The following is a 72089-nucleotide window of genomic DNA, read 5'->3' as shown; positions in this document are numbered from 1 at the left end:
CACCCAAAGACTGATTGGTCCCTTTGAGATATGATGCCATATTTGGGGCATAGTTTTGGTCTCTTTTACTGGCATGTTGAACACTGAGCAGCAGCAATATCTGTATCAATTTGTCTATGTGGGTTCCCATGGGATTGGGACCCATGCATAATGCCCATTTCTAGCACTGTGGCTACTCCATCTATGAGTCGATTTCTGTAGAACTGGGGTGGGTAAGCACAATAAATACAAAGGCAAAGGGGACGGCTGACATCAGCTGGATGAGTTATCCTGCTTACTTGGTTACTTAGTGTTCCTTCTTTAGTAGGTGCTCTCTGTTGGGCATTCATGGGCAACACAAATACCTTTATATCAATACTACATGCCTTCTTATATGTCAATCCATATGTCTCATCCCAAGACCTCCTGTCCCCAACTACTATTGTTTTTCATTCCAAGACTCTGATCAACCAGTCAACAATTTGCCATTGGCCAAGTGTCCATTTACACTTAGCTAGGTTCTGCAACTCCTTGAATGTATAGGTCCTTTTCTGCCTTGGCAAGCCCAGTTCTTTTTAAAATAGATTACTCTGTTACATATTCCAAGTTGCTGATTTTCCAGGCAGGTTGTGAATATATATTCTGAGAGAGAAACAAGTAATTGTCCTATGCATCATGTTCAGGTAAGGAGAGATGCTAGCTTCTAATGGGGAAAAGTGGGCTACTTCAGTATACTCAAAAGGTTTGGGAGATTCTGTGAATTGGTTTCCAAGTTCCCATCTCAGGTCTCAGAGACATTATCTTTTTCAATCATACTCTTTACCTTGGCATAATAGACATGGCACAGTTGAAAATTCAACATTTTCTGTAGTTCTGCTTTTCTGATCATTAAATCCTGCATATGACACTTAGAATTTTTTTTTCCTGGCTCAATTAACTTCCTTCCCAAGGGATTGTTATTGTTAATATAACAGTAATAATAGTTATTACATAAAATATATATAATCAGTATAATTTATAATATAAAAATTATAACAACTTATAATGTATCAGACACTATCCTATATTTTAGCCTCTTCGGCAAAAAAACAAAAAAACCCAAAACAAAAACAAAAAAACTTGTGCCAATGTTAAATATTATTACTCCCAATATCTATGTTTAAACCAAGTAATTGAGAGTTAAAGTAACTAGTACAATAATATTTGAAACATTGTTATTTTACACAGTGAGTAGTTGTTGAATTGTTTAAACCCAGATGTTGTGACCCTCAAGGCCACAATTCCAGGCACTACATCATACTGCCTTTTAAAAATTTCCTGTGCTTATCCTTCTAAACACCATCTTTGCATAAAGAATAATAATGCATGAGGTATACATATAATTCTCAAATCATACTGTATATTTTATTTGCTCATGTCAGACTATACATACCATTCATTTAAATTTTCTCACTTTACAACACATATCTTGAAAATATTTTTATGCCAGTATACTTTTTCCCTTATTTCAATGGTTGCATAATACTTCATTTTATAAGCAAAATATCCTTAGTTTTTGGTATAAAGATCGATGGCACATTAAACTACCATGATATTGGTTCATTATTTTAAAATGTGTTTTTTAATTGATGTATAGCTGCTGTACAATGTTATATTACTTACAGGTGTATAATATAGTGATTCACAATTTTTAAAGGTTATACTCCACTTATAGTTATTATAAAATATTGGCTATATTCCCTGTGTTGTACAATATATCCTTGTAGCTTACTTTATACCTAATAGTTTGTATCTCTTACTCCCCTACCCCTGTATTACCCGTGCTTCCCTCTCCCCACTGGTAACCACTAGTTTTTTTCTCTATATCTGTGAGTCTGCTTCTTTTCTATTATATTCACTAGTTTGTTTTATTTTTAGATTCCTCATATAAGTGATATCATACAGTATTTGTCTTTCTCTGTCTGACTTACTTAACTTAGCATAATGCCCTCCAAGTTCACATGTTACTGCAATAACATGCAAGAAAAAGAAATAAAGGGAATCCAAATTGGAAAAGAAGAAGTAAAACTGTCACTGTTTGCACATGATAAAATACTATATATAGAAAATCCTAAAGATGCCACCAGAAACTACTAGAGCTCATCAATGAATTCAGTGAAGTTACAGAATTCAAAATTAATAAATCTGTCACATTTCTGTACACTAACAATGAACTATCAGAAAGAGAAATCAAGGAAAGACTCCCATTTACTATCACACCACAAATAATAAAATACCTAGGAATAAACCTATCTAATGAGGCAAAAGACCTGTACTTGGAAAACTGTAAGACACTGATGAAAGAAATTGAAGATGACACAAACAGATGGAAAGATATACTGTGTTCTTGGATTGGAAGAATCAATATTGTGAAAATGACCATACTACCCAAGGCAATCTACAGATTCAGTGCAATCCCTATCAAAATACCAATGGCATTTTTCACGGAACTAGAACAAATAATTTTAAAATTTGTATGGAAACACAAAAGACCTTGAATAGCCAAAACAATCTTGAGAAAGAACAGAGCTGGAGGAATCACCAAGCTCCCTGACTTCAGACTATACTACAAAGCCACAGCAATCAAAACAGTATGGTACTGGCACAAAAACAGAGTACTTATACACCAAAATAATATTTCTGAGATTCCTTCATATTTTTGTCTTTAGCAGCAGTTCATGCACTTGCATTATTTTAGAAAAATTTATTGTATGACTAGACCACAATTTATGTAACCATGCTACTATTGATGGGTATCTGGGCCCTTTACAATTTAGGGCTATTAAAAATAATACTTCTATGAATATTCTAGTATATGTTTTTGATAAACATATATACACATTATTTTCATTGGAAATTCTAAAGTTGTAATATCTTTAGTGGGTACTGCCAAAGAGTTCTCCAACAGTCCAAATTATTACAATTATTAGATTATAATAATTTCTGGTCTACCAGCAGAACAACAGTCTCAATTACTTCACATCCATGCTAACACTAATTAACAGCCAGGTTTTTTTGTTTTGTTTTTATAATTTCATTCATTCTCATGCATGTTTAGCAACATCACTGTGGTACTGTCAGTGAAACAGTGCTATATGAATATTTTCATTCTTTTTTCTTATAGGCACAGCTTGCTGAGCAAAGAAATTGATATAATGATAGGGCCAAATTGTGTTTTCATCCCCCTTGTCCCTGTTTGGTTGAACTATGCTCTTCAATTTCAACTAAAACATGACAAAGACAGCTTATTGTCCTTTTCTAGGAGAGGAGGGAAGATAGCATGTAGGCTATTGAAACTCCCAGACTGATAATTATGGGGTTCCTATCCTTTTGTTTATGATACTCCCTTACTGTATGCACAGGTATACAGTCATTGCACTATCATTGACTGACTGTCATTGCACTATCTTGAATGTGGAGAAAGGAGTGTGGAGAAATGATGTGGTTTTTGTTGTAAGTGATGATACTCTGCCTTGAACCAGAAACATGTTTGCTTTCAGAATAGTAAAATATGTATATATAAAAAGAGTAATGTTAAAAAGGTATTGGACATTATTTTGCACATCTCTGGTGACTAATGCTGTTAAACAATTTTTCAAATGTTAGTTTACCACTTACATATCTTGTAAAGTGCCTGTTGACAACTTTTGCCCATTAACAAAAAACGACTGCCTGCTTTTTTATATTAATTAGTAAAAGTTTTGTTTCTTTTAATGTAATCTGGTTTTGAGTTCTCTGTCACACATATATAATGCAAATATCTTCTACCAGTCTTGGTTTGAATTTTCAATTTCTTAATTGTGATATTTTGGTGAACAGAAACTCTGAATTCTAATGAAGTTCAATTTATCAGTATTTCCCTTTATTGTTAGTATGTGTGTGTGTGTGTGTGTGTGTGTGTGTGTGTGTATTTCCTTTTCAAAGTATATTAACCCAAACAAAGCTCATTATATAGTCTCTTGTTATTTCTAAAAGCTATATGGTTTTATTTTTCACATCTAGATCTAAAATATCCAATTTTTTTGATATGGTATTATTTAAGGGTCAACATTTATTTTCTCCCATATTCATATCCAGATTGATCCTAATTAATTTAATGAAAACCTTTTCTTTTACCTTGCACTTTTTTTAAATCACAGCTTTATATCTTTGCATTTGTTTCAATTATATTCCATTTGTCTATTTATCTATCTTTACATTCATACTACACTGTCTTAATTGTCATGGTTTTATTATAACCTTGATACCTGTTTGTGTAAATATTCCCACTTGATTTTTCTTTAAGATTTTCTTGGCTATTCCTTGAAACTTTATTGTCCATGTAAAATTGAGCATTTATTAATTTCGACCAAAAATTTTTTATCATTGCTATACAATTTTGACTAGGATTGAATTAATTATAGATCAGCTTGGGAGGATATTCACATTTTTATAATGCTGAATCTTCCAACTTATAAAATCCTCACCTGGGTGCATTTATGATATACCCATGGTAAGATTTGACCTAGTCGAATTAAGAATGAAGCAAATACCTTCTATCTAAACAAATTATTTTCTTTCTATTATTTTCCCTCACATACAAAGCACACAGTAAATATTTGCTTAACGTAATTTATTTTGTAATTAGTGATGAGCATGCCTGTACCATATTTATCATTCTCTTATATATGCCCTCTCAATTATCACTGAGAATATAAATTGGAAATAAGAGTACTTGAAAACCAGAACAAACATCCATCTATATCCACAGGAGGTAGTCAGTAAAGAGACAAATGACTCTCTCTTCTTTTTTTTTATTTTTCACACACTGCATACTTAAATTGACTATGCTTCATTTAAATTTCATTATTTTATAATTATCCTCTTTGAAATAAAGCTCAAAGAAGCACATTCTGAGTACAGTATATGTTTGTGGTCATGTAAAATGTAATTAATGTCAAAAGAATACAATTGAGTCCATGCAGCAGGGCAGATACATTTTATCTTCCATTTTAATGTTTAAACACATTACAAAAAAATAAAATTTAGAATGTCTGTCTGAAATGAAATGGTTGAATAAAGAATGAGAAAAGAAAACCGATGCTATTATCCAATAGTAAAAAGAATATTCCATGATGGTAGGAGGTTTCAGAAAGTGGTTAAAGAGTTCTTCCAATTAAAATAGAGACTGATCAGACACCTCTTTCACATTCTCACTGTGAGAGGCCTTAATATAGAAGAATTAATAGGCAGAATATTGAGAAAACCATACATGAAAATAAAAGAGAACACACTGAAAAACAATTTACGAACTCTTGATGAAAACAGGAAGTAAAAAGCAGGTAAAACACCATAAAAAGGACAGGCAAACCCACGAGAGGATACCAACAGTAAATGTCTACTCTGAATTGGTAAATGAGAAAAAGACAGAAATTGCAACATTAAATAACACCTGTTAGCCTGATGGTCTTTCTGTCCTTTTGTCTTTGTTTTTCATTTATTCTCCACTAAATTCAAACTTTTAGAAAATTTAGTTTTCAAAACAGAGTGTTCTGCTTGCCCATTAATCATTTTTACTCTCGGTGATGTCACAAGGGAACCTACACTGTGCCTTGTCTGTGGTAGAATGCTGAGGCTAAGGTGTGTGAAGCAAAAAGAGTAGGGGAGATGAGTCAGACAAGATGCTGACTTTTGTATTTTTCCCCCTCTAAATAAAAATATGGCTGTATTTCATGCACACTTATAAGGGAAGAAATGGTGGTATTCTAGCCAATTCATCTACATTTTTATTTTTAAAGAAAACTTTAATTTCAGTATTCTTTTTGGAAGTTAAAATTCTGGAATTTTATCTAACTAACTAAAGATAATTAACACTTTAGTCTCTAATATAATTCTTGTCCCAGAGCAATGTTGAGAGAAATCTTTATCTCAGTCTCTGAGATTAACTATCTTTTAATATAATTGTATAGAAGGCATAGAAAATGAGGTCAGCAGGAATAAAATTTTATAACATAGCTCCAAGTATAGTTATCATATACCCCAATTTTGAAAGCATTCATAACCTATGTTAAATGAACATAATTTTAAAAAAGAAAAATTCCAATTTCTTGTCTTCTTCATTTTCACATATCTTTTATCAAATTATTTTAAAAATGAGAATTTAGTGTACATTTAAAATTTTGAATCAATTTTTTAAACAAAAATGTTGTTTTGTACACATATTAATGAAATATATGAAATTTTAAATAACATCCCCAGTATTCAATTGGTGAGTGGAAGGGAGAAGTGCTCATTTAAACATGTAAATTTAGGGGAAAAAAGCAAATAAACTGGAGAGAACTTTATACTTTTCACCAAGACCTGGACACAAAAAAACTTTTTGTTTCCTAGGATTACTAAACTTTGTCTTCTGAACAAGATAAAACTGCTATAACCATAGAAATTAAACTCTCCTTATCTTGAAGAGTTGTCTCAAGAAAAAAAATATATATATAGCACATCTTTTTTATCCATTTATCTGTTGATGTACATTTAGGTTCCTTCCATGTCTTGAATATTATAAATAGTGCTGCTATGAACATTGGGGTATATGTATCTTTTTCAATTTGAGTTTTCTCCAGATATATGGTCAGGAGTGGGATTACAATTGGAGAAAATATTTTAAAATGATGCAAATGACAAGGGATTAATTTCCAAAATATACCAAATATCATACAGCTCAATATCAAAGAATCAAACGACCTAATTAAAAAATGGGCGGAAGACCTAAATAGACATTTCTCCAAAGAAGACGTACAGTTGAGCAACAGGCACGTGAAAAAATGCCCATCACTAATTATTAGAGAAATGCAAATCAAAGCTACATTGAGGTATCACCTCACTCTAGTCAGAATGGCCATCACCAAAAAAGTCTAAAAATAATAAATGTTGGAGAGGTTGTGTAGAAAAAGGAACCCTCTTTCACTGTTGGTGGGAATGTAAATTGGTACAGTCACTATGGAAAACAGTATGGAGGTTCCTTAAAAAAATAAAAATAGAGTTACCATAATCCTGCAATCCCAATCCTGGATATACGTTAAGTGAGTTAGTATATGGAAAATACTTAGAGCTGTGCTTGATACATAGTAAGTTCTATAAAAGTATATTCTATAAAAAAATCATTATTGCAACTGTTGATATTCTTCTTATTATTATTTTGTTACTATTATCAATCCAGCCTGAAAAGTAGTAAACCCTTTCATTTGGAAAATTCAGGTATTTTTCTTTTTGACTTCAAGAACATTTACTTCTATCATTTGGTCAATTATTTCTTCCTTTTCTTAAACTTATGCTATTTAAATATTAATTTATTAACGTTAGTCTTCATTCTCTTATATATGCCCTCATAATTTTAACCTATTTTTTTCTGTTTTATGAAATATGTCATTCACCTCAATGTCTAACACTATTTCTTTCCATCAATTTATTTGCAAATATGGTTTTAATATTAGATGCAGAAAGGCTCTTTGTTTTCGGGTGTTTGTGCTGGACTTGAAATTCCTTAAATGATTTTTTAATTGAAGTTTTTAACAGTTTCCTCCAATATAAGTATTTCATGAAGTGTGTGCTCTGAGGGTACTGTCTTATCTTCCTATCTCCCTGGCTGTTCAAACCACCACATGGGGATTGTTTCCCTGGGACAGAGAGGAACATGTTGATTATTGCAGCAGAAATCCTGTGGATGGGAAGGAAAAGTCATCAGTGGTGTAGAAGAAAGCAAACTAAAGTTTTTGGGAGAAAAATGCACTCTGTGCCAGTTATGTGACACATTTACAAGGGTCCTCCTCCATCCTTTCATTGGGCTAAACTGTTTATCACCTGTGATTCAAAAGTTGAAGAGGTTTCAGAATGCCCAGTAGGCTAAGTACACTGTCCTATTTTTGTGAATAAAATTCATTCTTTCCTTATTGATGAGGATCTGCAACAACTCTGTTCATTTTTTGGACTTGCCTCTGATTCCAAATAGTGATTTTTGAAACTCAACATAGTGAGAAAAAATTAAAAATTTGAGATTAAAATACCTGAAATTTTATTTTGCTTTGACCACATACTAGCTGTGTGATCTTGGATAAGATATTTAAATTCTCTGATTGCAAATTTCCTCTTTTATAAATTCACTCAACTAATATTACTTCTTTGACTTTTATGAGGAATAAATGATATATATTTTCTATTATGTTACCTCCTATATTAGGTATTTTTTTTAATATAAGTATGTGAGTACACATAATACAAATTCAAAATTTATCTGAAAAAAATGTAGATTCTGGATAACTCCATGTAAAGCATACTGTTAATTATAATATCATAGTCTATAAGTGAAACATTTTGAATAATTGTAAGTCATTTGTTTTTTGTGTTCCTAGGGTAACCTAGTCATGTTAGTATTTCAGCATCAAGACCCTTTAAAATTTTTTGTGGGAAGTTGGAATTGTCAAGGATTGTCAAAGTAAAAAATATATATTATTTTGTTTCATATATTTTTAAACAGTTGATATCCCATTAATTCTTTTAGTTGTTGTTGTTTTTCCTTGTTCTAATACATTATTTTAAGCAAACCATAATATTTTTTTCATTCAATGAATTTTGTGATTCCTTGGATAAGAGTTTTTCTTCTCATCCTTAGAGTTCTCAAATAAAATTATGTTCAAACATTTTCAAATATATACTCTGCTCAGAAATTTATAATACTATAATAATTACTCATTTGTTTCAGTTAACATAAAAGAGCACCTTTGAGTTCTTTGTAGATGAGAGTTGTGATTAAATAATTAATCATAATCTCAGGTAAAATATGTTCTAGTATTCTCTGCAGTAAAAGTGCTTTAATACCTATTTCATATAAAACAGATTTAGGCAAAATAATAAATATTGAAAAAGAATTAATGAATATATATATATATATTTTAAATTCAAAGGTATTTTTTATTCTTAAGAGAAAAGAGTAGTTTTTCACACTTGACTACAAGGTTAGCTGTGGGCTTTTCATATATGGCCTTCATTATGTTGAGATAATTTTCCTCTATTCTTAGTTTATTGAGAGTTTTCATCATGAAAGGGTATTGAATTTTATCAATTATTTTTCTGCATCCACTGAAATGATCATGCGATTTTTTAATCCTTCATTTTGTTAATGTGGCATATCACATTAATTGATTTTTGTATGTTGAACCATCCTTGCATCCAGGAATAAATCTCACTTGGTAATGGTATGTAATCCGTGTAATGTGCTGTTGAATACAGATTACTAGTTTTGGTTGAAGATTTTTGCAACTATATTCCTCATGGGTAGTAGCCTAGTGTTTTCTTTTTGTGCAGTATCTTTTCTCCTAAGGTCAGGTACAAGGCAAGGATGCCCATTTTATCCACTTCTATTCAAAGTATACTGAAGTACTAGCTAAAGCAATGAGGCAAAAAAAAAGAAATAAAAGGCATTTAAATCAGAAAGAAGAAAGTAATATTGTCTTTGTGTGCAGATGACATGATCTTATATGCAGAAAACCCTAAAAACTCTACCAAAAGACTTTATAACTCATAGACAAATTCATTTAAGTTGCAGGATACAAAATCAACATGCAAATATTAGTTGCATTTTTATATACTGGCAGAAAACTACCTGAAAATGAAATTATGGAAACAACTTCATTTATGACAGCATCAAAAAAGAATAAAATACTTAGGAATAAACTAACTAAGGAGATATCGAGTGGTACACTGAAAACTATAAAAAAATGAAACAAATTAAAGAATATATAAAGACATGGAAAAACTTATGTCCATGGATTAGAAGACTTAATATTGTTAAAATATGCATACTACACAAAGTGATCTACAGATTTAATGCAATCTCTATCAAAATCTCTGTGTTATTTTTTGTAGAACTAGGGAAAAAACCTTCCTAAAATTTAGATAAAACACCAAAGGTACCTGAATAGCCAAAACAGTCTTTAGAAAGAAAAACAAAGCTAGAGATATAACCATTCTTGATTTCAAAATATATTACAAAGATACAGTAATTAAAATAGTATGATACTTGCACAAAGATAGATATATAATCAACGGAACAAAACAGAGAACCCTGAAATAAACTCGTGTATATAGTCAACTGATCTTTGACAAGGGTGCCAAGATGCAAGGGAGAAAAGTCCTCTTCAACTGGTGTTGAGAAAACTAGTTTTCACATGCAAAACAATAAAATTAGACCTTTATCTTATATCATACACAAAAATCAACTCAAAATACATTAAAGACTTAAAATATAACACCTGAAACTATAATCCTAGAAGAAATTACAGAGAAAAAATATTCATGACAACAGTCTTGGCAATGATTTCACGGATATGATATCAAAAGCACTGGCAACAAAAGCAAAGTAAACAAATGGGGTGTAAACTAAAACACTTCTGCACAGCAACAGAAAACAATCAACAGACTGAAAAAGCATACTATAGAATGGAAGAAAATATTCACAGGCCATATACATCTGATAAGGGGTTAATTTCCAAAATATATAAGTAAAGCTTATAACCTAATAATAAAAAACTAATAACATGATTATAAAATGGGCTAATGACTTGAATAGACAGTTTTATGAAGAAGATATACAAATGGCAAACATGTATATGATAAAAGGCTCAATCCCCTAATCTTCAGGAAAATACAAGTCAAAACTACAATGAGATACCATCTCACCCTTGTTCGGATTGCCATTATCAAAAAACCAAAAGATGAAATGACGAGTGTTAGCAAGGATGTGGAAAAAAGGAACCTTTGTACACTACTGGTGGAAATGTAAAATGTTACACAAACTATACAAAACAGCACTGATTCCTCAAAAAATTAAAAATAGAACTATTATATGATCCATCAACCGAACTTCTGAGTATCCAAAAGAATTGAAATCAGGATACTGAAGACATATTAACACTCCTATGTTCATTGAGGCACTATATACAAGAGCTAAAATGTGGAAACAAACTAAATGACCATTGATGAATGAATGGATAAATGAAATGTGGTATATACATACAGTAAAATATTATTCAGCCTTAAAAAAAAGAAATACTGTACTATGTGACAATATTGATGAACCTTGAGGACACTATGCTAAATGAAATATGCCAGTCACGGAAGGACAAATACTGAATAATTCACTTATATGATGTATCTAAAATAGTCAAACTCATAAAAAGAGAAAATAGGATAGTGATTTCCCGAGATGGAAGGAGGGGGAAATGAGGAATTGCTAATCAAAGGCTATAAAGTTACAATTATACAAGATGAATACGTTTTAGAAATTTGCTGAACAATATTCTCCTAGAAATTATTATCCTAAGTGAAGTAAGTCAGAGAAAGACAAATATTATATGATATCACTAATAAGTGGAATCTAAAAAAAAATGATACAAATGAACTTATTTAAAAAGTAGAAACAGACTCACAGACTTCAAAAACTAACTTACGGCTAACAAAGGGGAAATGTGGGGGGAAGCCATAAATCAGGAGTTTGGGATTAACATACACACACTACTATATATAAAATAGATAATCAACAAGGACCTACTGTATAGTACAGGGAAATTTACTCAATATTATGTAATAACCTACATGGGAGATAGAATCTGAAAAAGAATGGATATATGTATAGGTGTAACTGAATCACTTAGCGGTATACCTGAAACTAACACAACATTGTAAATCAACTATACTCCAATATAAAATACTAAAATAAAAAATATATGTTGATACTATATACTCTTTTTTTTTTTCGGTACGTGGGCCTCTCACTGTTGTGGCCTCTCCTGTTGCGGAGCACAGGCTCCGGACACGCAGGCTCAGCGGCCATGGCTCACGGGCCCAGCCGCTCCACGGCATGTGGGATCTTCCCAGACTGGGGCACGAACCCGTGTCCCCTGCATCAGCAGGCAGACTCTCAACCACTGCGCCACCAGGGAAGCCCTATATATTCTTTAATGTAGCTTTTTGTTCATTTTAATTGTTATGTATAATTCCAAGTTCATTTTTTATCTATTTTACAATGATGGCCATTTGGGTGGATTTCATTATGGGATTATTATCAATACAAATAATGCAGCTATGAAGATTCGTATGTGTGTGCACATGAGCATGTGTTTCCTTTGGGTGTATACCTAGGAATGAAAGTGCTAGTTCACAGATATGCATATGCTCAATTGGAGCAACTAGTTCCAAAATAGTGACTGAATCAGTATAATGTGTGATAGGGCATCAGGCTTATTTTTATTTCTCTATATGAAAATCCAATTACTTATAAATATTTATTGACAAGGCTATTACCAGTACCACACTTGTCACAAATCAATTGTCCATATGTGTATGCGTCTGTTTCTATGTTCTCTTCTGTTCCAGATTTTTTTAGTAATGTTACATTAAAAAACCTATATGGATTTTATTGATTTTGAAACAATTGATATAATCACAATTATTTAAAAAACACATTTAGCAATAAATAAAGGAAAACTCATCCTGCATAGTGAGATTTGTACAGAATTCTAGGAAATCTCAATAAATTGTATGGCATTAACTCACATACATTGATATGTAGGAATCTACCAGGATATAATGTTTTTGGAATAGAAGCCATCAACTGTGACTTTAGACCATAAATTCTGCCAAAAGATTACTGAATCAATAACAATTCTAGGTTATATATAAAAGCTGTATGAAAACAGGAATATCTGGGGGCAATCTGTAGAAACCACCACTGAAAGTTATCTGTATCTCTGGCAAAATAGAGCTGTCCCTTGTGAATGAACTCATTACCTTTAACAACTATGAATTCAGCCCCGTTTATGTGTGCGCATGTGTGTGCACACATGCATAGCATATGCAGATGTCTGTCTACCTCTGCAGTGAGAATATCTGTTAAATTAGAGTTCTAAGGCCACTGGTGATTTGTCTTAAGTGTCTGTCCCTAGTGCATTTCATTAAAAATATATCAGTTTATTATGTGACAAATAACATCAGATTGAGGAGAGCATTATCAAGGATCACAACGGTTACTGGAGACAAATAACATTTGTCTATCAGATTTAAAGCAGCCACTTGAAAAACTGAGGTATATATTGTAACTAAAATAAAAAATGTGAGACAAGTTTAAACCCTAAGTTGTCAGCTATTTCACCAGTTGTGATTTTGAAGACCTAGTGTAGATATGGAATAAAAAAGTTCACATCTGTGTCTTTATTCCTTATACAGCAGAAACTAACACACCATTGTAAAGCAATTATACTCCAATAAAGATGTTAAAAAAAAAGTTCACAAATGCTTCAAGTATTCTTCATTGGAGGACTCAAAAGTAAAATTAATATATTTAATATTTTTCAAATAAAAAAATGTTAACTTAAAAAAATTTTAACTCTATGAGGGATTGTTTTAACATCATTATGGTTCTAAATTGTTTTTTAACTTTCTAATTTGTAATGTACTTCAGCAATTATCATTGTTCAGTTTACAGTAACTCAGTTTATTTGCAAATGTGCTTATCTCCATAAGTGGATCTTAATATATTTACCTTGAAAATGTATAAAAATGCCAAATTTGTAGCAATATACATATAAATAATCTAATTACATATTTTATGTCTCAAAAAGAAATAATATATTATTTCTGATTATAGTTGACCCTTGAATAATGCAAGGGTTAGGGATACTGACTCCCTCTTCAGAGTTGAAAATCCAGGTATAACTTTACAGTTGGCCATCTATATCTAAATTTCCACATCTGTGGATTCAACCAACTGCAGATTTATAGTATTGTAGTAAGTATTTATTGAAATATATCTGCATATAAGTGGACCCAAGCAGTTCAAACCTGTGTTGTTCAAGGGTCACTGTAATTTGGAATGAAATTTCCCATGACTCTAATTTTAATTAGTCAACTGTAAGCTAAGTTATGTTAGGGACCTGACAGAATTTACATTGAACTTTGAAAAACCAAACATGAAACAAGATTAATTCCTGACTGTGAAATTAATTATACTGTCTCTTACACATGTATTTGTAATCAATCTATTTGCTAGCTACCAGTAAAATATTCCTTAAAGGCATGTACCAATTAACATTATTTGAATCCTCTTATATTTCATTTTGCTAATTAAACGTATTTAAATTGTTTTAAAATCCTGTTCTCAAATGTTTTCAGGAAACTGATTGTATAAATGTAAGTAATTTAAAAGTTATACCGGAAACCTTGTTTTATACAAATAGACTTTTGAATCTCCTGATATGCAGCACCAAAAAATTCAAGTCCTTAGGAAATATATATATATATATATATGTATAAATAAAATCTTAATGACTCAAGTATTTTTAAAAATTTAATAAGAGGCTAACTTCAAAGGAGCCCAATAGGAAACTATTTTGATCACAATAAGACTATTTATTTAAGCTGATCCTAGTACTACTATTTTGTTTTCCAAGTTAGGTTTTACCTAATTGGTTTTCTTAACCTGTTTTATGGCTTGAATTGAATCCCCTCCCCACAAAATATTTCTAGTCCTAACCCCCAGCACCTGTGAATGTGACCTAATTTGAAAATCAGGGTTTTGCAGATGTAATCAAGTTAAAATAGGTCATAAGAGATTAGGTCCAGCCCTATTCTAATAACTAAGGTTATTTAATAACAGTGACATTTGGATACAAAGATGCACAGAGGGAAGACAAAGTTAAGACACAGACAGAAGAAGGCTGTGTAACAACAGAGGCAGAGTTTGGAGTGCTGTGGCTGTAAGCCAAAAACCACTGAGGATGGCTGACAATAACCAGAAGCTAGAAGGAGGCAGGGAGGGATCCTGCCCTAGAATCTTTAGAGACAGCATGGCCCTGCTCACCGCTTGATTTAGGGCTTCTAGATTCCATGTCTCTGAGAGAATTTCTGTTGTTTTAAACTACACGATTTGTGATAATTTGTTAAGGTAGCCCAGGAAACCAATACAGCCTGCTAGAACATGTTCATGGGTCTAAATAGTATGAGGAGTATTTTCTCCTATATTCTAGGACATGTGTTAAGTGCCTTTTTATTTCAGTCTTACATTTTGACTATAAACAATACAGCGGGAAGAACATTAGTATCCCCAATTTCTAGATAAAGAAACCAAATTATAGTGAAGACACATACTGGACATAGCAGACATGATGCTCGATGGAGCTTTATATAGCTCCAGAATCTACCTCTGCTAAGTACAGTATTTGCCATACATGGGGGAAACAAGTTGTTAATTTCTTACGTAATTAATCTTCAATTGTGAAAAGACAGTAGTGATGTATCTTGTTATATACATGATATTTCAATATGTGAATGCCCAGAATAAATAGTAACTTTATGTTATACTTTATGCTTTCTCCAGGTATGCAGATTATTATTGTATGTGAAATTTTAGTATTTGTCTCTCTTCCTCATATTCTGTATCAGTGTTTATAACAGCTTTTGGGGGATACAAATTACATATCATAAAATTTGTCCAGGTTAAGTGTACAATTATTTTTGGTAAATTTAGAGTTGAGTAATCATCATTACAACCTAATTTTAGAACATTTTCATCACCTGAAATGAACCCTTGTGTCATTTATAGTCATTACTCTTTCCCACTAATGGCCCAGGGGACTCTAATCTACTTTTGGCTTCAATAGATTTGCCTTTTCTAGACATTTCATATAAATGAAATTACACAACATTTTTTTTGCCTCTGGCTTCTTTCACTGAACAATATTTTCGGGGTTCTGTCTCCATTTGCAGCATGCATCCATACTTTGCTCTTTTATTGCTCAATAGTCTTTTATTGTATGGATATATCACATTTTGTTTATCCATTATCCACAGTTGATGCATTTTTAGGTTACTTCTTTTTTATTATTATGACTAAGGCTGCTATGAACATTCACATGTATGTATTTGTGTGGACAGATGTTTTCATTTCTCTTGAGTAGATACCTAAGAGTGGAACTGATGAGTCATAGGGTAAATGCATGTTTAACAATTTTGGAAATTGCCAAGCTGTGTTCCAGAACATTTTACATTCCAATCAGTAATGCATGAGGATTCATTCTGTCCATCCTTGCCAATACTTTATTATCATTTGTGCTTTTTATTATAGCCAGTCTAGTAAGTGTGAGGTGTTATCTCATTATGGTTTTAAAATACATTTCCTTAATGACAAAGGAGGTAGAGTATCTTTTCATGTACTTATTGGCCATTCCTATATCTCCTCTGGTGAAAAGTCTATCCAAATCTTTTGCTCACTTTTTAATTAGATTGTTTGTCTTTTATTAATGAACTGTAACTCTTCTTTCTATATTCTGGATGTAAGTCCCTTATCAGAAATATGATTTGCAAATACTTATCCCACTCTGTGGTTTGCTTTTCGTATTCTTATTAGTGTTTTTGGAGCACAAAATTTTAAATTTTGATCAAGTGCAACCTTTCAAAGACAGCACTGATTTTTAAATCCTTTTGCACATTTCAATAATCTGAAAAGTTTAATAAACACTGTTAGTTCTACTTTATAATCAGTGAAATTAGCCACTCTGCAGTGCTGTCAGATTGAGAATCAGTATCCTGTATGGAAAAATTCTTGCTTGTGGAGTTTGTTCCAAGATTTCCTTTTGTGGTCCAGAATTCAGATAATAATTCTTCCATAAAATGCAGTATGAAATGGAAACTGCTTTGAACATTTCAAAGAACTGATCCATGGTCAGGATCAGAGTAGGAGGACTGTTCTGAAGGGTATATTTTGGATTAGGATCTTTATATTTTTATCTTTTATACACATATAATATTTTATAATGTTTATAAACATTAACAGATAAGCAAAATGAAAGTGAGAGAACTTTCTGAGAGGATGTGGAAAAAGAGTTTATGTACTTACATGAGTTGTTGAAGGCTCAGTGAGAACTAGTGTAAGAGTGAAAAACTCAAGGGGCCACAGTCTTAAGGGGGCCTGTGCTTTAGTGGGTTTTCTTCTAGAAACCCCACAAATTTTGAATTCTCACTATGAGGATCTGAGAACTATTCCGTCCTAGCTCTGGAAGGAGAAGAGGGGAAGTAACTATTATGAAACAGAGCCAGAGTCTGCTCCATTAATGAAGGACTATTTTCCAGGGGAAAGTACTTTGACAGAGCACATTATGAAACCTTATTCCAGCCTGGAAAAGAGAATTGATCCCTAGTCCAGCTCCCTCCAGCATGGGCTTCCAAAAAGGAGTCAAAAAACAGCATAGTCAATGGGGAACAAGTCTTCAAGAAAGTAGATTTGGAGCTTTTTTCAGCCAGGAAAGAAAGTAGGAGACAGGGTAAACACTATACCAGTAGGAAAATGCTTATGAAAGTCACAGTACTAAAACCTAGACCCTCTAAAACACTGAATCTTAATCATTAGATCATAGAATACTCCTCTTACCCACCACATTATCACCACACAAATAGGACTTCTGTGTAATATAATTATAGTGGGTTTAGTTGAAAGGGGTGTACAATACAGACTCTCTATAAAGATTTTATACCCACACAGACACACACACACACACACACACACACAGTCAAGACAGAATATAAAAACACCAAAAGAATTTGAAGCCTCTGGTACATAAAGCTGCAACAAACAAACATAGCTCAACTCCTAACCAGATTAACCTAAATCCTCACACTAAAGGCCTATTTACCTCATTTCCTATTCCCAATTTCCCAGATAATATGTCTGGTTTTCAATAAAAAGTTGCAAGCATGACAAAAGGCAAGAAAGAAATACAATCTGAGGAAACAAAGCAATCGTCAGAACAAGCTCAAGATATGACACATATGAGGATTATTAGTAAGGAAATTTAAAACAACTGGGATTAATATGTTAGAGGAGCTAATGGAAAGGTTGACAACGTGTATGTATCCTTCTTCCCCAAAACACATTATCCCAATCTAATCATGAGAAAAACATCAGACAAATACAAAATGAAGGACATTTTATAAAATATTTGTCCAAACTGTCGTGGTCCGAATGCGGGTTGGAAAAGAATTTCCAGACACAAGGCAGAATGTAAAGAAGATAGAATTTATTAGAGGGAAGGGTCGCTGCCAGAACAGCAGGCTGACTTCCTAGTAGTCTGGGAGAGTCGAGCCTGAACACATGCTATTGATCAGTTTTTATATCCAGAAAACAAAGGAATGGTCTGAGGTGAAAATTTCATTTACTGATTGGTCAAGGCACATATACCTTCCTTTTATAGGGTGGGAGTGGGACAGGCCAGATGCCTTTCCTTATTTGGGAGAGGTCCCTTGCCCAGGTGGGCGTTGCCCAGGTGGGCTCAGGAATTTCGTAACCATGGCAACATGGTGGGGAGGGCGATTAGGAGTCCGGTAGGGGGGTGACACTGACAATTTTTCAGGCAGGGTCGTCCTTTGTCCTTGAAACATCATTGTCCTTGGAGCACCACACAAACTTCCTCAAAACTATCAAAATCATCAAAAACAAGGAAAGTCTGAAAAACTCAAAACCAAGAGGAGCCTAATGAGACACAACAACTAAATGCAATGTGATACATTAGTTGGGACACTGAACGAGAAAAAGGATATTAAGAAAAATCTGAGGAACTCTGAATTAACTATGGACTTTATTTAATAATGTATTGATAGTAGCTCATTAATTATGCCAAATGTACCATACTAATAAAAGATTTAAAATATTTGTCTTATCCTTCACCTGGGGATATTTATTTGTATTCCAATATGTAAGAATCCTGGATCTTCCCCTTTCTCTTTCCAAGGAGAATTTCTTTATAGTAGGGAGTAAAGGTTTCTCTGTCTGTCTTAGAAGAAAGGGGAAAACAGCTGTCCCACTCCTACATAGACTTGCAGATTCATATTTTGGGAAGCCTCTCTGTAGTATAAATGCCTGACATGAAGCTTTTGATTGCTGAGGCATCCATTTCAAAGACATCCATCTAGAATAAGCATATTGACAGCTGTGTGTCGGAGCTACTAGTAAAACAACTAGATAAGGAAGCGGCCTGTCCCCACCCACAAAATTTCCCTTTTAGAAAGCTTGGGTAACCTAGATAACTGACCGACCACTTGATCACTTGAGTGACCTCACTTCTTCCTTCCTGTGCTCTGATTTCACATCTACTGCTTTAAATTTCACCAAGAAAGAATGATCCAGGGAAATCCTAGGTACCCCACCCTTGGACCCTAATAAAGGCAGAGCACCCTAGCTCCCTTCTCTCTCTACCCACCACCTCACTATGTGACATGGGGCTTGCTGTGTACGCTTTAGGACCTATGGTTTACAAGTCTTGTTCTTCTAAGTTTCAGGATAGTTTTCCTGAGGTGTGAAATTAGAACCACAAGGTTTGGTCCAGAAACAATACTGGCCCTTGTGGTGGTGGTGGGGAATGGCTGTGGGGCTCCCTATGAGTAAATATGAGTCCAGGTGAGTGCCTAATGTATTCCTAGCTGAGAACGTCGCTATCAATGGGCTGACATTCACATAAGTCTCCTACAGTATAATCCTACTACCTGTGTAGACTGTCCCTCTGGCTCATACTCTGCTGCCTGTGATGTGAGGGACCAATGCTAGAATATTATTCTTCCCCTGTGCTGCTAGGGTCAATGAAGCTCTGATCTCTGACCCAGAGGCCTGGTGTTTCTGCTAGTATGTAAGTGTATGTTATGTATGTGTGTGTGTGTTATGCATGTTTTTACATCTTTCTCTATCATCTCTCTATATACATATACACAAACAAGAAAACAAATTATTCATAAATCCAAACAAAAAGTAGCCACAGTCAATTTTTTTTTCTCCATGAGCTTGACTCCATATATACACACACATATATAAACATACATCGATGATCACTTTCTCTATTACTCTCATATTTGGCTCATTTTCTTATCATCTTCTAAGTGTTCCACATTTATTCATGTTTAATAAGTATGTACTTTTTATCATAACTGGTGTACCATTTAATAATTTCCTTTAAGTTTTCTTGAAAATGACTCAATTTGTTTTTCTTTAGCCTTATTCTAAACAATAATATCCTTGCAGTAGCTAGAATTTATAAGCTACTAATTATAATTTTTCTATTTTACTCTATGCTAAATATAAACATTCAATCTTTTAAAGGTTTGTCCAGTTTCATGAGTCTAATTCCTTTCTTTTTTTCTGAGCACAAAAGTTAGAGCTGAAAGATTTAAACTAAGGACCAAAATTAAGAAAATATTGGGAGATTGGGATTGACATATATACATTATTGATACTATGTATAAAATAAATAATAAGAACCTACTCTATAGCACAGGGAACTCTACTCAGTGCTCTGTGGTGATCTAAATGAGAAGGAAATCCAATAAAGAGGGGACTTTAGTTTATATTGTAAAGCAACTATATTCCAATAAAAAAATAAAAATAAATACAGAAATTTTTAAAAAATTCCTTTGTTTTCTGGATATAAAAACTGATCAATAGCACGTGTTCAGGCTCGACTCTCCCAGACTACTAGGAAGTCAGCCTGCTGTTCTGGCAGCGACACTTCCCTCTAATAAATTTTAAAAAAAGAAAATATTCAGCTCCACAAACAAAATAAAAACCTCGTTGGATATAGGGTGTGATCACGGGATTGGAGGAATATGAGATTAACCAGAAGTTAAGAACTGGAAACAGGGCAGACCCAGGGATTTCAGCAGCAGGAAATCATGGATCATCTATGTATGGTTCTAACATTAGATGCTGTTTCTTTGGTAAATTTTCTGTGTTTGGTCACCATTTACAGTCCCAGGTGAGAGATTACAAATAGCCTAATCTAGTCTACACATATATTTTTGACTTTAGGGTCCTGCAATTATCTTTCCTCACGATTCATGAAAAATGGAGGAAAGGTAACTCCCTAATGGAAGAGAATTTTTTTTAAATAAAGAAACAGGAAAAAGCAGCAGCTGCTATATTTCACCCTGTGGCCACTGTACATTCAAACTTTCTTTTCATACATGCAAATTCAGAAAAACTTCCAATTTAGCATGCAATTTTTATTCAAACAAACAAACAAAAAATAGATTCACTGCTTTCCCAGTGAGAGAAAACACAAGGTCACAACTTGCTGCTGAATCTCAAGAGAAAGTATCATGAAGCCATTGCTGTCCAAGTCCAGACCACTAGGTGATGGCTCAGTTAATTTTCCTTTGAGTTCTCATCACTAACAAATCCTACATAATAGTACAGTGAGAAGGAAAATAATAGTGTTCTTGTATAAGAACAACTTATAAGAACTTTGGTGGCCTTGCCTGTATTGGGTAGCAGTTGTCTTCTAATAATCTTTGCCTCTAAGCATAGGAATACTATGAAGTACTTCAAATTTGTCATAAATATAAATTTCATTCAGATCTTCATTGAATAAACCAGACCTCTTTCTAATTCATAGTCATGGCCATATAGTATATATTTTATTCTCTTTCCAAAGATCCAGTAAGGAGCACTGACCACAATGAGGCAATAAATATTTTAATTTAGGGAAAACATAATTGTGTGCCTTGGTGGAATCATCCCTTCATTGGTTTCTAAGACCAGTAGACTAGGAGGAGAGCCCAGAATCATAGAAGCAAGACATATACCTCTTCAGAATAAGCCACTAGTATAAACTCCTGAGTGGCATATCTCTCAGGAGAAATCAGTAATGCAGTTACTTTGGATTCTCCTACATCATTTCACAAAATCCTTTCCCTCCCTATAGAGAATATTCTTTCCAACAATTAAAGTACCTACTTTGAATAAACATCAACAAATTCATGTTAGCTTATGTTAATGACAAATGATAATAATATGATAATACATAATAATAATAATACATTATGTTTGAAACCTGCATTTCATGTTTTTAAATTTGACATTGTAAATACCACTCTTTTAATTACAAAATTAATTAGAGTATAATACTCTACTCATTAATGATGAAAATTAACATGCCATGGAATATAGATTGCTTTCCAGTGTGAATATTATCAGTGTTTACTGAAAACTTAGGTAATTTTCATTTAAAATATGCATAAAATAAATGCTGGAGAGGGTGTGGAGAAAAGGGAACCCTCCTACACTGTCGGTGGGAATGTAAATTGATACACCCACTATGGAGAACAGCACGGCGGTTCCTTAAAAAACTAAAAATAGAACTAACATATGACCCTGCCATCCCACTACTGGGCATATACCCTGAGAAAACCATAATTCAAAAAGAGTCATGTACCACAGTGTGCATTGCAGCTCTATTTACAATAGCCAGGACATGGAAGCAACCTAAGTGTCCATCGACAGATGAATGGATAAAGAAGCTGTGACACATATGTATAATGTAATATTACTCAGCCATAAAAACAAACGAAATTGAGTGATTTGTAGTGAGGTGGATGGACCTAGAGTCTGTCATACAGAGTGAAGTAAGTCAGAAAGAGAAAAACATACCGTATGCTAACACACATAATATATGGAATCTAAAAAAAACAAAAACAAAAACAAACAAACAAAATGTATATATATATGGTTCTGAAGAACCTAGCAGCAGGAGAGGAATAAAGATGCAGACGTAGAGAATGGACTTGAGGACACGTGGAGGGGGAAGGGTAAGCTGGGACAAAGTGAGAGAGTGGCATGGACATATATACACTACCAAATGTAAAATAGATAGCTAGTGGGAAGCAGCCACATAGCACAGGGAGATCAGCTCGGTGCTTTGTGACCACCTAGAGGGATAGGATAGGGAGGGTGGGAGGGAAATGCAAGAGGGAGGAGATATAGGGATATATGTATATGTATAGCTGATTCATTTTGTTATAAAGCAGAAACTAACACACCATTGTAAAGCAATTATACTCCAATAAAGATGTTAAAAAATAAAATAAAATAAATAAAATAAAATATTCATAATTGCATCCACTTGTAGGAAAATTTTCTTTCAGGAAATTACAGTTAGACTTTTTTCTTTCTTTGAAAGTACCTCATTTTTTTGAAGAAGTGCTGAAAATCTGATTAAAAGCCATGGTAAACTTAGGAAAAGAGACTTTTATCAGCAATAATTCTCCTCTAAGAATCAAGTTAAAACATTGAGATGTTTCATTTCTTTACTTATAAATTTTGAGCAAATAAATTCCTTTATCAACATTCTTTTCCTTAAAAAAAAGCCAGCAGGTAAGTTCACAGAAGATTTATGGGTTCATAGTTACAGATGTCAGCTAACTTCTTGGGATATTGGGAGAAGAGATACAGAGTAAGTCACTCTAGTGTTCAGAATCATACAAAGTCCAAAATGTACAAATTCTTAAGAATTGTATTACATATTTGCAGGAGTACTTTTCCATACCTGGTTTCATCCTTATGACCTTCAGCATAAAAGATAAAAATTACAAGTCAAACCAATTTCAGATTAAATATTAATTTATGGTCAATTTTTATAGACTTTCATTTAATTTGTTAACTCAGATATCACTGGTTGAAAGAATACATGTGCTAGAGTTTTCTATGACAGTATAGTAGGCTGATGTCTCCTGTAACAGACTAAGTCAGACCCTAGTTGACTGACCATCTCACCTCTAGAAACACTGTAGATCACTGGTTTCCACTCCCACCTAAAATCTATTTCGGTAATTACTTCCATCTTGCCACTTACCATTGAGTGCCATCTCTTGGTCTCTGTTTTTTGAGAATACTAACAATTCTACCAATACAAAGAAAATCAGGTCTATGGCAATATCATGGTAATTGGAATGCCAAGGTAAATCTGTTTCTGCTGTCAACTCTGGCCTACTAAGCTTCTCAAATACCTTCATGTGTTCTCAGCAGTACATTTCTTATTATCTTGGTGAAAAAAGTTTCTTTTGAGCCCCTTCTGGGAATGTAATGTGGTTATTGCCAAATTGGTCTTCGCAGGTGAGAGAAGGACGTTGTTGTCTTATAGCAAGGAGAGAGTTGTTTCCCTTGACTGGGAATATCAGGGGTATTTTGTTGTCTCAAGGTTCTCACCTATGTTGATACAAATTTCCACATTCTATGTACCAATACCCTTCTCTTTCCCTATCAGGGTCCTGACTGTGGCATAGATATACAAAGATGTGCATTTGGTGTCCTTTGAAGCTCTGCCATCACTATAATTAAATTTTGGTCTGATTTTTTTTCAGCACACTCTACTTTGCACCTGTAGGTGACAAGGATCTCTTAAAATCTTCTCATGGAGATGTTCTGACATTCGTAGTGTGCCTTGCATTGATAGCTTGCTAACCTGAATCTATCATTTTCTTCTTTCAGGGCTTCTAAAACCAATCTCAAACCATTGACTTTTGTTCTTATAATGTCCATTGTCTCCAAAATGGTCAAGTGTAATCCCTACATTATAATCAAAATTCCATACTCCACCTTGTAGCAAGCTGAAAGTTGGCTCTAAAACACAGGTGTCTAAGTCCGAATCCCCTGTACCTGTGAATATTGTCTTATGTGGCATAAGATGTAACTAAGACTCTTGAGAGGAGGAGTTTATCATGGATTATCTGGGTAAACCCTCAATACATTCACATGTATCCTTGTAAGAATGCTGAAGAGGTTTTACTTTTAGGCCAGATACACAGACAAGATGGAAATTTGAGTTAATATGACAAGAAATCAAGAAACACCAAGGAATGCTGGTAGCCTCAGAAGCTAGGAGAGAGGCATGGAACAGATTCTCTCCTTAGAGCACCTAGAGGAAGCACAGCCTTGCCAACTCCTTGATTTCAGACTCCAGGCCTCTGAACTGTGAAGGAATAAATTTCTATTGCTGTAAGCTACGCAGTTTGTCGTTATTTGTTAGTACTGTCACGGGAAACTAATGCATACCTGATCAAAGTATTCCACCAGTAAGATTCTTAATAAGGGTAATGCTTCTGCATGTCAGGGGTTATCATGACCACTACCATCAACATTATTGCTGTCTGACCTTTGGGTTATCTATTTCCAGGATCCCATATTGAAGGCCTGCTTTCTAAGGTCACTGTGACATCAATTATCTTATGATACCAATTGTCTCCCCATCTCCCAAAGCAGAGCTATGACAAAGGTTGGCATGCAGGTAGTTTATGTGAGAATGTTCTCCTAGGGACAAGGCTACAGCGTCAGGGAAGAGTAAAACGGGAGTGTCAAACCAAGGAAATGTTATTGAGCTGGTTTCTATTCTGAGCAAAGGAGATTCAAACACCATGGGAACCCTACTCAATACTCCGTAAGAACCTATATGGGAGAAGAATCTGAAAAAGAATGGATACATGTATATGTATAACTGAATCACTTTGCTGTACACCTGAAACTAACACAACACTGTAAATTAACTATACTCCAATATAAAATAAAATTAAATTAAAAAACAAAAAAACAAATACCATGATGGGCTCCTGATGTGTCAACTTGGCCAGGCTGTCATTCTAAGTTATTTAATCATACACACTCATCTAGGTTTTGCTGTAAATGTAGTTTGTAGATGTGATAAAATTCCATAATCAGTTGACTTTAAGTAAGAGATTATTCTAGATAATCTGGGTGGGCTTGATTCACTCAGCTGAAAGGCCTTTCTTGAAGAAGAAACTCCATGTGTAGGCAGCAGTTAAGCGTCCTACTGAGGATTCCAGCCTGCCTTTCCTAATGGCCTACCCTATGGATTTTGTGATTGCCTAGCCAGCCCCCTTGATTCCCTAAGCTAATTATTTGTGAGAAATATCTTTATCTATCTATCTAATCTATATCCTACTGGTTCTATTTCTCTAGTTGAGCCTTCACTGACATGAGCCTCCTGGAAACATTTCAAGCAGCTGTACCAAACGCACCTCAAGAATTTTAACAGAAACAGAAAAAGTATTCATCCACAGACTTCCATTTTCATTTATTTCAAGGTTTCCCCCAGGAGCTGTTAATTATCCTACATTTCAAGTTTATGTATGCACTAGAAAAGCTAAGCAAGTTTTATAGATGAACCATGTAATCATGCAGATAAATACTGGGAAAATGTAAGCAAGAGACACTACATGGACTGAAAAAAGTGATCAGTGGACTCATGCAAACTGCTAGTTCTGAGCAATGGCCTGCTTAAAAAGTGGCTCAAGGGCTTCCCTGGTGGCGCAGTGGTTGAGAGTCTGCCTGCCAATTCAGGGGACACGGGTTCGTGCCCCGGTCCGGGAAGATCCCACATGACGCGGAGCGGCTGGGCCCGTGAGCCATGGCCGCTGAGCCCGCGCGTCCGGAGCCTGTGCTCCATAATGGGAGAGGTCACAACAGTGAGAGGCCCGCGTACCAAAAAAAAAAAAAAAAAAAAAAGTGGCTCAAGATGATGAAAATATGATGGGTACAAGTAATCCTTGCCTAGCTATCCCTGTATAAAGGCACATTAAACAAATACATTATTTGAAAAGATAAAATTTTAAAAATCAATTTCTACTATTTTTTCTCAAGGATGGTGGTAAAGAAAAAGATCGTTTGGTTTATTATGTTTCTGTTAGAGCCAGTTTAGGAAAATATTTATATAAAATGTGAAACATTAGGTACTTAGCCATTTATGTTAATTAAATAAGATTCATTGCTGGATAATATTTCTTTACAATACCCTAATTTCATTAATGTTAATTGGTAGTAATTATGACTGATTAATTGAACACTTCATTAAATGATTTATTAGTTTAGCTGTGATCCCTAATACTCAAAAACCATATATGCAAAGAACAAACTACTCTCTTAGGTTTAAGAAAAGTGTGTAAAACACACAGTAAATCAAACATTTAAATAAAAAGTAACATATATGTATATACATGCACAATATATACATATATGTATACATACACACATATGTGTTGATTACGTGTACTCTCAGAGTAAGAGGTAAGTCAGTACACATACACACAATATACACATATTATGTGTGATATCTGTGTGCATGTATATTCATTTAAAATGTTTAAAGGAAAAACATTTTTCTTAACACAAGCAGAAGCTTTCCTCTGAGCACAATAAAAACGTATTTAGATTTTTACATGATTTTTTACATATTTTTACTTTTTAAATTAAATAATCATTCTTTGGACTGTAAGGCTTTTTAAATTTTATTCATTTATTTATTTATAATTGAACCATATGATCCAGCAATTCCACTTCTGGATATATAGCCAAAGGAAGTGAAGCAGGAGTTCAGAGAAATATCTGCACTCATGTTCATTGCAGTTTTATTCACAATAGGCAAGATGTATAAACAACCTAAGTGTCTATCAATGGATGACTAGATAAAGAAGTTGTGATGTATATACTTGTGTCACACACACAACAGAATATTATTCAGCCATAAGAAAGAAGGGAATCCTGCCACTTGTGACAACATGGCTGGAACTTGAGGGCACTATATTCTAAGTGAGATAAGTCAGACAGAGAAGACAAATGCTGTATGATTATTTTTATGAGTGGATTAATCTATGAAAATGCAAATCAATTACTATACTATACCCATATTTATACCAAAGCTATGATGACCTATTTGCAGAATAATCATAAATTTCCTAGTGATTTTAATAAATAAAATCATTGATTTTCAAATCTCCCAGATCCTAGCGAACTGGCATTAAATGTATATTATAGTTTAAATCATAATGTTATCTCACTCTATTTGCCATTACCTTGATACTTCTAAAGACTATTGCTGTACCCTTCCCCAGTGATTCTTCAATCAAAACCATACACTGCTAACCTTTTGTCCATAGAAATCAGGTAGAGAGTAAGGTGGTCATGAGTGAATTTTCCCAAATCTGTTTTCTAAAATTCAGAATAAATATTAGCTGAAATGTGGCTTTGTTTTACAGAAATTATATTCTGGAATTACCAATTATTTCAGATGGATAAACAGGAGTTGTGTGGAGGTTACTCATACAAATTATGATTATAAACCTAAGACAAAAGCAGTCTTTAAAAATATACAACAGAAATAATACATATATATTATTTAATTTTAATGATGCATCTTATTAATAGTTCCCCTTGAGTGTATATATGTGATAAAACATTAAATTAATGCTAAAAAGTATCTATTCTTATCTGATAGGAGTTGTAGATATAAGAGACTTGGTAGGACTATATGTAAGTTTTGAACAGAAAAACAAAAACTACTTAAGATAATTTAAAACATAAAATATAGTGCATTGGTTGATGTTTCTCTAATTCATTAATAATGTGTTTTTCTCTGTACACCTCTCTCCTTTTTTTAGGGGGAGGGCACTATAGTGATTAAGAACATCTTTGAGACAGTGCTTTTAATTCCCAAGTGATAAACCCTTGTTTTACCTTCAACTAACCTCCATAGTGAGAAACAAGATTAGTAAGAAATACTACCAGCTGGTATTGATGAATTGCCATTTCCTGAGGAAGGCCTCTTTCAATTTCTTGCTAAAAAGTAATCAAATTAGCAAACTTTAATTTCTGTACTCAAAATTGAACACACTTATTCTGGTCTATTACAGAAAGAACCACTGGTAGAGACGCCTTTGATTTCCTTGGAACATTTGTAATAAAACTATTGAAAATAATTTAAACTTCTTTTCCCTCATTGGAATGCAAAATGCAGGTAGGCTAGTAATTATGGTTACAATGGCAAATGAAAGTATATTATGCAACCTCCTGCTGTTCATGAAAGGATTGTCACTCAAAACTCCAGGATGATTTCTCCTGGGTACCTTTAAATTGTATCCAACCTACCAATCTTTTATTTCTCTCTTCTTAGAAATGCTACTGCTTCTTAGATTTGCAGCTTTCCTAATTTCCATCCTCTGCTTTCTGCTTGATGACAGAGTCTACAGGGACTTTCTCTGCTATCTACTTCTCTTCTCCAACTGAAATAGAACATTCTGAGTTACTGACCTCTTCACTCCTAAGTGAAGTTCACTCATCTGAAATGCTGGCAGTGATAAACTCCAACTTATTATCCCACAAACTATTAAACCTAAATAATCACTGAAGTTGTTTAAGTCTGTTGAAAGCATAGTATCAGAATTTCACTCCTGTAGGACACCCAGCAGCTGGAAACTGAAACAAAGTCCATTTAAATACAACAAAATGAGGTGGAAAAACATCACAAAAGAGGAAAGGAATGCTTACAGCTTTGTATAAACCAAGTCTCCAGTGTTCTGCAATTTTTGTGTCACTGACAAAAGCTCAGTCAAGTGAGAAAAAATGTTACTGGTGACTGATTTGTTTCTGATTTATTTGCTCTTTATCACTTGTCACCAAGGCGAAGTAAAACCACACCACTTTCCCTGAAGAATAGCATGTTTCCATTGTTGTTTGACTGTGGCACCACGATGTATTCAAGACTACTCTGTGGCACTGCAAATAACTACCAAAATATATTAACAATAAAATACACTTTAAAACTCACAGAAAAATTGTTCCTGAGTATGTCTGCAAGATTTCCAAGATGAAAGTGTCACATCTGCTTGCTTAACTATTATTAAATAGAAGCTGAAGAAAGAAGGGAAATGAATAAAGATTGAATCTCTTTTGTATATAATTTTGTTGCTTAAATACTACCTAGCAAAGATGTAATATTCATCCAAAATGTTTTCAAGAACTTGTTAGGCGTCCATTTCTTTGTCAGTTAAACTGGGTAATATGTTCCATTAGGTGGCACTTACATATAAATATTGGTGATACAGTGGGTATGCCATACTGTTATCAAATTGAAGTTACTGAACCCTCCTTTCATAGTCCAGAGCAGGGGATATTAGCGAGGACTGTGGGACACAAAACTATGTTGGAGAACTGTAATAAATGTTCAAGGCCTTATTTTTTAATTAATCTCAGTTTCATTAAATGCATTTCCACATTTCATTGGAAGCTTTTTCGGTATGTGAAGAGAATTTAATTAACTACACCCATAGATTCAGGACAGATGATAATGGTAAGTGTGCAATGCTACTTCCTTGTTTTATGTTTTCATTATTTCAAATGTTACTTCCCTTCCCCTTTCTCCACTTCCATACCACTTTCTACATAGATGCTTGTTCTGGTTTGTTTAAGCAGTTTTGATCATCCATTTTCACAATAGCTCCTTTGATACATACCCAGTCTCTGTGTATTTAAAATATTAAGTAGTACTGACCTGTATATATTAATCTTTTGATATGTTTCTACTTAAAACATTGAGATTTATTCATTTTGTTATTTGTAACACCTATTCTTATATACCCACCATCCACTAATCTAGTGCTACACACAAATCTCTGGTTGTTATGGTACCACCCCACTTTTTGTAATAATTTCTGTATTGGTTAGGATAATGTAAGCTGGATTTTTAAAAATTTTGATATAACTTCAAACTTAAAGAAACTATTTAAGAATATCACAAGGAATTACCATAGACCATTTTACCCAGATTCACAAATTTCTAATATTTTGCTATATTTGTTTTACCAGTCTCTGTAATTCACTACTGTAGGAACTTGATAATTGTAAACATTATGCTCTTTTATACAAAGTAATTCAGTATGTTTTTTCTAAGAATAAGAATCTTAGCACAGTACAACTATAAAAATAACAAAATTTAATGACTCAATAGTACTAAGATCATACAAATTTCCTAACAATGTTCTTTGTACACATGTTTCTCTAGCCAGGAGCTAATCCAGGATTATACATTGCATTTAGCTGTCATGTCTCTTCACTTTCCTTTAATTTGAGTCTGTTCCTCAGCTTAGTCCTGATATTTTTAATAAGGTAGGCTACTTATTTAGTAGAATACCCCTTAATTTGTGTTCTTTGGAAGTTTCTTGCTAACTGAATTTAGGTAATACTTTTTCTTTTTTTTAGAGAAATACTGATTTTAATTCAACATAAGGTAAACTCTGGGCAGCTGTCATCTTTCAGCCTGAAAATTAGCAAAACTATTGAAACAAGGCACAATTTTTCCCCATACATGTTATGTGTCTCCAGTTCAAAAAAGAATTATGAAAATGTTAAAAATAGAAGTCTGAGATTCTTTTTAAAAAGTGTATTAAAAGCTCCCACAAAACCTGTCAACGTCGTTCCTTATTCTACAAAATAGCACTAGTAAGAAGAGTAAAATAGTGTTAAAAACCATTACGACAGCATTTCTGAAATTCAGCTTGTCCGACCACCCGTTCCCGCTAAAAATGATTTATTGATTTATCGTGGAATACAAAAAGACTTTAAAATCTCTGGAAGGAGGGTCGAGCTTTTATTGCAGTTTTCCCCTTGCAGTCTCTTAGATGAGGGGAAAGTGCGAGGAGTATGCTTCTGCCCCTGGCTGTTTCTAAACTGCTTGAGTTTATAAAAGGCTGAGGAATTGGGGTGTCATACTTGTAATCTGGGGACCTGTGCCTGTGGAGTAGTCTGAAGAGGGCGGGGTGGGGGAGTGTCTTACCTAAGCCTCCTCCTCCTCTCCCCTCACATGGGGAAGGAGGGAAGATCATGAGAAGCTATACCTGTCTACACGATATATGGCAGCTTATAACCCAGCTCATCCCTTCCTGAGCTTCCAGAGCGTTCTATTGCAGTCACTGGGAGGGATTTAGCTAAGGGTAGCCCTGCCCTTGTGTTTATGTGGGAAAAAAAAATAGCCCTGAATGTGATGATGATGTCATACCTGCTGAAATCATCATCTTTATGGAAAATACTCGAAATGGGCCCTGGATTCCAGCCCTTTATACTGAGGCCAGGGGAATATGCCAGGGACAATTGAAGACAGACATGAATATCATGTCCTCTTCTGCTAGCCCTAGAAAAAACCCATCCTGGGCCCTTAAAATGTGCTTTAGCTACAAGTCTAGGTAATACGTTTTGAACTTGAATAATATTATGTCCTCCTTAGTGCATTATTTCAGAAGGCACATGATTTCCCAGTACTAGTGATGTTAACATTAATCAGTTAAAGTTTTGTCTGCCAAGTTTCTCTGTAAAGTTATTTTTCTCTTTTTTTATTAATAAGTAATTTCCTGGGAAAAACAAGAAAATATTTAAATATTCTCTTTCTTATCAAAGTTTCACTGAAAAGTTTAGCATCCACTGATGATTTTCTAACTTCAACATTCATATGACATTCATTAGTTTCCATTCTACTGTAAGGAACAGATTTCTTTTTGTACCATTTATTTATTACATCAATATGATTTCATGAATTTTATTTCATTCAATGGGTTATCGTTATTTGGTTATTTATTTTGATGCCTAAATTGTCCCAAATTTGGCCAGTGGAGACAAATTCAAAGTAAAACTCTGCTGTCCTTTTGACATATCCTTATAATTCTTTAATAACTTTCTTATTTTCCAGTGCAAAAATAAGTACCAGGTTTATCTTCTACTTTACCAGCCACAACCCTGAAATCAGCTATATCTCTTGGTTTATTTTAGTGGAGAATTTTATTTAGAAACCAAGAACAGGATGCTAGGTATGCTCATTGTCACTGGTATAGCATTGCTTTTGGTCTTTTGTGTAAACAGAGCTAGAAGGAAGTATATAAATGTATACAAACGGCATGCACGAATAACATGTATATCTGTCATGAGTATATACTGACACCACAATTGCAATGCAGTAACAGGTTTCATTCTAGCCTTTCCACTTTCCATGTCTTTACCTCCTTTCACAATGAGAACTTTTATTATCCTCACTATATTTACTCATTTGTTCAAGCCTAGTATAAAAATGGTAGTTTTAGAATTTTCTACCCATACCAATGGGGTAAGCAAACCTAGCAATTAGAGTTAAATGCTTGTTTCCATTCTCTTATGTGAGATTTGTATACACTAAAAAGAACCCATTTTAATAGTAAATTCAATGAGTTTTTCATAATGCATATACCTGGCTAAACCACACCCTTATCAATAGAAAATTTCCATCACTAGAAAGTTCTGTCATGTCGCTTCTCAGTCATAATCCCAACCAGAGAGAACCACTGTTATGTTTTGTTTTGTTTTTTTTACCCACAGACTAGTTCTAGGACACCATATAGTATGTACTATTTGGCTTTCATGTTCTCACAATCAGGGTAATATTGTTTGAGTCATTTATGGTATTAGTCTTATCAGTAATTTATTGCATTTTTTTTTTTTTTTTTTTTTTTTTTTTTTTTTTTTTTTGCGGTACGCGGGCCTCTCCCTGCTGTGGCCTCTCCCGTTGCGGAGCACAGGCTCCGGACGCGCAGGCTCATTGGCCATGGCTCACGGGCCTAGCCGCTCCGCGGCATGTGGGATCTTCCCCGACCGGGGCACGAACCCGTGTCCGCTGCATCGGCAGGTGGACTCTCAACCACTGCGCCACCAGGGAAGCCCAGTAATTTATTGCATTTTAATACTGTAGAAGTATTATGAAGTGATTAGATTCTAGACTTATTCTGAGGTCAGAAGAAAAAAATTATTTATGGACCGGCGATAGAGGAGCTGGATGAGGGAAGTCAAGTTGACTGCCTAGTCGGCTGCCAAATATTTGTTATCAGTGACTGGGAGAATACAGTTAGTCTTTACTGTAATGTAGATGATAAGGTCAGTAGGCTAGAGACCAGATTTGGGCTCTATGTGAATTTTGAAATCTATATTAGAAAAACAAACTGAATGGTAGATTTTGTTTTTTAAGAAGCTGAGAGAGATAACAGTATGATAAAGGAAATGATTCACTATAGAACACCAGAGTCTGTACTGATCTTTTTTATTTTGCTGGGTTTTTTTCCCTTAAGTTCTTATCATGGCCACTTAACTCTTTATTTTCATAATTTTGTCTTTTTTATATTAATATTTATATGAACTGCTGCATTATTTTATATTAATATTTATATGAACTGCTGCATTAGCTTCATTCTATGTATGTTTTTGGATCATTATCATAAGTTTTTCTAATTTTCATTATTATTTAAATAACTCATGGTTCTAATTAAAGTGTGAAGTTATTTAATTTGAAAACATGGTTTTTGTCCAATTATCTCTTGTTATTGATTCATAGTATCTCTTATTATGATCAGAGAGACTGGGTTATATAAGTTCAACTCTCTATACATTGACACTTGCTTTATGTCAAAAACTATGACTAATTTTTAGAAATAACCTATATCTGACTGTAAAAATCTGTATTATTCAAAATTCAGGATTCTAAATTTACTTGTTATATCAAGTAGGCAGAGACCAGCAGTACTAGTAGAAAAAAAGTTGCTAAGCTATATTAAGTTAAAAAAAGTAAAAAGTAAAATGAGGGAGGGAAAGTACTATTAAGGACATGGCAGATACTACTATTTCTTATTCATTACTAATTTTTTTCTTCTGTATTTAGTAACAGAATTCTTGGAGTTTTAACAGGCACGTAGCTACTCAGTTACATATTACATTCTCAAACTTCTAAGCAGTGATGTTTCACCATAATAGTAATTTTAGTCCAATGGGATATGAAAAGATGTGATATGTGAAATATCCTTAAAGATAGGCTGTTTGCCCTAGATTTTTTTCTCAGCCAATCCTTTTGTCTGAAAAGGTGTTAATTAGAGCAGGTGCCTTTGATGATAGGAAGAAGTCATATATTCAAGATAGAACAAACAAACAATTTGATTCAAAGTTCATAGTTTACATCTGGGAATTGGCTTAATTCTGGGAAATGGGTAAATCATGAACTCTTCTCACTTGACTTTAGTAACAAAATCATATATCTCAAGTCTAGGGTCCCTATAATCAATTATCCACTACCAACAACCTCTGTGTGTCACAATATTTTGATTACTGCTAGCCCTGCTACCCATTATGATAACCATGCTCATCTAGTTTCTGATGGTTAAGTGATATCTGCAGCCCTGGGATCCTACATCCCACTCAAGTCTGAGAACTCAGTGTAATGATAGTATCTTCAACTCTAATCTTTGGTTTGCTGGTAACAGCCAATAAACATAGAGCCTTTTCAACAAAGTTGATGCTTCCCACACAAATGTATTGCTTCAAGGTATTGGTGAAGGATATGTGCTCGGATAATCTCAGTGGACATAGTTAAGGGATGGGAAAAATATCATATATGATAAATTTGTATTTAAACCCTCTTTATCTCCTTAAACTTTTAGATTTCTTTCTTTATAGTAAGGACATTCTGAAATCTGAACTTTGTTTAATTTAGGCCACTTTTCAGCCCAGATTTCATCAAGGAAATGAGTAAAGTATTAGAGTCATTTTCATATTCTCAAGATAACAGATTCAGTATTGCTAATGCCAGAATTTATTGAACAATAAATTAGAAATTATTCTCACCCATATTCATCAGGTTTGTGCCAACATAAATTGACAAAATTTTGCAATTCTTTATTGTATCTGGCACATCCCTCCAGGTTAGACGTTGTAACCATCTTTTTGTGGTCTGCTGGGATTTGCATCTAGCTGTGAGTCCAAATGTAGGGAAAAGTAATGGATGTAGGAACTATGAACTATTCCACCTAAAAAGCCACCATCTTAGATGAGATAGTTATGGGGATGTCAGGCAAGACTCAGCTAATCCCTTGAGTGGGGAGGATCCCGCTACTTCTGCAAACAAGTGAAGCTCAGAGGGAAGTTAACGGTCTTCATATTCATCAGAAGCCACCCAAATGTCCACACCATAGTTCTAGACGTGAGTCTCTCCTGATCAACACTGTAACTTTAAAGACATGCTGAAGCTATGAGTTAAACTTACATATGAAAATTCAGTCTATGGGACTTCCCTGGTGGCACAGTGGTTAAGAATCTGCCTGCCAATGCAGGGGACACAGGTTTGAGCCCTGGTCTGGGAAGATCCCACATGCCGCGGAGCAATTAAGCCCATGCACCACAGCTACTGAGCCTGTGCTCTAAAACCCGCGAGCCACAACTACTGAGACCGTGTGCCAGAACTACCGAAGCACGTGCGCCTAAGAGCCTGTGCTCTGCAACAGAGAAGCCACTGCAATAAGAAGCCTATGCATCTCAACAAAGAGTAGCCCACGCTCACTGCAACTAGACGTAGCCCGCGCACAGCAACGAAGACCCAATGCAGCCAAATATAAATAAATAAATTTATTTTAAAAAAAAAAAGAAAATTCAGTCTACTGTAGGATCAAACTTTTTTGGTTATCTGAAACTTCAGCCATATGGTTTCAAGAAATTAAGTATTCTCTCAGGATAATTAGAAAAGCTCCCCAGTTTTCTACTGGAGAGTTTTCCCAACTTGAAGCTGGAAATTTAAAACCTAAGTTTGTTATTTCTTCTCTCAAATTCTTCAGGGGTTTAACTGGTACCAACCCCAAATTTATAGTTCTTGTATTCTTATATTCTTTATTTGATCTAATGTTCTAATTCAAGAGATAACAGGTCTCCCATAGCTTTTCCTTCTATAGGTACTTCACTGTGGGCATTTTTATGTGCTAATTCAAGAAAGTATTTTTCCAGTGAATGGCTTGCAATACCAGGATCTCATTTGCCATTAATAATGAATTTATTACTGCCTTCAAAGCTAATCAGAATAGAGAACCAGTTACAGACTCTACAAATTGAGTTTCTGTTTCCTAGAGCCACTTTTGGTACAAAATGTTGTGTTCGTTAGAGTTTAGTTAGGAGAACAGATATGAAGAATTTTAGTATAGAGAATTAGAAGCTTGCGACCATTGGGTCGGTAACAATCAGAGAAAGCTGCAGTTGGTTTTTGAGAACTCTTGCTGCAGAACTCCTGCTACGACAACTCTTAAGAACTTCTGGGAAATTCTCACAGATTTTCACACTGTTTGTCACCTGAAGTACAGCATGAATTTGTATGTAGATTTTCTAGAGGCACAACTGGAAGCTTCTTAGGACATTACATCCACACATCTGTCTGCAACAGCTCCAGGGGAGTAATGACCTCTTTGTCTCTCTGAGTCTCACATGAGTGTCTCTCTTTGACAGACACTATTGTAGAACTATACACTAAACTAGCTTTGAGAGCAGGCAATCCAGCTCATAATCCGACCATCTGAGCTCTGGATCAGCATGTGAGAAAGAGTTTCTAAGTGCCAAAATTGCCCACCTAATTTTGTAATCTTATGTAAGAGAGAAATAAACTTTTATTTTAACAGTGATACTGCATTTCTTGATTAGAGCAGCTTAGCATATACACTAATAAAAATACCATCATTTCATTTTATTTTTATAGTCTTTTTTAAAGTACTTGATATTGTATGAACTTGGTGTAAATTCTGGTGTATATTTGTGTTTTTGGATCCAATTGCTTTCCACCTCCTCTTCTGGAATCTCCACACGTTTGGGAGATAGAGGTAGGAACATGTACCACTTCACCGTCTTATTCTTGCACTTATTATTTTAGTTTTCCTGCGTACCCTTAAGTCCTGACGGCAGGAATATAAACCAGTTCATTATTTCTGAAAATGAATTTAACAATATGCAAAGTGATTCAGTTATACATATATATATTCTTTTTCATTATGGATTATCACAGGATATTGAATATGGTTCCCTGTGCTCTACAGTACGACCTTGTTGTTTATCCATCCTATATATAATAGTTTGCATCTGTAATCCCAAACTCCCAATCCTTCCCTCCCCACCCCCTCCCTCCTTGGCACTTTGTACTTTGCTATACAGCATAAATTGAACACAACATGGTAAATCAACTATACTTCAATAAAAATTTTTAAAAATAAAAGAAAATATGCAGCAAGAACCTTAGAAATGTACAATTATAAATGTTGAGACCTTTGTGAAAAGTATTCGGCAATGTATTTAACTCAGGATTATTTTAAATACAATAATTAAAATTTAAAAATCATGTCCATTAGTAGAGTAATTTTTAGTAATATTATAGAATATCCCCTTGATGTAACTGCTTGTTATGGAATAAATTGTGTTGCCCCAAAATTCTTGTATGAAGCCCTAACCCCCAGTGTCATTTTATTTAAGAGATAGGGACTTTAAAAGGGTAGTATACATTAAATGAGGACATAAGGTTGGGCCTTAATCTGATAGGACTGTTGCCCTTATAAGAGGAGGAAGAGACACCAGATCTCTCTCTCTCTCCATGTATGCACACAGGGAAAGGTCAATTGAGGAGAGCAAGAAGGTGGCCATCTAAAAACCAAGCAGAGAGCCCTCACCAAAAGCCAGCCCTGCTGGTACCTTGTTCTTGGAATTCCAGTCTCCTGAACTGTGAGAGGATAGATAACTGTTGTTTGAACCACCCAAACTGTGGTACTTTCTTGTGACAGCTCAGATGGACTAATAACTATTAAAATCAAGGTTTTAAATAATATTTAATAACATGAAGTGAAGGCATACCTTGGTGATGTTGTGCGTTTAGTTCCAGACCACCATAACAAACCGAGTATTGCAATAAAGTGAGTCACATGAATTTTTTGGTTTCCCTGTAAATATCTAAGTTATATTTACACTATACTATAGTCTGTTAAGTGTGCAATAGTATTATATCTAAAAAATGTACATACCGTAATTAAAAAATACTTCATTGCTAAAAAGTGCTATCATCTGAGCCTTCAGTGAGGCATAGCAGTAACATCAAAGATCACTGATCACAGATCACCATTACAAATATAATAATGAAAAAGTTTGAAATACTGTGAGAATTAACAAAATTACAGAGACACAAAGTGGGCAAATGCTGCTGGAAAAATGGCACTGATAGATTTGCTCAACGGAGGGTTGCCACAAACGTTCAATTTGTAAAAAATATGACAGCTGTGAAGCACAATAAAGCTAAGCCCAATGAAATGAGGTATGCCTGTAAAAAAGGGAGAGCAAAAAAAATATGTGTATATGTTTCACCATAATATTGAATATAGAAAAGTAAATACACATATACTTTTATATTAAAGACAGACTGAAAGAACTACCATGAAATAATTATGTGTTTTGGAAGAGTTCATGAAAACCACTCTGCTCCTGGGAAGCAAAGTCTTGTTTTCCAAAGGAGCTGCACATTGATGAGTCGTGAGAATTTAGCACCATCCTGGCTAGCAGCATCTGTTCAGAACACCCAAGTTAATTTTGTGCAATCTGTGGACACTGTGTGTAACCCTGCTCAAATGAAGCTAAGTTGGTTGAATGACCAGAGGGTGAAGGGAGGGTGGAATGGTGAGAAAGTGAAAGATGACACTGTAAGTAACCACTGAGGAAGGAAAAATCGTACATGACTCTAAATTTAGATTATGAGATAATGATAAAAAGAGATAATGATAGAGTCTTTATACTTAGAATGCTTCCAGTAGTAAACCTAAGATTTGTATTAAAACCTGTTCTATTTTACAGTTATTTTAATAGTTAAATAAACATATTTATTTTATAATTATTTTAATTTAGAAATAAAGAAGAACCTCATCTGGCCTCTTTGGTTATTCTGTCACCTGTCCAGTTTTGTTGATGCTTATTTAGTGTATATTTAGAGTTTTATTTTGGAAGTCTTTTTTTTTTTTTTGCGGTATGCGGGCCTCTTACTGTTGTGGCCTCTCCCGTTGTGGAGCACAGGCTCCGGATGCACAGGCTCAGCGGCCATGGCTCACGGGCCCAGGAGCTCCGCGGCATGTGGGATCTTCCCAGACCAGGGTACGAACCCGTGTCCCCTGCATCAGCAGGTGGACTCTCAACCACTGCGCCACCAGGGAAGCCCTGGAAGTCTTTTTATCTCATTCTTTTTAGTAATTCAGTTTTCAACTTTAAAATATGTGTAATTTATTTTTAAAGAAGAGTTTATTTTATGAAGTTAATTGGAAATACCACAGCCAATGGGGGGCATTTTGAAATACACATACCACAAACATGGTGTTGCAATGCCAACTAACACTGCACTATCCTTCTGTATATCCAAAAACAGGTAAAATGATCATTCCACACAAATGTATTGACCCTAATCTCAATCAGCTGACACTACTCTGGAGACCCATTTTCTATCCCTCTAAGAATTTACACAGCCTAAGTCTTATTCTCCTGTTTTCCAAGGCTACTTGGCTATCCTTTGAAATGTAGTCTGACCTTCATAGAAGGGTCATGACTTTAAATGGAGGAGTACACAGAAGGGTTAAAGCAAGCTCACAAGGATTTCTTTTTTGGTTATTGTACATGCTCTCAGAATTTATTGAGTTTTTTGTTGTTGTTCTAGTTTTGCTATTGTTCTTTTCTTGTTTCTTTAACACAGAAAGGAACTGCTATTTCCTCCAGGAACTAAGAGGGAAGGTCTAGAAACTAAAGAACTACTAAAGAACCTTTTTCTCCATACTAGGATCTACTTCATTTAGGAAACATGTAGATGAACATAGAGCAAGTTGACTTTAAATAATACACTTGCATAAGTGTCCCTTCTATGCTCTCATGCATACTTATATCTTTAAAAGGAGTGCCTTAATATTTTCAAGCAGCTACGTTTGCTACTACTTATTTATAGGCATTTCTGAAAGAGATTTTTTACTGTGTGTATGAAAACCTAATAGAATAACTGAAAATCAAAACTGAATGAAGAGTTCAGGTATAGTCCTGGAAGATTTGATCTTTTTGTTATGTGATATATTATTTGATATGTTTTTCAGATAGCAACCAGGCAGTATATCTTATATAAGGATTAATAAAACACTTATATTATGAAAACCAATATTTAAGAAACTTCAAGCCCAAAGAAAAAACATGAAAATATTCCTCTGACTTAAATGTACCATGTCTAATTGATGCATATAATAGTTTAATGTTTATTATCCAATCATAGAAAGAAGCACCAAAAAATGAAAATACTAGAGAAGTGCTATCACTAAGATGGTGACATAGGTCATTTCCGACTTTTCTCCCCAACACAAGGAGAACAGCTAACAACCATTCATGAATAAGACACCACTTAGAAAACTCTGGAACAAGGGTTGAGGCTGAGACCTACTCTACCACCTCAGAGACCAAGACAGACTGCATTAGAAGGATAAGAGGAGTGGCAACAAGGTGACAAAATTGCCCCTTCCCTAGGCTGATGCAGCACCACACTAACTGGTCTCCCCTGACCCTGTGGTTACTCCAGTGAGAAAAGAGAAGCCAGGGTGGACAGGCAGCTCCCCAGCACTTTGTGTCACTTCTTGGGAGTCCCCAAATCCAAACTCACCCTACAGGGATCATGAGGGAATCTACAGAGCTGACCGCTGGGAATTGCATAGTGAAGGAGAAGTGGGGAGGGCTTGCAACAATCAGCACTTGGATTTGGGCAGACTGAGTAGTGAGTGGTAGCAGGCCCAACCAGCAGCTTTGCTCATTTGCACAGCCAAGACAATGGAGCAGTCTGACCAGGGAAATTGGCAGGAGGCAGGTTTGCCTGATCTGGGTTCTCAATGAAGAATCTAATTGGTTTGGAGCCTGTTCTGCCTTTGGTTTGTCCCCAGCCAGGCAGGGGAGCTAATTCATAGTCCCTCCCACTGCTGAGCACAGCTCCAGGCCATGCCTGACCAGAAAGCCTGGCCAGAAGTCCTGGCAGCTGCATAGCCACGCAATACTCAAGCAGAGAGTCTGGTAGATAGATGTGATTATCCAGAGAAAGCCCAGCGACTCTGTTTGGTCAGGGAACTAAAAAGTAACAACAGTTATAGTAATTTTTTTTAGCTTGCTCTCATTCTTATTTTATGATTTTCATTTTTTATGGGTCTGTTTCTACGGTTTATTATAACTTGCTATGTAACATAGGCTTTGTATGCCTGCCTGTTTGTCCTTTTTTAAAATTTATCCTAATTTAAATTCAGTTAAAGATTACTGTTATGCTTTCAAATCATCTCTAAATATTTTGAAATGTCAACTCAATAAATATATTACCTTTTGAATAACTATTTCTAGAACTTTGGCAATACGGTTGAGAATTTTAGAATGTTATTTTTTTTCTAACATTGAATAATAGTTTATTATTATTTTATACATCTGTATTTTAACTCATTGATGAAAAATTGTTTTGGTTAATTCTTCTTAATCATTCATGTAAACAGTATTTATTTGTTTTCTATTGACAGAAATCTAACTCAAAGTAGCTTTAAGATAAGAACATTACATTGGCTCATAGAATAGCTTTTGCAGCAGAAGTACAGGAATGCTAGAAAATTTAAGAATCAGCAACCAAAACCAAAAAAAGACTGCTAAGACTATTGTCTCTCGTCCTATCTGCATTTTTGTTTGTTTTTGTTTTGCTTCCACAATGAAAGCCTTTCCTACATAGTGAAAAACAGACATTGATAATGCCTAAATTTTAAAATGTATGGCTCTGCCACTAGAGAGGACTTACTCTGATTTTATCCTGATTTCTAGAATCCCAAGGAAAGGACTAATTGGCCCAGCTTTCACCAATTCACTAGGCTCAGGGAAGATAATTTTTGATTATCATTTCCATGTCTGTCACTTAAATAAGTGCTATGATAACAAGAAGTTCTCAAGTTATATGGAAAAATAGGTAAACAATTATAACAATCTGATAATTCTATAATAGAGCTATCACAAGGTATTTTAGACTTTTACCTCTGTGTGGGATATGCAGTAAGCATTTATTGAAATTGCTATTTTAAGTGTATTATGTGAAATTCATACATACATTCTAGATCACAAATATTAAAACTGAAATAGTGTTTTATGTACATTTAATAATTTAAATTTTTACTTAATTTCTTTTTCCTGTATACCTATTGTCCATTTGTGGGTCTTCTTTTGAGAAATATCTATTCAGATTCTTTGCCTACTTTTTAATCCAGTTATTTATGAGTTGTATGAGTTCTTATATATTTTATATATTAACCACGTATCATATATATAGTCTGCAAAGATTTCTCCCATTCTGTATGTTCCCTTTTTATTTTGTTGATTACTTTCTTTGCTCTGCACAAGCTTTTTACTTTAATGCAACCCCACTTGTCTATATTTGCTTTCATTGTCTGTGCTCTTGGTGTCATATCCAAAAAAAATTTCCCAGATCAATGTCAAAAACTTTTTGTCTATGAGTTCTTCTAGTAGTTTTATTGTTTCAGATGTTATGTTTAAGTCTTTACTACATTTTGAATTGATTATTGTATACAGTGTGAGATAAGAGTCCAATTTCATTCTTCATGTGGATGTCCAGTTTTCTCAATACTATTTATGCAAGAGACTAGCCCTTCCCCATTGTGCGTTCTTGGCTCCACTGTCAAAAGTCAATTGACCGTAGACTTGATGCATGGATTTTTTTCTGATCTCTATTCTATTCCATTGGTCTATTGGTCAGTTTTTATGCCAATATGATACTTTAAAAAATTATTATAGCCTTGTAATATAGTTGGAAATCAGGAAGAGTTGTTATTCATGCTCAAGATTGCTTTGGCTATCTGTAGTCTTTTGTGGTTCCATGTGAGTTTTAGATTATTAATTTCTGTAAAGAATGACATTGAGCTTTTGATAGGGGTTGCATTGTATCTATAGATCACTGTGGGTAGTATGGACATTTTATCAATATTAATACTTCTAATCCATGACTATAGGTATTTCTATTCATCTATGCCTTCCTTAATTGCCCTTATCAATGTTCTATAATTTTTAGTGTTAGATGCCTCTCTTTGGTTAAGTTCATTCCTAAGTATTTTATTTCATTTCTTGCTATCTTGAGTGGGATTTTTTTCTTAACTTCCTTCTCAGATCATTTGTTATTTATGTACAAACACACAATGTTTTTATATCCTTTATACTGATTTTTCTATCAGTTTATATTGATTTTGTATCCTGCAACTATACTGAATTTATTAGTTCTCACACTTCTGTTGAGTCTTTAGGATTTTCTATGTATATGATCATATCATCTGCAAACAGACACTTTCACTTTTTCCTTTCTGATTTGGATGTCTTTCTTTTTTCTTGCCAAATTGCTCTGACAAGGAATCCAGTACTACACTGAAAAGAAGTGGTTAGAGTGGGCAGACTTAGACTGAAAACTTTTAGTGTTTTTCCCCTTAATTATGATATAACCTGTAGGTTTTTTACATATGGACATTTTGTGTTGTGGTCAGTTCATTTTATACTTATTTTGTGAGGGTTTTATTCATGAATGGATGTTTTACTTTATCAAATACATTATCTACATCAACTGGTATGATCATGTAGTATTTTTCTTTCATTTTGTTAATGTGTTATATCACATTTATTGACTGCATATGTCTAAACATCCTTGCATCCCAGGCATAAATCCCACTTGGCCATAGTGTATGATCTTTTTAATGTGGTATTAAATTCGGTTTGCTAGATTTTTTTATGGAGAATTTTTACATCTATATTCATCAGTGATAATGACCTGTAGTTTTCTTTACTTGTAGTATTTTTGTCTGGTTTTAGTATCAGGAAGAAGCTGGCTTCATATAACAATTTTGGAAGTGTTCCCTCTTCTATTTTATGGAAGAGTTTAAGAAGGATTCTATTCATTCTTTGAATGTTTGGTAGAATTCACCTGTAAAGCAATCTCATCCTGGGCCTTTCTTTTTGGGGAAGGTTTTGATTACTGATACAATCTCCTTATTTGTAATTGGTCTACTCAGTTTATCTATTTTTCCTTGTTGTGTGGTTCTGAGAATGTATCCATTTATTCCAGGTTATACAGTTGGCATGTAATTGTTCATAATAGAATATTATGATACTATCTAGTTCTTAGGTATCCATTGTATTTTTTTTCCATGTCTGATTTTATTGCTTTTTCTTTTACCTTGGTTAGTCTAGCTAAGTGTTTGATGATATTTCTAATCTTTTCAATAATATCTTAGGTTTGTCAATTTTTTCTATTTATTGATTTATTTCTACTCTTTTCTTCTGCTAACTTTGAATTTTATTTGTTCTTCTTTTACTAGTTCCTTGAGGTTTACATTAGGTTGTCTATTTCGGATCTTCTTTTTAAATACAGGTTTTTAGCACTGTAAATTTTCCTCTTTGTAGTACTGCCTTTGCTAAATCCCTTAACTTTCAGTATGTTGTGTTTTCATTTTTATTTCTCTCAAGATATTTTAACATTCTCTGTTAATTTCCTCATTAGAGAGTGTGCTGTTCAGTTTCCACATATCTGTGAATTTTCCCAATTTTCTTGCCATTACTAATTTCTAGTTTCATTCAGTTGTGGTTGGAAAAGATACTTGGAATGATTATTCATAAATTTGTTAAGACATGTTTTCATTTATCCTGGAGAATGTTCTATGTGTGCTTGAGACAAATGTGTATTCTTCAGTTGTTGTGTAGAAGGTTCTGTGCATGTCTGTTGGGTCCTTTTGTTCTGTTGTGTTGTTCAAATTTATTGTTTATTGATTTTCTGTCTAGATACTCTATTTAGAATTGTAAGTGGGGTATGGATGTCAATTTCTGCCTTCAGATATGTCAATATTTCCTTTATATTTTTACATGCTCCATCAGGTGTGGTCTGCATTGATGAAGACTGTGGGAGATCTTGGTGTTGAAAGTGGTGGGTTTTTACCAGTGGTATAGGCTGCTGGGGTCCTCCTGGTCCCCCCACCACATACACAGGGGGATGTCACAGAGGAGGGAATACCTCTTACGCCGAGCTATGCTGAACTAGGGCACAGAGTGACACAGATAAAATTTTTCCTACTCTTTTCTGTTTGGTTTTTGTGCACCAATGAGTGCTGCAGCTCTTACTTTGTGCTCCAGAGCTCTCCCAGAGCTATTTTCATTGGTAGGTAGTTGCTTATGCATTGTTTTTGTTGGGGTACAAGCATTGGGAACTCCTAGTATATCATCTTGATGATGTCACTCTGCTTAATCTTTCTGATTCAGAAATATAACTAATATATTTTAAAGAGCCATATAGTTTTTATTTAGCTTTGGTTATTAGCAAAGATATATTATTGTATAATAATAAGTGGATAAGGTATAGATGGATAAATGAAGAATAAGTGATGAATAAGGAATTGCATCATGAAAAGCTTATGTTTGCTAGCTTAAATATGTATCTGGGCCTTGAGAAGGTTTGTGAGCCAAGGTGTAGTCATGAGAATAATTACCAAACCCAAAGGGTGATGCTGGAAAAATTTACCTGTAAGACTACTTACAATAGTTTCTTCATTCGTGAGTGTTAGTCCTCTGGTGCCGCTGCCTCCTTGACTCTTTAAGGATTATGATTCAATTAGTACTTTGCCTGAAATATCTTTGGTCCTCAATATGAACCTCAAAATAATCATTCTTGCATCTATATTACGGTTAAGTGAGATTGTACAGGTTATTAGATTTCAACATTTACATCATCTAGTCTTTCATGGAGTTTGCCATGAATGACTGTCACAGTAATGGAGGTGGCAGACTTCCCTGGTGGTGCAGTGGTTAAGAGTCTGCCTGCCAATGCAGGGGACACGGGTTCGAGTCCTGGTCTCGGAGGGTCCCACATGCCGCGGAGCAAATAAGCCTGTGCGCCACAACTACTGAGCCTGTGCTCTAGAGTCCGTGAGCCACAACTACTGATCCTGCGTGCCAGAACTACCAAAGCCCTCGTGCCTAGAGCCAGTGCTCCACAAGAGAGGCCACTGCAATGAGAAGCCCGTGCACCACTACAAAGAGTAGCCCCTGCTTGCCACAACTAGAGAGAGCCTACACGCAGCAACAAAGATCCAATGCAGCCTAAGTAAATAAATTTATTTTAAAAATTTAAAAATGAATAAATAAATAATGGAAGTGGCCATATGCTTAAGAAAAAAAAACCAAAACAGTAGTAAGAGGTAGATTTCAGAGCTCACAATTTTACTTATTACTGAACCTGTTTGATATTTGAGAAGATTTTTAGTAGTAATAGAAAAAGACTGTACAAATTTGGCAAATTAAATAGAAAAAAACTCAATATTTACTGATCTTTTCAAAAGTTATTACCTAACTCATTTGTCTTGATTTCAATAGACCACCTTGTAAAAAATGTTGATCCTTTAGGATTTCCCAACTATTACCTATGAGAATATATTTTACACAGCTGTAATGATAGTATAGGCACAATTTTTATACATTGAAAGTATTCAACTGGATTCCTACATAAACTTCATAACGATAATATTAAGAAAGTATATTATGACACAGATTTGACTATCCACAATTTTATATTCAGTGTCATAATATTTAATTTTAGATATTGCTATATAGGTACCAGAGGCATTATTTAAAACATGTTATTAAAAGAATATTTAATAATTATTGAAACTAATAGTATATTCCAAGTTTCTAACCATAATTATTTTTACGACATCTGAAGTTAAACAACTTTTCTTCACGCAAGCACAGTCTTAATGTTTTATTCACAGATGATTTTCAATGACTGCTTATATTGATCTTCATTATCAAGTGTCATTCTTGCTTTACTCTCATATATATATATAAATAACTTACTTATAGAGTTTCAATCATGTTGAACCAAAACATTGATTTTCTCTACACTTCTAGTCATGTGAAACATTAATGTCAATAAAATTTAAATAAGTGTGGGTGCTATTTTCAGTGATGCTTAAAAGAAAAAACTTAAAAGAAGTTTAAAACTTAAAAGAAAGCCAGTTATATTTTGTATCCTCCCAATAAATTTATAAAGGGAGCAGTGCTCATGATTTAAAAAGTCAGTTTTGGGGGCTTCCCTGGTGGCTCAGTGGTTGAGAGTCCGCCTGCCGATGCAGGGGACGTGGGTTTGTGCCCCGGTCCGGGAGGATCCCACATGCCGCGGAGCGGCTGGGCCCGTGAGCCATGGCTGCTGAGCCTGCGCGTCCGGAGCCTGTGCTCCGCAACGGGAGAGGCCACAACAGTGAGAGGCCCACGTACCGCAAAAAAAAAAAAATGAAAAAAAAAAAAAAAAAGTCAGTTTTAACAAAACTAGAATTTTGACAGGAAACACAAGTATACCCATATAGCATACACAAACACATATATCCCTTGTCTCATTGCACCCTCAGGAATGGAACATATGACCTAAGCACCAGTCTTTTGACATGCAATGAGGAAGAATAGCCGTAGGTAGATATCCACTTACGGATGGTTAGCAATTCAAAATTTCACTTTTCAAATTCATATTCCCCAACTAGAGATTTCAGTTTTTAACTTTTAAAGTTCAATAGATGTTTATATGATTTTTAAAACATACAATCTCCTAATAAAAGGAGAACAAAAGCCTTAAAAAGGTTTTATTTGAATTATAAGGCAGGCAGTCTCAGATAGAACATTTAGATTTTTTTCTCTGTGTTGAGTCAGATTCTTTCTGTACACCACAGAGAATCATCTTTTATATCCCTGGGATGATATGCCAAGGTAGGTTCATGTCTTCTCGAAACCATGTACAAGCTGGTGGGCTGCTTAAATACTATATTGGTTCTTAACACTAGGATGAGAGGGATAAGCCCAAGTTGAATTATTAAAGTTCAAAATCATTTATAAAATGTCATCACCCAGAGCATTTTCTTATCTATAATACCAAAAGTCCATTCACATTCACAGCTCAAACATCAAAGGATAACCTATCTTTACTCCCACTAGAAAAGAGAGCTGTTAGAGATCCACATTCCTCCAGAGACATTTCATAGATTTGTGACTATCAGAGCATAAAAACTCTAAAAAATTAGATTAGCTAGTTATTACAATGACAACAACAGCAAGGCATTTGTTAGATCCCAAAGCTTATATTTAAACCCTTATAGTGAAGCTAGAGCAGTGTAGCAGTATTAAATTTCTGAATATATTGCTTAATCAAAATTTTCAGTTAATTTTTCTTCTGTGAATTACTATTTCTTTGAGTACAATTTGTTTTATGGAGGCATGACTGTATAGGCCTGATACCAAAGCAAGTTATAATTTTATCAGCATCCATGCCTAAGAATGAAAATTAAGAAAAATTATAAATTTGTCTGTACACAAATGACATAAAAATAATGGTAATGTTATCTATGAGTTTAATCAACAAGCATTACCAACCAATGTATGTTTTCCTCACTAACTGCAAAAATATCCTAATAAGAAGGAAAGAAAATGAAAACTATTGCAGAATACAGTTGTATAAAGGGAACTTTAGACAGCAACCTGAAGTTGCACTAGATGTAGCATGCTGCAAAATTAATTCTAGGGTTGTTTTTTTTTTTTTTTTTTTTTTTTTGCGGTACACGGGCCTCTCACTGTTGTGGCCTCTCCCGTTGTGGAGCACAGGCTCCGGACATGCAGGCTCAGCGGCCATGGCTCACGGGCCCAGCCGCTCTGCGGCATGTGGGATCTTCCTGGACCGGGTCACAAACCTGTGTCCCCTGCATCGGCAGGCGGACTCTCAACCACTGCACCACCAGGGAAGCCCAGTTCTAGGGTTATGACATACGATATAAATCTGTCTCACACAGAGGCTTTGGGGACTCAGTATTGCTGGCTGCGTGCTATTGTAAGAAGCTTTTAGGGCTATTTCGGCTTTCTGAAATGTTTTCTTACCTTCCTACCAAGTTTGAGAGAAATAGCTGGAGTGATTCTGATTGACGGCAACATGCCCCACATTTGCCAGGTTCATTCTGAAGTTTTAAAGTTTTCTGTGATAAAGTGAGATGCTTCCTGGTATTTGTCAATTCCACTTTGAAAAGCTTTTACTTCTGACCTGTAGGTTGTAAATTTACTATTGATGGGCCAGAAGAGGAACGTTTTAAAACTTGGAGGTGTTCAAAGATTTAGTACGGGTTGAAAGGAGCCTTAAAACACTCATATTGGGGCTTCTCTGGTGGCGCAGTGGTTGAGAACCCGCCTGCCAACACAGGGGACACGGTTCGATCCCTGGTCCGGGAAGATCCCACATGCCGTGGAGCAACTAAGCCCGTGAGCCACAACTACTGAAGCCTGCGCACCTAGAGCCCATGCTCCGCAACAAGAGAAGCCACTGCAATTAGAGGCCTGGGCACCACCCCAGTCGCTGCAACTAGAGAAAGCCTGCGTGCAGCAACGAAGACCCAATGCAGCCAAAAATAAAGATAAATTTATTAAAAAAAAGAACTCTCATATTGTCAGCAAAAGGGGTCCAAGAAACTACAGCAGCAGGTACACAGACTGAAATGATAATTTCTTCAGTAGAGTAGATTACAGAACTCTGTTGCCACCTATTTCATGAAGCATTTCCCAGCTCCTCAGGTCAGAATGAATTGCTTCCTCTGCTCTGCTTCAGGAGCACTCTGGGCATTCTCATATCTCTCTCTCATTTGTTTTATACTTAGTTGCATACACTTCCGTTTCCTTCAACAGAATGTGGATAATGTGTTATTCATCTCTGTTACTATTGCATCTAGATCAACGCCTAATACTTAGGTACTCAGTGAACATTATCTGACTTAAAATGAATTTCAGAAGGCACTCTGAGAAGGATAAAGAAAACAGAAGCAGAAGATGTTAAAAACTAACATAAGAAAATCACACATCATGAAAAAGAGTTAAATAATATCAAATATGAAAGAATCAGTATCCCCATAGAAGTAGAGATAGAAGTTTTCTAAAATTATAAAATATGCATGCTTCCAATTTTTAAAATGATTAATGATGTAATGGAAATCACAATGGAGATGCTGTTCAAAAAGAGCCAAGAAAAAAACATTTAGAAACAAAACAGCAGAGTTAGCTGAATTAAGCACTAAATGGATAAGATAGGCATCAAGTTAAACATATTAGAAAAGAGGAAAATCAGAATCTCACCTTCAGGTAGTGATGGACTAGAAAATTAATGTAAAATCTGCTACTGAGAATAACTAGAAAAAAACTACACGTATATATTTTTAAAATATTTTTGCATATTGCATAGGCAAGGTCAGGGAGATGACTGAATAGAAGCAGCTTCACCTTGTGTTTTGGGGATACTTTCTCCCTTCGGCTGTCTGATGACTCTAGCTGAGAGTCAGCTGAGAGTATAAAGAAATTAGCCAAGCTTTAACAGACCTTTGCTTTAGTGGATTAACAAGTGGAGTTAAAGTATGTCAAGAAGCAGAGAAGGAGGCAGATTCATTCTCGTAAAAAAAACATTGGGTTTTAGGTTGGCAGTTCAAGATGGAGGAAAATGTGAATTGGAAATAGATTCTTGCCATTTCAGGAACTCAAGTCCATCTTTAAGTTATTGCAAACACTGAAACTGGATGCAGAGCATCTGGAAATACTAACACTTCCAATCTCGCTCTTGCCCTGCAAAGAGCAAAAGTATATTGTTCCTGGAGAAAGTAGACATTATTTTAGTCATAAATGTGTAAAAAGGTTCATAAAAAATCTCTAGAACACAATAAAAATAATCAAAACTCAAGGTTACAAGAAAGTTAGCTACAAACTGCAGATAATCAGTAACTATTGTAAATATTGATTTTCCAGATGCTCCACTGACAAGAGCAAAGACTGTCAGACCGGATTAAGTTTCAACAATATACAGCTTATAAGAACCTTATCTTAAAAATAAGGATGCAATAAACTTAAAAGGACAGGAAAAAAAGATTTACTGTGCAAACAATCAAGAAAATTTAGTGTAGCTTTATTAACGTCAATTAAAGTAAGCATTAAATGTGTACTGGGTCCCTTCAGAGAGACATACACTGCCTATACCAATGCCTCACAGCTCTCTCAATTGCCTTTATGGGCCACAAAGGGCCTCTAAAATTCACTTTGATGACAATATCACCATGTGCCACTCACCCTTCTGGTCTAGTGCTTAGTTTGCTTTCTAAGGAGGCACTTCGACTCCCTAAAAGTCTCAGTCATCACCAAGGTTTGAATTTATGTCAAGGTACCAGTCAACTGTAGTATAAAGCATAAACTAAAAGGTCAGTAAAATGTGGTACCTTACGGGATAAAGGGCCTCAAATGGCCAAACCTAAATTTATCCTCCCTAGTCTGTTCCCATGGATAAGATCCCTTAGCCCAACAATCTGCCTTATAAAGAGTACTAGACACAAGCTCCTGCTTGTTCCAGAGTAATAGGTTTCAGAATTAAACCACAGAATTACTCAAATAAGCCAATCAAACCCTGTCATGGAAACCAGGGGATATCTCATCCTCTTGATATTGCAAAATCATGCCACCCACAGCCCCTGATCTTTCACTCTGTTCCTCAAGCACAACCCTGTGTGGCCTTGCATGGAGCAATGTCCTTCTCCCCCTGGCTATCACTGTGTGACTAATAAACTCTGTCTCATCTGTCCAGTGTCAGGTGTCCTATGTTTGTCTATCCCCTTAACTTCAGGGTGTGAATCCCTCCCTCATCAGTGGGGAGAAGAGGACATGATTAAAACAGGAAAGTAAGGGAAGGAGGTAAGGAGGAGATAAATTAGGATAATAAGCATAGGATTTAGAATATAAAATAATTGTGGCTTTTTTGTTCCCCAATGAATTAAGAACGTGTATTACCTATATTTGGTCTTAGATCATTGATCCTAGAGCAAAATTATTTTTTGTTACTCAGAAAATAAGTATTGTTTCCTAAATACTTGTTTGAATGCTGTATTGAGTTTTGAGATCTATTACTGTATCATTGCTACAATATATTTCTTTTCTTTTGAGGATGTGGGGAAACTGTACACTGATTTTTTTTAAATGGTGTTTAAAATATAGTAAGTACATTCCAGAAGAAAGTTTAGTCAGTACCACTAGCTGTAAAATAAAAGTCAAAGCTCTTTTATGAACATTAATAGCATCCTTATGGTTCCTGTCATCAGTATTTTACTGAGGATGTCAACACAGTCCTATTATTAATGTTAGAAGAAATCTAGTTTAGAAATCTTTGGTTCCTTAATGGAACACCTGAAATGCTTAGATATTAAAAGTCTACTTTCTAACCTAAGAAATTATATTTAGAATTTATATATAAATAAAAATAGAAATATATATATATAAGTTCTAATAGGACTCAGATAAATCTTTTCTAAAGGGAACTAGAAGTAAATCAATCATACTTGAGGCAAAACCCTGGTCACAGGTGTTCTTTAATATATCATCCCCTGCCTTGTCAAAAATATAAAGAAACCAGATATCTCTTTTTTTCTTTGGCTCTTCTAAGCACCCTAAATTTCTTCAAGTCGACCACCTTCTGAAGTGAAATGGTAGTTATAATTCTCTATATTTCTATTGATGGCAAAGAGACATACTAAATGAATAAATGAACAAACTAATTACTGAAGGTAGAAAATAACATTTTGACTTGCTTGTTTGCTTTTTATTGTTGTTGATCATAAAAATCATTACAACCTCTGAACTTGTAAAGTATGGGAATTTGGTTATAATAAAGACTATAATGAGGCACATATCTGCTTATTTTTGTTCTCTTATCGAAATGTTGTCTTTGAGGTTTGAGTGGAGATCTTATAATAGTAATTATAAGTTCAAAAGCATCAAATGGTAATCATGTTTCAATAAAATAACAGAAGAAAAGCCTTGAGCACTAAGAGAAAAATTCTAAATAATATGACATGTTTTTAAAATATATTGTCATCATTCTTGATCAGTAAGAATAAACAATTTTTAAGGGGAAATGATCAAATTAATCTGATATTGTTGTATAGTATAAGAGCTCTATGATAGTATAAAGTTTGTTTTACTGGATAAGAGGAAAGTATAATGATTGGGCCAATGAACATATCTAAAATTATTTAGATGCACTTATTACTTTAATTTTAGGTAGATGAAACATTTATACTTGATTTTATCCATCTAAACCAGGAGTGGGCAAACTATGGTTCATGGGCCAAATCTGGCCCATCATTTATTTTTATAAGTAAAGATATATTGAAGCACAGCCATTCCCATCCATTGGCGTACTGTCTATGACTGCCTTTGCATTATAAGGCACACTTGAGTAGTCATAACAGATTCCATATGATCTGCAGAGCCAAATATTTTACTATCTGGCCCTTTAAAGAGAAAGTTTGCTGATACCTAATCTAGATCATTAAATTAGATGAAAACATCTTATAGTAAGTAGGATTTGAATAACTACTATACTTTTATTTATATTGACATTATAGTCAAAGGATAACCTAGAGGGGTTTGGACTGGATTGGAGATACATGTCTCATTTTGCTACACCATAATATAAACAATGGTGTTCCAGAATATACTGGTCAATGATCTTCCACAAATTTTAACAGGATGTTGTCAAATAAGGATTAATTGATCCTAATCATTGATCTCATATGGTATAGCATAGCATCTCTTTCTCTCAAGATTTCAGATCAATTCAATATAGTATGTAAGAGTAAATAAGAAGAAAAAAATGATATTGAAAAAGAGAAGTATATTAAATCAAGTTTGGAGCGGAAGTTGCAAAAACACTGAGACTTTGAACTTGCATTACTGCAGTGTGGATAAAGAGACTAGGAGGGCAAGGTCAGAGGATCTTAGTTGATCTCTTAGTGTTTTCTTGAACGAAGTCAAGTTTGAAACTATTTGTGTCCTGAAAAGACTTTGGAGGCATTTGCTGGTATATGTCTGACATGTATGTAACTGTAGCCTTCAGTTAAGCCAGGTTACAAATGGCAATAAAACATCATTTTGATTTATATCCTTTTTCTTTTATTTAAGCTTTGGTTATAAGGGAAGAAAACATTTTTAATTGTCAGATTGTGTGCAACTAATTGCATACTGTCATTCACTTTATTTCCCTAGAGATGATAAGCATGATATCTATGATAATCAATTCCTATTATTTTATTATTATAATTAATCTTACAACCTACAAGATAATGGGATGCATTGTTCCAGGAAGAGAATATATTGTAGGAGAGAGTATTTAGTTAATAATAACTATTGAAAATGCATTTTTAAAGATAATTTTGTTAACTGTGTGGTTATATAAGTTTTGGAATTTGGGTAAAAAGAATTTAAAACATTTTTTAATTAATTGACAGCAAAACACATAGAAATTTAGGGATGAAAATAGGAAGGCACAGTTCTGACATACTTTTAAACACAGTAAACTGGGAGGAAATAAAATGGAGTCTAGCACCATTGTGCAGAGGATTAAAAATGTCTGAGAATATATAAGGATGTTTTCAAATAGTAAATACATTTTATTTAATAAGTAGGAGATCCCAAGACCCCCTTAAGCACTGCCTCTGTTATTTTTTCCTGCTATTATAGTGATGAAAAGCAGCAATAAACTACATCTTTCCTATCTATACAAATCACTGCATAGAATCAAACAACAGGACAAAACCTCAGGAGCTGGTGAACTTCATTTACTGGTGGCATCCCTAGGGTGGCATCACTTGAGTGGAGTTAGTTGCTGCACTAGTTGCTCCCCACTCTCTCACTCTTGTGCTGACAAATAGGGTTTAATGACCAGTGAATGTATAATAGAAATAGTTAATTGTTCATATACCCCATGGGTGAGTTCCCACTTTGAAAGTCTTTAGCTACTTGTAAAAGATAAAACTACACTAAATTTTTTTAAAACATGCCAAAAGCAGCTATTTTAAAGAATATTCAATAAGCTCCAGAGCCAATTCCAAAGGAATATCTCAGAAAGATAATTAAAGGAAGAGCAATAGAATGGGTAAAAATTGCATAGTTCAACTAAAGTGACTATTCTGAAGATAAACACACATTGAGCTGCATAAGGTCTGTTGTGTTTGCTACAAAATCAGTCTCATTAACAGATACACATGGATATATTTTCACACCTCATATACCTCTGAATCCAAATCATAAGACTATCTGCTTCAATTAATGAAAGGCAGATTACAAAGGGAAAGAGGAGCACCTAGAGAATTCTATTAGAACAACAAAGCTATTAGTAACACTCAGCAGAGAAGCACTGGAGTGTTTTAAGTAAGAAGCGCTGTTTATTTTTCTAGTCCCTGTTCTAAAGACAAAACGAAACCTTTAAGTACATCTTCATACATTAATACCAGAAGAAATTTTAGGAAAGATTAAAACCAATATCTATTCTAATATTTAATCATCCTCTTCCTTGGTTGTCTCTCCAATGACTTTAAAAAAAAAAAAAAACAGGTATTAATAGTACCAAGAGAACTATTTGTAAAGAAAATAAATACCCGTTGGCCAATGAGCTATTTACTGAAATGAGGTCATCTGACACTACCTATCTCAGATAATTATATCGTTTGACATTCCAACTCATAAAGTTCCCCCCTCCTTTTAAAAATAAAGTCATGAGTATGTTTCTATCTGCTGAAGCTTACATCTGGTTCACTTCTTTCTAGACTAGATATTAAGACAATCAACACTTTATTTTTCCCTAGACTCCTATTCACTGATATGAACAGTGCTCCAAAAAACATGCTTCATTTACCAGGAGAAAGAACCCTGCAGTGTATCTCAAACCTGAAGGCACTGACATACAGCACTTCATTTGGAGACCCAGTTAAGGGAAATGATTCTGGGGCACACTGGTTTCTTACAGGTATTTGTTGCTGAAGAAAGCAGTTTTGGACTTAATAGTAAATCCAAGAGAAAACCAAAGCCATTTCAAGTGGTAAAATAAGAACTGAGTGATCAAAAATACATTTTAAAATCATATGTATGCATGTGTGTGTGCAGGTGTATGTGTAGTTGGAAAAAAACTAAATTAGCAAAGAATATCTGATTCCTCTATTGTAAGGGAATTTAATTTTCATTCCAATAACTTTTCAAAAATAGATATTGTTCAGATGGAGTCCAGAGTTGACTCTGCCTATGCATTTAAGGAGTTATGTTATTGAACAAATGACACAAAGTATAGAAAATAATTAATGCAGCTATTACAAAGAATTATCTTATTTCTAGTAAGTGACTTTCTTGGGCAAAATTGTCAAAAACATATACATGAAATGGTTATAATTTCATGATGAATCTTTTGCCTAGCATCTGATATGTTATATCCACACACGTTTTCAACTGATCCTGCAGCTATGTGTTCAGAGAATGGATGAGGAGGAAAATGGGGAAAGAAATAACACAACTGCTCTTACAAATCCAGTCTCTTCTTCTGAATGAAGCTAAAAGGGGGTACTTCCTATAGCAAATGAGCATCTTTTGGTGAACTAGAACCGCACACCCTAGGGGACCACTTCAGTACGATACTAATGCTCAGTGATTACATTTCTGCCTCTAAAAATGCAGAAAAACAAGTTTCCAACTCCACCCTGATGTACAATAATTGAATAATACCTGATCCATCCCCTAAATAATTGAATTAGCCAAGTAATCAAGGCAATTTATTTAACCTCCTTCTAAGCACAGAACTCTTAGAAATACTCAAAAATGTTTAAAATATAACATTTTCCTTTACTTAATTGCCAGCTCTTTTTCCTGTAACACTTACTTCTATAAATCACCCCCAGTTTCAAAACTTCAAAGTATTTAACCCACTCCTATAAAAAAAAACAAACCTGAGGATTCAAAATATTGTTTAATTTAAATTTTTTCATGCATTGAGGAATATACACGTTACATAAACATATTTAATACATTAAATATTTTAATGTTTTGGCTAATATATCACTGACTAAATGTGAAGAGAAATATGAAGTCCCAGCACCAGGGGGTGATTCCTATTGCACTAAAAATTATTTGTACTAAAAATTATCTTCTACTACATATTTAACTAATGTTTTAATTTTAAAAAGCATCCAACAATGAGCATATGAAGACTGAAATTAGACTTCCCTGGTGGCATAGTGGATAAGACTTGCGCTCACAATGCAGGGGCCCAGATTCGATCCCTGGGCAGGGAAATAGATCTCACATGCATGCCTCAACTAAGAGTTTGCATGCCGCAACTAAGAGTTTGCATGACGCAACTAAAGAGCTGGTGAGCTGCAACTAAGGAGGCTGCCTTCCAAACTAAGAGCCGGTACAGCTAAATAAATAAATAAAAATTCATGTCATTTACAAACTCTACAAAGAAAATGAAATAGTTATGTAAAAACTTTAAAAACATGCGGGGAATCGATATGCTACTGTTAAAAATGCTTATGAAAGAAATGAAAATTAAATATATCAGGAGATCTAATATGTTCATGGATTGGAAGACTCAACATAAAAGTTAATTTTCCTCAAACTGAGCTACACATTTAATGCAATTCCTATCGAAATCTTAAAGTTTTTGTAGACAATGACATGCTTATTCTAAAATTTATATGGAAAGGCATAGGCCCCAAATAGCTAAAATAATCTTGAAATAAAGGAATAACATGGGAAGAATCACTCTGTCCAAGATGAATTCTTATTATACCTAAAGTATACCTAAAGTAATCAATAAAGTGTGGTATGGGCAAAAAGATAGATACATAAATCAATGGAAAATAATAACCCAAAAACAGACCCACAAAATATGTCCGACTGATTTCTTTACAAAGGTGCAAAAGCAACTTATTGGAGGAAGGATAGTGTTTTTGACAAATGATGCTAAAGCAATTGGATGTTCATTAGCAGTGGGTGGGTGGTGGGAAGAAGCTTGACCTAATTCTCACACCTTGTACAACAATTAACCCAAAATGGATCATGAGTTTAGACATTAAATGTAAAACTAAAAAAAAAAAAAACACTTGAAAATAAGAAAATATTTGGATCTAAGGTGAAGTAAAGAGTTTTTGGACAAACAAAAGGAAAAATTAATCAATCAGATCTCGTCAAAATTAAAAACTTTTTGCTCTGCAAAAGACTCACTTAAGGAGATGAAAAGAAGTACAAACTAGGAAAAAATATTTGCAAACAATACATCTGACAAAGAACTGGTATCTAGAACTCTCAAAACTCTACATTAAATAAATAATTCAATGAAAAAATGGGCACAAGAAATGAACAAGCATTTTATCTAAGAGGATATAAAGATGGCAAATAGACACATGAAAAAGTATTTAACATCATTAGATAATAGGGAAATGAAAATTAAAACTACATGACATATCAATATATATATAACAAAATTGCTAATGTAAAAACAGTGACATCATCTAATGTTGGTGAGGATGAAGGAAAACAAAAAATATATTACTAGTGGGAATGTAAAATGATTCAACTACTTGGAAAAAGTAGATTGGCAGTTTCTTCTAAACCATGCAATTACTATACAACCCAGAAATTGAAATCTTGACCATTTATCCTAGAGTAATGAAAATTTATGTTCACTCAAAACCTGAACATGAATGCCCATAACAGCTTTATTTATAATAATCAAAATTGGAAAAAGCCCAGATGTCCTTCTGGAGATTAATGGTTAAACAACTAATGGTATACACACGCCATGGAATACTAGTAAAACAACAAAAAAGAATAAACTCTTGGTATATACAGTAACTTAGATGAATCACAAGGGAATTATGATGAGTGAAAAATCCCAATTCCAAAAGTTGACATACTTTAAGATGCCATGTAACTACTTACTGCATAATAATATTCTTAAAATGACAAAAATTATAGAAGTGGAGAACAGACTAGCAGTTACCGTGTTTTGGGGGAGAGGTGGGTGGGGTCATAAAATAGCAACAGAAATGATCTGTGTGGTAGAAGCACTGTTCTATATCTTGACTGTAGGGGTGGATATATATACACATATGATAAAACTGCATAAGACTAAATGCACTCAAAAATAAATACATAGATAACTGGGAAAATTAAGAAAATTAGTGGTTCATGTTAAAATCAATTTCCTGGCTGCAATATTATAATATAATTTTGAAAGATGTCATTTGTGGAAACTGGGTAAAGAGTACATGGTATCTCTTTGTATTATTTCTTACAATTGTATGTTAATCTCAATTATTTGAAAATGAAAATTTGAGTTAAAAATTATTAAATCCATTTCATCTTCTAGCAGTGGAACTGCAGTAAGGATAAACTTGTACACTGTATTCAAGTTCTATAAATTTCGAACTCTTAGTAGTCAATCTGCTTTTTCCATACCAGGTAAGAGAATACTTCTTGGGATAAAATGAAAAATCTAAATCCTTATGCTATTAATTTAAAATCTGTGAATTTCTGCTTCTGGTATGAAGGAGTGAGTTTGTGAAACACTGTTTCTCCCACAAATAAGTAATAAATTCTGGAAATATTTTTAGAAATAAAAGCTACTCAAGGTCTCTAGATATGAAAATGGAGGCAGATTTTGGAGTGGAAATGTAATTTGCAACAAGTTCACTTTTGTACTTAGCAGTGGCATAGGCAGCTTAAACACTGCTAGAACATCTTTATTTTTCTGGACAAAGGAAACAGAGAGTGAGGAGACCAGAAAAATCTGGGTGACTGGAGAATGAGGAAAGGAAAAAGGAGTAAGCCAAAGAAGGAGATCCCTTAAATATGTATATATAAAAAACACAAAACTCTGGCAAAACACTGAACCAAGCATGCAAGGGGCCAACTGATTATAACTTGTGTAAAAGACAAATATATGAGTTGAGACCTCAGCATTTACCCAGTATGCATTTGAGCCTAACCAAGTTAATTTCCTGCTAAAACCCTGCAATAATGTACCAAAATGCAAAATCTCTACAATTTATCACTCAAAATGTCCAGCTTACAATCCCAAACTATTTGCCATATTAAAAGCCAAAAAAAAAAAAAAAAAGACTGATTTTCAAGGGAAAAACAATCAATACATGTCAACCACAAGATAACACAGATATTGGAATTATCAGACAATCACTAAAGCAGCTATTAAAATTCTGGTCAATGAAGATGTATGCTTATAATAAATAAGAAAAAGAAATAATAGCAAATTATTGGAAATATAAGAAAATAATGAGATGAAAAATTTTAAGCAAAAATACAATTTGTAACATTAAAAATACGCTGAATAATTTTGATTTAATTACAGAGAGGAAAGAAAAAAGTGTCAGTGAAATAAGATGGAATAATTTGAAGTACCAACTATGTTAAAATGAAGAACAGAGTCTGAGGTACCTGTGGGACAGTTTCAAAGTGTCTTACACATGGGAATTGGAATATTATAAGGAAAGGAAAATGTGACAACACTTTCTGAGGTCAAAAAACTCCTCCTAAATATGGCTGAAGATAAAAGTTTAAAGATTTAAGAGACTCAGCTACCATTGAGAATTTCAGATCCTCAGAATTGAATGCAGTGAATTATATTGTATATGGTACGTATACACACATGGGTAAATAAAGACAAATTTTCTTTTAATATCTTTAAAATCCATATATCTATACAAAGCAAAAATATAGAATTGCCTTTAAATATATGTTAAAAATAAAGTCTAAAAACTAGTGGCCTCAGGGTTTCTTTAAGTAGCTAGGGGGAAAAAAAAGAGCAAGTTTAAGACATGCTAAGTAGAAAAAGGAAATAGCAAAGGTAAGAGTAGATTAAGAAATTGATAAATTCCTACCTAGAATATTCCAGAAAAAGAGATATAAAACAAATCATCAATATTAGTCGTTAAATTTATAATACCAAATCCTGCAGCCTTGAAAGGCAAATAAGATTATTTTTGAGCAACTTTATGGTGATACATCTGATGACAGATGACATGGACAAACTTGCTAAAAGATAAAAGCTAACAAAGTTTACTCAAGAAGAAATAAACACCATGAATAGTCATATTTATTATAGAAATTGAATTTTTTTAAATCAATTTATTTTATTTTTGGCTGTGTTGGGTCTTTGTTGCGGGCTTCTCATTGCAGTGGCTTCTCTTGCTGTGGAACATGAGCTCTAGACATGCAGGCTTCAGTAGTTGTGGCACGTGAGCTCAGCAGTTGTGGCTCACGGGCTCTAGAGTACAGGCTCAGTAGTTGTGGCACATGGGCTTAGTTGCTCTGCAGCATGTGGGATCTTCCCAGACCAGGGTTCGAACCCGTGTCCCCAGCACTGGCAAGCAGATTCTTAGCTACTGCGCCACCAGGGAAGCCCCCAGAAATTGAATTTTTAATTACACTTCTTTGCATACAACCCCCTCCCACAATTCCATATGCCTTCATTTCCAAATCCACCAAACACATAAGGAAGAAATAATATCAACTCTACAAAAACTTTTTTTAGCCTAAAATTTATCCTTTGAAACTTTAATTATAAAATAAATGCATATAACTGTATTGTATATTTGAAAGTTGCTAAGAATACATCTTAAAAGTTCTCATCACAAGAAGAAAAATTTGTAGCTATGTGTGGTGATAGATGTTAACTTATAGTGGTGATCATTTCATGATATATATCATCATTATGTTGTACACCTAAAGCTAATACAAAGTTATATGCCAATTACGTCTCAATTAAAACTTTTTAAAAAAATTGTGGTAAGAACACAACATGAGACCTACCTTCTTAACAATTTTTAAGTGCACAATATAGTAACATCAACTATAGGCACAATGTTGTACAGCAGATCTCTAGAATTTATCTTGCATAAGTGGAACTTTATACCTGTAGAACAGTGCTCCCTGTTTCCCCCTCCACACCCAGCCTGTCAACCACCATTCTGTTTCTATGAGTTTGACTATTTTAGTACCTCATGTAAGTCAAATCACACATATCTTGGCTATGGTGAATAATACCACAATGAACATGGGCAAATGGCCAACAGGAATATGAGAAGATGCTCAACATCACTAATCACCAGAAAAATTAAATCAAAACCAAAATAAGATATCATCTCATATCTGTTAGCATGGATATCATCAAAAAATCAAAAGATAGAAAGTACTGAAGAGGATGCAAAGAAATTGGAACCCTTATACACTGTGGATGGAAATATAAAATGCTGCAGCCACTTATGGAAAACAGTATGGTGGCTCCTCAAAAAATAACAAAAAAAGAATTACCATATGATCCAACAATACCATTTGTGGGTATATATCTCTACTAACTCTTTAAGAAAGTAGAAGATGTTGGAGCAATTCCAAATCACTTTATGAGTCCACCATTAACTTGATACCCAAATGATACAATGATATTGCAAAAATAAAATATATTCATAGACCAATATTCCTCATGAACACAGACACAAAAATCCTCAACAAAATATTAAGTTAAACCAGGAATTTAAGAAAAAAAAATGTCATGAAGAACCTAGAGGTAAGACAGGAATAAAGACACAGACCTACTGGAGAATGGACTTGAGAATATGGGGAGGGGGAAGGGTGAGCTGTGACAAAGCGAGAGAGAGGCATGGACATATATACACTACCAAACGTAAGGTAGATAGCTAGTGGGAAGCAGCCGCATAGCACAAGGAGATCAGCTTGGTGCTTTGTGACCACCTGGAGGGGTGGGATAGGGAGGGTGGGAGGGAGGGAGATGTAAGAGGGAAGAGATATGGGAACATATGTATATGTATAACTGATTCACTTTGTTATAAAGCAGAAACTAACACACCATTGTAAAGCAATTATACCCCAATAAAGATGTTAAAAAAACAAAACAAAACAAAAAACCCCAGCAGCTTAAACAAAAGATAATGGATTTTAACCATTTGGGGTTTATACAAGGAATTCAAAGCTAATTGAACATTCAAAAATCCATCACTGCACTTTATCATATTAAGAGAACAAAGGAGGAAAAACTTGTATTTCTATAGACACAGGAAAAACATGTGACAAAGTAAGCAACAATTCATGTAAATATCTGTAGCGACCTAGAAATAAATATGAACTTCTTCAATCTGAAGAAAGATACCTACTAAAATCTTACAACTAACATCATATTTAATGGTTAAATATCGATCACTTTACCCAGTATTAAAATAAAAAGGCAAGAATACACACTGTGCACATTTCATTCAACATTATACTAGAGGTCCTAGACTTTACAGTAAAGTAAGTGGAAGAAAGTCATAAAAATTAGATAAAAAAGTAAAACTTTCGAGACTACCTGGGCTCTTTGGTGGGGCTAACAGCCGAGTCCGGGAGGGCTCACACCAAGGAATACTTCCCAGAACTTCTGCTGCCAGCGTCCTTGTCCCCACAGTGAGCTAGAGCCACCCGCTGCCTCTGCAGGAGACCCTCCAACACTAGCAGGTGAAATGCCACAAGAGATAATTGGACCTACTCTTATTTAATTGAAACGTTGTGGAGATACACCAGAAATACATCTACACATGGAACAACTCCTACAGAACACCTACTGAATGCTGTCAGAAGAACTCAGAGCTCCCAAAAGGCAAGAAACTCCCCACGTACTTGGGTAGGGCAAAAGAAAAAAGAATAAACAGAGACAAAAGGATAGGGACGGGACCTGCACCAGTGGGAAGGAGCTGTGAAGGAGGAAAGGTTTCCACACACTAGAAGCCCCTTCGCAGGTGGAGACTGTGGGTGGCGGAGGAGGAAAGCTTCGGAGCCACAGAGGAGAGTGCAGCAACAGGGGTGCGCAGGGCAAAGCGGGGAGATTCCCGCACAGAGGATCGGAGCCGACCAGCACTCACCAGCCCGAGAGGCTTGTCTGCTCACCCGCCAGGGTGGGCGGGTGTGGGAGCTGAGGCTCAGGCTTCGGTCGGAGCACAGGGAGAGGACTGGGGTTGGCAGGGTGAACACACCCTGCAGGGGGTTACTGCACGACAGCTAGCCGGGAGGGAGTCTGGGGAAAAGTCTGGACCTGCTGAAGAGGCAAGACTTTTTCTTCCCTCTTTGTTTCCTGGTGGGCGAGGAGAGGGGATTAAGAGCGTTGCTTAAAGGAGCTCCAGAGACGGGCGCGAGCCATGGCTAACAGCACGGACCCCAGAGACGGGCATGAGACGCTAAGGCTGCTGCTGCTGTCACCAAGAAGCCTGTGTGCGAGCACAGGTCACTATCCACACCCCACTTCCGGGGAGCCTGTGCAGCCCGCCACTGCCAGGTCCCGGGATCCAGGGACAACTTCCCCGGGAGAACGCACGGCGCCCCTCAGGCTGGTGCAACGTCACACCAGCCTCTGCCGCCGCAGGCTTGCCCCGCACTCCGTACCCCTCCCTCCCCCTGGCCTGAGTGAGCCAGAGTCCCCGAAGCAGCGGCTCCTTTAACCCTGTCCTGTCTGAGCGAACAACAGACGCCCTCCAGCGACCTACACGCAGAGGCGGGGCCAAATCCAAAGCTGAGCCCCTGGGAGCTGTGAGAACAAAGAAGAGAAAAGGAAATCTCTCCCAGCAGCCTCAGAAGCAGTGGATTAAAGCTCCACAATCAACTTGATGTACCCTGCATCTGTGCATGAATAGACAACGAATCATCCCAAATTGTGGAGGTGGACTTTGAGAGCAAGATTTATGATTTTTTCCCCTTTTCCTCTTTTTGTGAGTGTGTATGTATATGCTTCTGTGTGAGATTTTGTCTGTATAGCTTTGCTTCCAAACATTTGTCCTAGGGTCCTATCCGTCCGTTTTTTTAATTTTTATGTTTTTATTTTTCTTAATAATTATTTTTTATTTTAATAACTTTATTATACTTTATCTTACTTTATTTTACTTTATCTTCTTTCTTTCTTTTTTGCTTCCTTCCCTCCTTCCTTCCTTCCTCCCTCCCTCCTTTCTTTCCTTCTTTCCTTCCTCCTTTCGTTCTTTTGTTCTTTCTTTCTTTCTTTCTACTTCTACTAATTCTTTCTTTCTACTTTTTCTCCCTTTTATTCTGAGCCGTGTGAATGAAAGGCTCTTAGTGCTGCAACCAGGAGTCAGTGCTGTGCCTCTGAGGTGGAAGAGCCAACTTCAGGAAACTGGTCCACAAGAGACCTCCCAGCTCCACATGATATCAAATGGCGAAAATCTCCCAGAGATCTCCATCTCAACACCAGCACCCAGCTTCACTCAATGACCAGCAAGCTACAGTGCTGGACACCCTATGCCAAACAACTAGCAAGACAGGAACACAACCCCACCCATCAGCAGAGAGGCTGCCGAAAATCATAATAAGGCCACAGACACCCCAAAACACACCACCAGACATGGACCTGCCCACCAGAAAGACAAGATCCAGCCTCATCCACCAGAACACAGGCACTAGTCCCCTCCACCAGGAAACCTACACAACCCACTGAACCAACCTTAGCCACTGGGGACAGACAGCAAAAAAAAGGGGAACTATGAACCTGCAGCCTACAAAAAGGAGACCCCAAACACAGTAATATAAGAAAAATGAGAAGACAGAAAAACACACAGCAGATGAAGGAGCAAGATGAAAACCCACCAGACCTAACAAATGAAGAGGCAATAGGCAGTCTACCTGAAAAAGAATTCAGAATAATGATAGTAAAGATGATCCAAAATCTTGGAAATAGAATAGACAAAATGCAAGAAACATTTAACAAGGACCTAGAAGAACTAAAGATGAAACAAACAATGATGAACAACACAATAAATGAAATGAAAAATACCCTAGATGGGATCAATACCAGAGTAACTGAGACAGAAGAACGGATAAGTGACCTGGAGGATAAAATAGTGGAAATAACTACTGCAGAGCAGAATAAAGAAAAAAGAATGAAAAGAACTGAGGACAGTCTCAGAGACCTCTGGGACAACATTAAATGCACCAACATTCAAATTGTAGGGGTTCCAGAAGAAGAAGAGAAAAAGAAAGGGCCTGACAAAATATTTGAAGAGATTATAGTTGAAAACTTCCCTAATATGGGAAAGGAAATAGTTAATCAAGCCCAGGAAGCACAGAGAGTCCCATACAGGATAAATCCAAGGAGAAACACGTGAAGATACATATTAATCAAACTGTCAAAAATTAAATACAAAGAAAACATATTAAAAGCAGCAAGGGAAAAACAATAAATAACACACAAGGGAATCCCCATAAGGTTAACAACTAATCTTTCAGCAGAAACTCTGCAAGCCAGAAGGGAATGGCAGGACATATTTAAAGTGATGAAGGAGAGAAACCTACAACGAAGATTACTCTACCCAGCAAGGATCTCATTCAGATTTGATGGAGAAATTAAAACCTTTACAGACAAGCAAAAGCTGAGAGAGTTCAGCACCACCAAACCAGCTTTACAACAAATGCTAAAGGAACTTCTCTAGACAAGAAACACAAGAGAAGGAAAAGACCTACAATAACGAACCCAAAACAATTTAGAAAATGGGAATAGGAACATACATTTCCATAATCACCTTAAATGTAAATTGACTAAATGCTCCCACCAAAAGACACAGATTGGCTGAATGGATACAAAAACAAGACCCATATATATGCTGTCTACAAGAGACCCACTTCAGACCTACAGACACATACAGACTGAAAGTAAGGGGATGGAAAAAGATATTCCATGCAACTGGAAACCAAAAGAAAGCTGGAGTAGCAATTCTCATATCAGACAAAATAGACTTTAAAATAAAGACTATTAGAAGAGACAAAGAAGGACACTACTTAATGATCAAGGGATCGATCCAAGAAGATATAACAATTGTAAATATTTAAGCACCCAACATATGAGCACCTCAATACATAAGGCAAATACTAACAGCCATAAAAGGGGAAATCGACAGTAACACATTCATAGTAGGGGACTTTAACACCCCACTTTCACCAATGGACAGATCATTCAAAGTGAAAATAAATAAGGAAACACAAGCTTTCAATGATACATTAAACAAGATTGACTTAATTGACATTTATAGGACACTCCATCCAAAAACAATAGAATACACATTTTTCTCAAGTGCTCATGGAACATTCTCCAGGATAGATCATATCTTGGGTCACAAATCAAGCCGTGGTAAATTTAAGAAAACTGAAATTATATCAAGTATCTTTTCCAACCACAACGCTATGAGACTCGATATCAATTACAAGAAAAGATCTGTAAAACATACAAACACATGGAGGCTAAACAATACACTACTTAATAATGAAGTGATCACTGAAGAAATCAAAGAGGAAATCAAAAATTACCTAGAAAAAAACGACAATGGAGACATGACGATCCAAAATCTATGGGATGCAGCAAAAGCAGTTCTAAGAGGGAAGTTTATAACAATATAATCCTACCTTAAGAAACAGGAAACATCTCGAATAAACAACCTAACCTTCCACCTAAAGCAATTAGAGAAATAAGAACAAAAAAACCCAAAGTTAGCAGAAGGAAAGAAATCATAAAAAACATATCAGAAATAAATGAAAAAGAAATGAAGGAAATGATAGCAAAGATCAATAAAACTAAAAGGTGGTTCTTTGAGAAAATAAACAAAATTGATAAACCATTAGCCTGACTCATCAAGAAAAAAAGGGAGAAGACTCAAATCAATAGAATTAGAATTGAAAAGGGAGAAGTAACAACTGACACTGCAGAGATACAAATGATCATGAGAGATTACTACAAGCAACTCTATGCCAATAAAATGACAACCTGGAAGAAATGGACAAATTCTTAGAAATGCACAACCTGCCAAGACCGAACCAGGAAGAAATAGAAAATATGAACAGACCAATCACAAGCATTGAAATTGAAACTGTGATTAAAAATCTTCCAACAAAAACCCAGGACCAGATGGCTTCACAGGCGAATTCTATCAAATATTTAGAGAAGAGCTAACACCTATTCTTCTCAAACTCTTCCAAAATATATCAGAGGGAGGAACACTCCCAAACTCATTCTACGAGGCCACCATCACCCTGATACCAAAACCAGACAAGGATGTCACAAAGAAAGAAAACTACAGGCCAATATCCCTGATGAACATAGACGCAAAAATCTTCAACAAAATACTAACAAACAGAATCCAACAGCACATTAAAAGGATCATACACCATGATCAAGTGGGGTTTACTCCAGGAATACAAGGACTCTTCAATATACGCAAATCAATCAACGTGATACACCATATTAACAAACTGAAGGAGAAAAACCATATGATCATCTCAATAGATGCAGAGAAAGCTTTTGACAAAATTCAACACCCATTTATGATAAAAACCCTCCAGAAAGTAGGCATAGAGGGAACTTTCCTCAACATATAAAGGCCATATATGACAAACCCACAGCCAACATCATCCTCAATGGTGAAAAACTGAAAGCATTTCCACTAAGATCAGGAACAAGACAAGGTTGCCCACTCTCACCATTCTTATTCAACATAGTTTTGGAAGTTTTAACCACAGCAATCAGAGAAGAAAAGGAAATAAAAGGAATCCAAATTGTAAAAGAAGAAGTAAAGCTGTCACTGTTTGCAGATGACATGATACTATACGTACAGAATCCTAAAGATGCTATCAGAAAACTACTAGAGCTAATCAATAAATTTGGTAAAGTAGCAGGATACAAAATTAAGGCAAAGAAATCTCTGGCATTCCTATACACTAATGATGAAAAATCTGAAAGTGAAATCAAGAAAACACTCCCATTTACCATTGCAACAAAAAGAATAAAATATCTAGGAATAAACCTACCTAAGGAGACAAAAGACCTGTATGCAGAGAATTATAAGACACTGATGAAAGAAATTAAAGATGATACAAATAGATGGAGAGATATACCATGTTCTTGGATTGGAAGAATCAACATTGTGAAAATGACTCTACTACCCAAAGCAATCTACAGATTCAATGCAATCCCTATCAAACTACCACTGGCATTTTTCACAGAACTAGAACAAAAAATTTCACAATTTGTATGGAAATACAAAAGACCCCAAATAGCCAAAGTAATCTTGAGAACGAAAAACGGAGCTGGAGGAATCAGGCTCCCTGACTTCAGACTATACTACAAAGCTACACTAATCAAGACAGTATGGTACTGGCACAAAAACAGAAAGATAGATCAATGGAACAGGATAGAAAGCCCAGAGATAAATCCACGCACATATAGTCACCTTATCTTTGATAAAGGAGGCAGGAATGTACAGTAGAGAAAAGACAGCCTCTTCAATAAGTGGTGCTGGGAAAACTGGACAGGTACATTAAAAGTATGAGATTAGATCACTCCCTAACTCCCTACACAAAAATAAGCTCAAAATGGATTAAAGACCTAAATGTAAGTCCAGAAACTATCAAACTCTTAGAGGAAAACATAGGCAGAACACTCTATGACATAAATCACAGCAAATCCTTTTTGACCCACCTCCTAGAGAAACTGAAATAAAAATAAACAAATGGGACCTAATGAAACTTCAAAGCTTTTGCACAGCAAAGGAAACCATAAACAAGACCAAAAGACAACTCTCAGAATGGGAGAAAATATTTGCAAATGAAACAACTGATAAAGGATTAATCTCCAAAATTTATAAGCAGCTCATGCAGCTCAATTACAAAAAAAGAAACAACCCAATCCAAAAATGTGCTGAGGACCTAAATAGACATTTCTCCAAAGAAGATATACAGACTGCCAACAAACACATGAAAGAATGCTCAACGTCATTAATCATTAGAGAAATGTAAATCAAAACTACAATGAGATACCATCTCATACCAGTCAGAACGGCCATCATCAAAAAATCTAGAAACAATAAATGCTGGAGAGGGTGTGGAAATAAGGGAACACTCTTGCATTGCTGGTGGGATTGTGAATTGGTACAGCCACTATGGAGAACAGTATGGAGGTTCCTTAAAAAACTAAAAATAGAACTACCATACAACCCAGCAATCCCACTACTTGTCATATACCCTGAGAAAACCATAATTCAAAAAGACTCATGTACCAAAATGTTCATTGCAGCTCTATGTACAATAGCCAGGGGATGGAATCAACCTAAGTGTCCATCATCAGATGAATGGATGAAGAAGATGTGGCATATATATACAATGGAATATTACTCAGCCATAAAAAGAAATGAAATTGAGCTATTTGTAATGAAGTGGATGGACCCAGAGTCTGTCATACAGTGTGAAGTAAGTAAGAAAGAGAAAGACAAATACCGTATGCTAACACATATATATGGAATTTAAGGGAAAAAATGTTATTAAGAACCTAGGGTAAGACAGGAATAAAGACACAAACCTACTAGAGAACGGACTTGAGGATATGGGGAGGGGGAAGGGTAAGCTGTGACAAAGCGAGAGACAGGCATGGACATATATACACTACCAAAGCTAAGGTAGATAGCTAGTGGGAAGCAGCCGCATAGCACAGGGAGATCAGCTTGGTGCTTTGTGACTGCCTGGAGGGGTGGGATAGGGAGGGTGGGAGGGAGGGAGACGCAAGAGGGAAGAGATATGGGAACATATGTATATGTATAACTGATTCACTTTGTTATAAAGCAGAAACTAACACACTATTGTAAAGCAGTTATACTCCAATAAAGATGTAAAAAAAAAAAGTAAAATTTCTATTTGCAGATTACCTAATGATTTACATAGAAAACCCCAGGGATTAAAAAAAAAAAAACTTGAATAAGAGAACTTATCAAGTTTGCAGGTACAAGGTTAATATATAGAGATCAATAATATGTCTATATACTAGCCACCAAAAACATTAGGAAATGAATTTAGAAAAATAGTTCTACTTAATATCAGAAACCATCAAATTTTAACGAAAAACTTCAGCAAAATATGTGCAATGTCCCTATGCTGAAAACTACAGAACATGAACAAAAGAAATTAAAGGAGACCTAAATAAATTACTTGGTTAGACATAATACTGCATCTTCTAATCAATGTTCATGGTATAAAACAGGGACTGTCAAGCTACAGTCCATGGGCCAAATCTGGAACCACAGCTTGTTTTTGTAAATAAATGTTATAGAGCACAGCCACTCTCATTCATTTATATACTATGTCCACTTTCATGCTACAAGGTTCAGAGTTGAGTATGTGACATAAGGACTGCTAAGCCTAAAATATATACCATATGGTCCTTCGTAGGAAAAGTTTACTGACCCTCTGTATATTAGACTGTAATTATTTTTTGCATATTAACTGTATCCTGTGACCTTGCTAAATTCACTTATTAATTCTAGTAGTTGTTTTCCAGATTCCCTGGGGAAATATTGGCTCTCCTGAAGAAAGAAAGGTAGCAGACAATGAAGTAGTTGCTGGACCTACTGAACACATTTCCACAGTTACCAGGAGAGTAAAGGTGGAATTAGATCCTGGGTGTGTTGAATAAAGTGGAGTGGAACATAAAGTCTCGGAGTGGACAATGTATCGATACAGGGATACTATCCAATTATATGGGAGTTAAGTCCATGATAAAGAGTTCAAGAGACAGCCCTAGTATGCTGCTAGGCAAGATATAATGCTG

Source organism: Grampus griseus (assembly GCF_964374135.1).
Source record: "Grampus griseus genome assembly, chromosome: 5".
NCBI classification, from domain to species: Eukaryota; Metazoa; Chordata; class Mammalia; order Artiodactyla; family Delphinidae; genus Grampus; species Grampus griseus.
The sequence above is the reverse complement of the archived record's forward strand: the minus strand, read 5'-3'. Positions refer to the sequence as shown.